Source organism: Lissotriton helveticus, chromosome 11, assembly GCF_964261635.1.
Source record: "Lissotriton helveticus chromosome 11, aLisHel1.1, whole genome shotgun sequence".
Lineage (NCBI taxonomy): Eukaryota > Metazoa > Chordata > Amphibia > Caudata > Salamandridae > Lissotriton > Lissotriton helveticus.
Window position 1 is genome coordinate 482,383,647 of NC_136072.1, and position 72,089 is coordinate 482,455,735.

The following is a 72,089-nucleotide window of genomic DNA, read 5'->3' on the forward strand; positions in this document are numbered from 1 at the left end:
CGACCTCAAATATAACATTCCTGGTGGATGCGCTCTGTGTGACCTGCGGGCGGTATAACTGGACACTTCCATTAATAAAACGACAAAATGGCGGCGGACTCGGGAGCGCCTTAGCGTATACGGCTCCACTGGTTGCGGCGCTGCGCACAGGAGTGACCTGCTGAGGGCCGATTGTGGCATGGGAATATGACTGATCTGCTATAACCTCTCAGGAACGAACATAAGGGAGCATACTGGCAGGTGCTGATGCCAAAGGTGACTGGTGAATGAGTTCCTGGTATAACTAAACACCCTGCTTTCTTCGTGTTGGGGAGAGTGTTGCACTAATAACACTACGGCACTGGACCACGTCGCATGTGCTGCTGGGACTCACCGAACTGCAGAGAGGTGTAAGTACAGTGACATTGACCTTAAGTTGTGCACAAGGACACCCTTCCAGCTCTTTCCTGGTGGCAGGAGGCCTTAGTTCTACAGCACGAATTGCAAATATTGAAGCGCTTAACAACAGGCATACGTTAAGTGAGCAAGGCATAATGGGCAGACCGGACCCCAGGCAGCCACGCATTACCTTCGAAAATAAGAGAACGAGCAAAAAAACGCCCGGGGTAACTGAGGAACGGCTGGAGGATAGGTCAGACACAATGACGTCACCGCCTGAACTGGATTTGTGCACTATTCTCACAGAGATGGGACAAGGGTTTGCTACGATTGGAGAGAAGGTGGACACGCTCCAAACTCACATGGATAATATAGCGCACAAATTGAATGGACATGAGGGTCGACTGAAGGAGGCGGAGCAACGCATTTCTGACACCGAGGATGTCACAGAACAAATAAAAAAAGCGGTCACCCAAATGGACAAACTGATGCGTATAATCGATGCAAAGAATGAGGACATGGAAGCTCGCACAGAAGAAATAATATTCCAATTCTGAATATTCTGGAGAGCACCAACACTGGCCGCTTAGAGACCTATGTTGAGAAGATTCTGACGGCGATTACTGCGGAGGGTGATCTGTCAGCGCAATTTATAGTTGAGAGAGCACACCGAACTTTGGGACCACGACCAAAGTCTGGAATGACGCCGAGACCTATTGTGGCTAAACTGCTCAATTACCGGGATCGAGATGCCGTCCTTAAGGTGGCGAGAGAGAAAAAGCAGCTTAGCTATGATGGGATATCCGTTCAGATTTTCCCGGACTTCACTGCCAAAGTACAGGAAGAACGTCGCAAATTTGTCTAAGTGAAACAGAAGCTACGGACTGCACAGATAGATTATGCACTTTTATACCCGGCCAAGCTGCGAATAACATATCAAGGGGAGCAATCGTTTCATACTACACCGCAGTCAGTAGACAAGTTCTTAAAGAATCTGAAAACCCGAAACAAGGACCAGAATGGAGAGGATGATTTGGATGAAGGGGCAATGTCTGATGTGGAGATGTGTAATCTCTGCTTGCTATTCAGGCCGATATATCCAGAGGTCTTCTGACAGGCGGAGGCATATCCATGAAGTACCGGGAATGTAATGTATACATGAACGTTTGCTTGAAATGACAAGGAGGGCTGTTAGGGGGGTCTATACATTGTGGACCAGGTGTTGGAGGAATGAAGTGGTTACTTTGTTATTTTATGTCGGACACCCCTGCTTTAGACTGTTCTGGGACTCCGTTCATAGCAGGGTGAAAGTGAGCCATCTAGCAGAATACCCCTATGGGCATACCCCAACAAGTTGTTGAGTTGATTTGGGGTGGGAAAGGGAGGGATGGAGGGATTTTCTGCTGGCATGATTGGGATGCTACAGTGGGGGGGGGATGGGACAGTTGATTGGTTTTTGTTTACAGAGGTGGGAGGAGGGAGCTGTGATCTAGATGGGTTTTTAGGTTGCGATTTATGTACACTACTTCGGATGCAGGTGTCTTTCACTGTGATGACGAACGTTCAAGGGAAAAGAGAGAAGCTCAGAGAGATGTTGCTTGTGTGGCATGAACGTGCGAATTATGATGACAGCTAATCAACGAAATTCGAAAATATCTGTGTTGACCTGGAATATAAGGGGCTTAAATGATGCCAGAAAAGGTAGGAATGTACTGGCATACTTGGAACAGCAACACATACAAATTGCGTTATTGCAGGAAACACACTTGAGCCCTTGTCCCACCTACACATTTGCTAGTAAATGGGCAACAGTTAGATGTTTTTCTTCATATTCGGCATACGCCAGAGGTGCCGCTATATTGATTAAAAAATCGGATCCGTTTGTGAGGCTTAGTGATATAACAGACCCAGATGGACGTTATGTCTTACTGTGGGGCAGACTTGGCATTGGAACAGTGACAATAGTGAATTGCTATGCTCCTAATATAGATACGCCTGAATTCTTCACAAATTTATGGGGTAAGATAATTGGCATAGGCTCAATGCATATTATATGGGGGGGAGATTTCAATGTGGCAATGGTTCCATGACTGGACAGATCTGATGGATATCCCCAATATAACAGACATGCCAAGGATGCACTACATGGCATAATTGAGGAAGGGAGATTGATAGATAGCTGGCGCTTTGTACATGCTGAGCTTCGTGAAGGAACACATTTCACAGCACATGCTAACACTTGGGCTAGACTTGATTATTGCCTACTATCTCGAGGGCTGAGTGTTGATTTGGGAAAGGTTGCTCACTTGCCGAGGTCTTATTCGGACCACTGTCTAGTGATGGTGCAAATATGTTTACCAGGATACGACAGGGCAAAGACCACATAGCGTATGCAGCCAGCGGCACTACTAGATGACGTTTTTAAAACGGAGCTAGGTGAGGAAATTGTAGATTTCTTTCCTAGAAATAGGGATCAGTAGACAGCGTAGAAACCATTTGGGAAGCGTTTAAAGTAACGGTAAGAGGATATTACATTTCAAAAAGCTTTGGGGTACTTAGGGATATACGAGGCACCATTAAAAAACTGGAAAGAGAATTGAAAGAACTAGTGGCACGGATGGTACAGGGTCCAACAGGGCACATACACAAAGAATTAAGGGACAAGCTCACGCAATATGAAGAGGAAGCGGCCAGGAGGCTAAATTTAGGGGCAAACACTGGCGGGCACGGCAATATTGTGAGGGTGAGAGACCTGGAAGAGCACTGACAGAGATCACAAGATACCCGCGCCATAATACGCACATACTGGAGATAAATACACCGGAGGGAAGGACATGCCAGGATACAAGGGGAATTCTGGAATTGTTTCACGCACACTATAGTGGCTTATATTCTACACAACAGGCAGGTGATGTACGGTTTGAAGAGTTCTTGGACGATGTGGCACTATGTTGGCTCAGTGATAATGATAGGCAATTTCTTAGTGCCCCGTTCGAATTAGACGAAATGCGGGAGGCAATTATGTCCTTAGCTAACGGCAAAGCGACTGGGCTGGATGGCTTACCTCCGAATTTTATAAATGTTATATTGACACAATGGCTCCTGTATTGAAGGAGGTTTTCGAGGAATCGCTGGAGATCGGTATACTACCCGGTTCAATGAGGGAGGTGGTAATTACTTCTCTTTTAAAGCCAGGAAAGGAATCCACAGACTGCGATGCATACAGACCACTTTCGCTTATAAATTGCGATGCAAAGATCTTGGCTAAAGTACTCGCGACCAGGCTATCATTGTTCATGACTAGGATAGTGCTTCCGGACCAGGCAGGGTTTGTCCCTGGCAGGTCCACTAATCACAACTTACGCACCTTGTTTTTACTGATTCAAACAATAACACCAGATTTTCCTGTAGCTGCTGTGTTCCTTGATGCTACAAAAGCATTTGATTCAGTAGAGTGGAGCTACCTATTTGCAGTGTTGAACAGAATGGGTTTCCCTAAACTATTTATTGCATGGATCAAGTTGCTTTATACCGAGCCCACGGCGAGAGTACTTATTAATGGTGAGCTGTCGGCTCCAATTACAATCACAAGAGGTACCAGACAGGGGCATGTCGTATACGACAGCTGCACAAACGGAGCGCATTTAAATGCTTTCAGCGGCAGATTGATGTGTCGCTATATGCCGATGACTTGACGTTATATGTCACAGATCCTCAAGCTAACCTTAACCCGTTGTTGCAAGAATTCCTAGTATTTGGACGACTGTTTGGCATACAAAGAAATTGGTGGAAGTCACAGTTTTTCCCCTTGACTTCGGCCGTGCCCCGATTTCAGCTAGATTACCCACTGGAATGGTGTAGCTCTGATCTCTGATATTTGGGTATTCGGGTGTCTACTGTAAAGGAAGAGATGCTACGATTAAATTATGGCACTGCCATCACTAAATTGACTGATGGCGTTACGCGCTGGATATCATTACCCTTATCCATGGCAGGGAGGGCCTCGCTTATAAAAATGGTGATCCTGCCTCGTTTCTTATACCTCTTTCAAAATGTCCCATACTACCCGGGTGCTTTTTTTTCCAAAACTTTACGCCCGAAATTGTTGAGATTGTTTTGGGGTGGCAAGCAGCCGCGACTAGCATGGTCTGTCATCACTCAACCATATGCCAATGGGGGGTTTGATGTCCCTGATTTTCTGGTATATTACCTAAGCGCTCAGGCACAGTATGCTTACCATTGGTTTGCACCCACGCCATTCATGCCACAATTGGCGGTAGAGGATTGGATAGCGCGACCTCTCCCATTGAAAGGTATCATTCATGGTCCAGCTAATGCTATAGATACACCGGCAACTACGGTGACATGCACAGTAGATGCATGGGCACGGATCTCACATATGCTACCCGTTGCCCTGCTACACGCACCTGATATGCCGCTTCTTTATCATCCTCGACTGTCGCTGTTGCAGGAAGGAGGGTTTCGTACAATGTGTCGAAGATTACACATGAACAATTGGGGAGACCTCTTTTTCAATGGACAGTTGAAAACTCGGGAACAGATGTTCCAGGGCACTCAACCTACACCTTTAGAACTCTTCTATTATGTTAGACTACGACAGGGTCTAAGGAGTGTCTTACCGCAGTTTCCAGATGAGCCAGACATAGTAATGCCATTGCATGTTATGCTTACATCTGCGGATGGGCGACATATGGTCTCCCACCTTTATCGAAGCATTCGGATGCAATGCGAGAGTAGGGAAAGTACGGCTCTCAAAAATTGGAGTGCTGATATCGGCATGGAGATCACTGAATCACAATGGGCATATTGCTGTGGTATCACTGCCAATATCTCCTCGAGCTGCAGACTAAAAATGATTCACTATAAGTTTCTGCAAAGGATGTATTATACTCCGGCAAAGAAAATGAGATTCCAATTAACAGACAATGACAGATGTGAGCGGTGTAATGCGGTGGGGGCGGGATTCCTACATTTAACATGGGACTGCCCAGTGATATATGACTATTGGACCCAGGTTCACACGGCTCTGCAGGACATGCTTAGCGACACAATTGATAGAAATCCACTCATTATGCTGTTGGGATACACAATGCAGACGCCTAAGTCCTTTAGACAGTTTGTTGACATAGCACTCTTGCTGGCGAAACGAAGGGTTGCATGTCGATGGGGGAGGGGGAGAGCCCCGAAATTTAAGGATTGGCTGCATGATCTTCTTTATTGCCAAGATCAGAATACTGTATATGCAGAAACACAGCCGCTACGCAATAGGGCTAGGGACATATGGGATCCTTTGAGGAGGTATCTAACGGCTACCACAGATCAATCAGATTGCCAGAGTTGAGAGGATACAGAAACTAACATGGGAGAGAAGGCTGTGGGTCGCTGATCCATGACTCACGGATAACAAATGCTGGTGAGGTACGGTGTTGCTCTTTGCATGGCATGGGGAAGTGTAGGATTACCGGGCTGTGGTCCCTTGCAACTAATGATTGAACGGGGGACACCCTGTGGGCAGTGTGTAGAACTGTGTTTGAGGTTTGATAAAATGAATACTGAAAGATGTGACTATTGAATGGATTACTATGACAATTTAAGATGATGAAGACACTGCCACTGTTGACTACTGTTGATTGATGATGCATAAATTCCTTCATATCCTTTTAAAATTTTATGTATATTGTAAAGCTGTCAAAATGTATAGAGCTGTAATCTCAATGTCCTTGATACCTTGAAAAAGAAAGCATCTGTACTACGGTTTGAAAATGTATAAATAAAGGTTTAAAAAAAAACTTGTGCCTCTTAAAACCCAAATAACAGTTTGTCAAGAAACTCCCGTCTACAATGATGTAGCATCTGACTATACCAATATGTCAAGGGAACAAGCAGCTCCAGGGATTTCAAATAATCCAGATGCAATACCAACCTATTGACAGAACTGCCTCTGGCTATTTCATAAACTTTGATACATTTTCTGAGGATCCCAGTGAGCCTGAAACAACGCCAACAAACAAAACTTTCGAGGAACAAGTAAAATAACTCTTTCACCAGCTTGCAAACACATATTTGGTTTCACCATGGGTTGAATTTTGGATTGTGTTGGGCATACATTTTCTCCTACTATGGCTCATTCTTGTTTTGAAGTTTGGGAAAGCTGATAGATGGAAAATATAGTAAAATGGACACAGCAAGTAAGAACATCAACTTGCTCCTGAAGTCACACAAATCATCTCATTGTGAACAAAGAGACCTGTCATCAGTGAACATCGCAGCCATTCCTCTACCTGGTAGTACAGCTTGGGATAGAACTGATTATGACATTTATGGTCCTGTTGAGCTGTTGAAGATTCCACAACAATATAAGGTTTCCTTGAGTGACTTTGTTTCGCCCAGCACATTTTCTGATGATTGGGACTTTGAGACTGTTAATAACATGATGGCAGACTTAGAAATGTCAGCAAAATTAGCAAAACATGAATACTTAGAAGGTTCATCCGATTATGAACAAATGTATTGTTTTAATCATTTTGGTCACCATTATTTGCACAAATCTGCGAATCCTAGAACTTTTTTAACTTATAATCAATGGGAACATTGTCCAACGCCACCACAGGGTAGCTCTGAAACATTTTATGAAAAATGTCCATATTTCTCAGGCTTTAATGTCAAATATCCAGATACATGTTACTTTAAAAATTTTAATAAGACAGGCATGAAAAGTATATTGACTAATACTAAGCAAATTTATTCTCCAGCCTTTTATGCTCGATTGTCCACATTAGGTTTTGACTTTTGGAAAGACAACATTGAGATAAAAACTGTCTGGGGCACAAAAGACTGGCAGGTTCAAGGTTTAGAAGCTTTATTCAGAGCCTGCATCATCCCAGAACAAATAATGTTTTTAAATGAAACTTTTCAACAGACATCTTGTCTTGGCCTGGCTAACATAAAAGATTTAAACAAACCGTCCATACCTAAACCCACACCTAATAGTAATACCGCTACAGATGAGGAGGTAGACGTAAAATATATTTTACAACAATACAGAACTAATCCTGATTGGAAAAAATGGTTAATCTGGCCCACAGACACCAATAACTGTCAAGATAGATTCCTGAACAAAACACAAGGGTTTATAGTAACTAGGCCAGAGCCAAGATATGTCCAGCGACAACATCCAGGGATAATAACAACTTACAGTGTAGGAAAACTGTGCCTTGAGTGGCTACAAAAATCTAAACTCCTAGATATAAAACAACACTTAACTTTACTTAAAGATGGCATTGATTTGAGAGAATTCTTAATGGGACCTCGCAAACCACGTCATAAACATTTCATATACGCCGGTATATACGCTGCTTATGATGAAGCATGGAAAGTCACACAAATGGACACTGCAGAGCGAATACAGGAAATTAATCGTATTAATTTAGAGAAAGCTCTCTCTGTAGTTGACAATGGTTTAACAACTCTGTCATCCAGAATGTATTCTTTGGACAGCATTGCATCCTCTGCCATAGACATAATGGAACAGGACTTGCTAATGTTACAACATGGCCAGTCTCAATTGCGTTCTATAATGCTGCTAGGCTGGACGTTACAAAATCTGCGATCAGGCTATGTGCCTTGGCGTCTAATCAACACCATGTCATTGTTTACTGAATTTAACCTTACAGATAAACAAATCTCTTTGGCACAGAGGGCAGCAGACTATACGGCGCTGAGCATAGAAAAACTGGAAAGATTAACATATACTGTTTCTGAGAAACCAGACTTTGAATGGATAATACATGGCACCATCACGATACCAGTGACGATTTTCCAGTTTCAGTATTGCTTAAAACACATACCAGCAGGCCTGTATGAAAGGTTGGGTAAAGAATACATAAAGTCGACCTGGGTTTTACCATACACACATAAATGTTGGAGTGGGGGAAAGGAGGTGTTTCTAAGTGGTAAAAATTATAACAACACACTAAGCGGAACTCTTCTATGTTAGGGTATAATTTGCATGGAGCCTGCGATGGTTCTTCAAACAACTTATCATGCCACCTGCAGGGTTCCACGGCAGCAGTGATAGATCCAATTTTTATGCAGCTTTCCAATGGGAGCTACATAATGTTGAATGATCACAGCTGTTGTGGAATGATGCCAGAAATAGCCTATCTCGTTAGTGTGTCAGCCAGGGTCACTTGTTGTATGCAAGTATGGTTTCCTAAAACTAAGACAGACGGGTAGTTGCTGCTATGGCCTTCAGTGAACATCTCTTCTATACGAATTGATACTTTAAGCAAAATGAAAGCCATTCTTTTACAAAAAACTGTGCCACTGACCTCGTCCATAGAGAGACGCATGATCTACAAGTTGCAAGGTCCTCTGTGAAGATACATGCATTATTATCAACAAACTGCACAATACATTTCGCAGAAATGTTAGGTCGTATCTTAAACATGTCTGATACCAGTGGTATTGTACATGTATTAAAGACGAATTTTTCGAGACTGTTAGCACCCTTTGAAGCAGTCCTAGGCATTTTTCCAAACTTTGTGCACTCTGTGTTCGGCGGCCTACCTCTCACCTTGGGACTCATAACAGGGATACTATTTTTGTTCCTTTTGCTCTGTTATGGCAAGTCCAGTCCCCAGCGATACCCAGATTACCATGAAGAACGCTCTTCTGGCAATGCAGTATCGTGAACGCATAACACAGATTCTTGGCTTGGCTCATTTGAGAGTTCTGAATACCACATGGTTCCTATCATTCAGATCAATCTGGCAAGATTGCATCTTACCTATCCTACAATGCCTGCTTTGTGGAGAGGAATGCGTGTTGGATATCTGTCTAACACTTCCATCAGCAATGCCAAAGGATGTTGACGACTTACGGGGTCTGATAACGGCTCATGTATTGTGTTGCCCCCAACGGCTACCAATCCTGATGACGGCACTCGTTGAGGTCTCACTGGCTATTCCAGCTGAGGGTGAGATACGTGGACCAACAGGCACACAGGTACCATCTACTGCGAACATTGCTAATGCGACTGACGCTGACGGCGATGCTTCTCATCTGTGTACGATTGATCTACTTAATGACGTGGTTCAACTTTCATCTACTGTGGTAGACGATTTCTTTGCCAGCCTAGACAATTAAATGTTTTCTCCTGACACCAAGAATAACTTTTGAAAATTAGAACACAGCGTTCTATGAACTCTGAATTCGGCCTTCACTTTTTCAAAACAAAGCTTCCAACTTTGGATATTTTTCTACGATTTGATTTGACTTTTTCCAAAATTGAACTTGTTTTTGGCACAAAGAAAATCTGCTTAAAGTATAACTATTCTTAGAGAACAAGAATTCTTTGAATATTCCTAGAAACAATATTGACCTTATCTACAAACCAAAATAGTTTATATATTCTGCTATGGGATGGTCTCAAGTTTTTCTTCTGTAACTAAGAGCCGTTTCATAAATGTATTTTTGTGATTCATTCAGTTAGCATTGCCAATGTCATATTATATGCTTACAATGAAATCATTGCTTTTAAATGTGTACTGTACAAATGCTCATTTTATGTGTTCAACCATTTTCAAATGCATTTTATGTATTTTTGGGTGGGATTGTAAACACATACTTTAGATGTGTTTTAGTGCTTAAATTTAGTAATGTCGAACATAATAAAGTGGAGTGGGTGTTGTATAGCATTTTAGGACCCTAGTGTAATTTTCCCGATTCATGCCCTTATATAGATATAAATCACCATATCCTTATATAGGCATGGAAATCATAACCATATTTAGACATAGCTCATGCAGTCCAAATACGGCATGGCTACTGCCACTAGTTCCGAAAATCCACAACGATTTCTTGGAAAAATCGGCTTCAGCAGTTAGGGACTTCCCCTTGCTTGAATATTGATTTGTCCAACAACTCATGGAGTTTTCAAAGAACTGAGACTCTTTGATGACGTTATTATGTCCACCTTTACCTCACACTCGGCACCTTCAAGGTATAAATATGCCCACACTTGCCATAGCAAACACACGGTGGTTTGGAGCAGTTTGACTATCTACTTGCCCGACGCATCCTGCTACAGCAAGTGCTGAAGGAAGCCGACCCTCCAGGAGACACCCTGAGAGAGACGCTGTCTTTTCTCTTGCCGAGAAATCCAGCTCCAGTGTTTCCAAGCTACACTTGCGGGTTGTTTGGAAATCGAGTCCGGAGACAGAGAAATACCAGACCTCCTTCATTCTAAAAACAAGGTACGGAGCTGATTAGACCCTAAGAGAAATCTTGGATAGATTCTTGGCAAAAGAATACTAAACGTATGGTACACCACACTTACTTCTTCCTTCGTACTAGACTTAGGCTAGGTACATCGGGGTAGGCGTATTTTAGAAGCACCAGTTGAGTACTTGTAGTCTTTATTTATAGATGTATGTATTTTATGGCTTAAAAACCATACCATGCTTTTACAGTATTATTTTATAATACTCTTCTTACTGTACGCATTATACTTTGCAACCAGTATTACGATTGTAGCAGTTCATTTCTTCTGCATGAGAAAGAAGACTGTTCAATAAATACATTTATTGAAAAACGCCTGTCTCTCTATTTCTCTGCAACTCTGGTGAAACGAAGCATGTACGATTGACTGAATAAAATATCTATCTAGTGTTTCCACGACTCTGAAGATCAGTTTTATCTTGGGGAAACAAAGTTGTCATGTTTATGGGGTTGTCAGAAACTAATTCCTTCTTGTGAATTCGAGAAAGTTTCTAGTGTCCTCTGAGCTAGCTGGCACTCACAATTAAGTCTAATATATTCGATAGAGACCTAGTAGACCCAAGTCCTACGTCACATCTATAGGATATATTATTCCAATGCGCAGAGCCTATTGGGAATATGGGAACTACACTACAGGCTGTTTTAGTAAATGATCTGCAGAAGATTCGATGTTGTTACACTGTAGGGGTATGACTTTTAAAGGAGAAGTTGTGATCTTTGAAGTTTGAAGTGAGATGTGGGCAGCTTATATTAATACAATAATATGGATTAAGGCAGGCATGCATGTCATTTAAAGTAGTCTCTGCTTGGAGGGAGGAGACATGTAGAGGAGGGGAAGCAAGGAGAGATGAATTTGGAAGAAAAGAATAGGCGGCAATTTGAGGTCAGTTTTGCAATCTCTTACCTTTTTGTGTGTCAGCAGCACATCAACTAAGCTTCCATCTTGTGCTCAGAATTGGTATTGCGACAGTTGCCTGGCAATGCTATGTGTCAGTAGTTGTGGTGATGTCTCAGACAATGGATGTGTATGGTCATCCAGAATAGGAAGTCATTGTATTTTCGGTGCAAGTTATAATATTCATAAAAAGAGTGTATGTTATGATTCACTAAGTTAATCACAACTTTACAATTTCACCGTGGGCTATGGTTTTGACTAATAGGCATAACTTTACTTTAACTGTGGTACTGTCAGGGAATTTCTGAGTTATTTTTCCACACAGAAGTACCTTATTCTTTTATGACCAGACAAATCATTACTCCCAAATGGGCAGAAGAATCCATAACTTATGATTAACAAAGTGTTTTCTGTGAATTTGTGTTTTTTATTAACTGGATCATACCCCTTTGCAGCATTTATAGGACATGCAGTGAGTGTTGGCTACTTACTTGCCTGAAGCCTGGCCATGCATCTGACCTCCTCTATGACCAACCCCCGTGGGCATTGGGAAAAAGGGTCCTCGTTGGTGGCCAGGTTTTATGGTCCTCCCACGCATGGAACAAAGCTGTGTATAGTCTTCAGCCTTATGCCAAGGACTTAAGGCACAAGGCTTGGCCTACAGACTGTCCCTTTGACCACCCTTCTCCATAATATAATGATATGTTACATACCACTTTGTTGAATCCAACCCCTTTGAGCACTACCTTTAATTATATGTACAACGGGGTTAGTCACAGGTCCTAGCCTGTTTTTTTGTATTTCCTTAAAATTGTCTTCCCTTGAAATTGTTTTTTGATGATTTGGTTTCCTCCTTGGTGATTTCTATGCTTTAGCTTTTCTATTAATACACCTACTTCAGTCCACAGTTGTGTGATTTCATAGAAAAAAGATTCCATGGAATACCATTACTGAGAAACCATTTCACCTAAACTGTTTAAAGGAAATTTTCAGAATGAATGTCATCTACCTTTTCCTAGAAACCCATTCAAAAAAAGTATTTTTGGTCGAAATTGGCCTTTAGGTGCTTATTTATAATGTGTAATGGTTGCAGGTCTTAATTTCAGAAACATTTTTGTTGCAGATATTTATGTCAGTGCTTTACTTCACGGGACATTATTTCATAATTATATTGTCTGCATTGTCTGACAATTACTTTGAATGCTTTTTATTCTCTGAGCCATCCCCTCTGGAGGATATTGTAGCCCCATTTGGCATCAACCTGGTTACGTACGCAGAGAACACCCAACTAGTGGTCGCTCTAAACCAGACGGACCGCTGCCAGGAAAACCTATGCTCCTGCCTCACAGAAATCTCCAGTTGGATGAGCAAATCTCTCCTCAAACTAAACAGAGATATATCAGAGATCCTAGTGCTAGGCAATCAATCCAAACCCACCGCCAAGCTTTTGTGGCCACCATGCATAGGACCAGTTCCCGCCCCAAAAAAAGAAATAAAAAGCCTGGGTATCTGGCTCGATAAGGACCTCAATTTCCAAACACAAGCGAGGAAAACCGTGGGAACAAACTTTGGCCTCCTGCGCACCACATGCAAAATCCTCCCACTCTTACCTCCCCATTTCAGAAAACTGCTCATGCAAGGCCTCATCCTGTCCAGACTGGATTACGGAAATGCCCCATACATTGGCACCCCGAAATCGGTCATAAACAAACTTCAACTGGTCCAGAACTCAGCGGCTAGGCTGCTCACAGGCACACAAAAACTATCTTCCACTAAGCCTGCCCTAAGCTCCCTACACTGGCTCCCAATACAGGAGAGAATCAACTTCAAAACCCTCTGTATCACACATAAAATTCTACAAGGCAAGGGCCCCCAATTCTGCAATCTCTGATCAAACCATACTAAGCCAACAGGAATCTCAGATCCGACCACCTCTCGCTAGCAAACGTCCCCAAAATCAAGAAGGCGCGGTCAGGAGGACGCTCATTCTCATACAACGCCTCCAAACTCTGGAATTCCCTTCCCCTCAACATTCGCAGGGAAACCGACCTAATAAAATTCTGTAAGCTCCTGAAAACATGGATGTCCCCTCTGCTCCCGAGCTAATTCCTTGAGTCCAGCGCTGGGACGCCCCCGGGTAGCTATGCGCTCTATAAATCCATTTCCAATTCCACCACCTGTAAACCACACCCATTGGTGACCCCTTACAAACCCCTAAACACCATCAATCCCTGCCCCTTAAAACCCCTCCCCCTCCTAAACAACACTCATCCTTGAAGTCTAAAAGCCCTTTCTACCCCACAAATTCACCATCTCTGAACCCTAAAATCACTCACTACCCCTAACCCCACCCATTCCTGACCCCTAGAACCCCTTCCTATGCCTTAACCCCACCCGTCTTATACCCCTTTAAAAACCGCAGAACACTCAAACACTACCCTTCCTTGAACTCTAAGAAACCCTCACCACCCTTAAACACCAGCCATCCATGAGCTATAAGAACTCATAACCCTACACTACTCATCTCTGAACCCTAAAAGCCCCTTTCTACATTTAAACTCCACCCATCCCTGGATCGTTAAACCCCACTACCCTAAACTCCTCTCCACCCTGAACCCTAAAAACTCTTCACCACCCCAGCCGCTACCCATAATTGAACCTAAAAAAACACTCACCAGCCCTAAACTCCACCCATCCATGAACACTAAAACCATCTCTGTACACCTATACACTTCACCTGTCCCTCAAACATAAAAACACCTCACGCATCTCAACACCACTCATCCATGAACAGTAAAAAGCCCTCACCTCTCCTGCACTCCACCCATTTCTGAAGCCTAAAAATTCCATTCTATGCATTGACTCCAATTATTCCTGACCTCTAAGAACACCCCCATCAACCTAAACATGACCCATACCTCATCCCAAAAACCCCACAGTAGTCCTAGACTTCACCCAAGTTTAATGTAATTTGGGATTCTGTTTAAAATTATCTTTACTTTAAAATGCAAAATATTTCCTTTAATTTGTTTGTATTTCCTTAATATTGTCTTTTCTTAAAATTGGGTTCCTGTGATTTGGTTTCCTCCAATGTGGTTTCTATGTTTTCGCTTTTCTAGGAATTCATCTACTACCATGGCCAGACACAGCGTCCAACCTGCCCTAGCCCAACCCATATGAGGGTCTAATGTAGTGCCTGGTCAGTGACCTCCCCATGAACCTCCCATGCACCATCCCCCGCTATACACACTGGGCAAGGGAACCAGGGGCTGGTTTACAACCAGACCCATTGCACAAACTTCAGACACTCAAAAACTCCCTCCGCATAGGCCATGTGCAGCAGGGGTTGACTTCAGGTCACGTGCCCAACTACCGGCATACCCAGCCTCGCTGCACTACATAACAGGCATGTAGGCTTTCATCAATTTGCAGTGCGCTCTGGATGCAAGCCCTGTATGAGCCCATGTACCCCTGAACCAGCAGCATACAGCCTTTGGAAGTACACAGCAAGTTGTGCTGCTACTGAACCATTGGCCTTGCATACTGGTCTTTTGAAACAGGGACTGGGATCAAACCTCTGAAGTCGGTAAAATGAGTACCACTGAGTTGGGTAACAATAAACATCTGTTATTCAGCACCATAATACCATTCTGGGTGAACGTGCGCTTTACAAATACACAATATTTCATTTTATGTTGTGTATCCCTGTTTTGCAGAACACACTCCATACCAGACCATAGTCAATCACAATCACACACTTCCTTCCACAAAGCCCTGTTGGTTGGAAGACGCCTGCTGGCCCGAAGGGTTGTGGTCAAATAGTGTCTCACTCCTTACCCTCACAATTCAATGAAATGTTGCTAGCGTTAATGGTACCTCCTGGCACTGTAAGGTTGCAGTTCCGAATTATGGTCACACTGCCCAACATGATTCTTAAGGGGTATTGTAAGACATTGGGATTATCGACCACTGTATAGGCTTAGATTTAAGATCGACGAAGTATCTGTAAAAGAAAAGCCAGGCAGGTACATTTCGCATTCGTTTTTAGTATTCAATAAAAAGGAAAAGCTTTTTTTTTTAAATTTCAGGAATTTGTTCATCTCTTTCCCTAAAATTCCGTCTTTTCCCTTTTACATTACCTGTGTGAAAGATTGGCAACTCATTTCAACCAGAAAGTATTTTTAATAACATCGAACCTAACAGTAGGGTTTAATTACAGTGGGTGGGGAGAGTGGTACCCAAACCCTTGATTATTTTGCAAACATTTCATTTTAACAGGAATTCGGATACATGAAAGAGAGTAGTTGGCAGCTTCCATTGTGATACGCTAAAAACTGCTCCCATCTTGAAAATGTCCCTCAAGCCTTGTCAAGTTTAAGGGGCTCATGTAATATGCGGCACATGTTCCACTGCTCTGTGCATCAGAGGCTTATCATCCTGGCAGATGACTATCTATTATATTTAGATTTCCCAGGCAACTTGGGGGGATTTATTTGGCCAAAAGTGCTCCCCCATGTGCCCTAGATGGCCACAGGTAGAATTTAGCGAATATGAGAAATATATTGATTTTTAGCTCTTTCTTTGCACTAAAGTGGTTTGACCCTTATGGTGACAGATTCGAATCATGTCTGGCCTACTCAGTGTTTCATCCTTCAAAAGTAAAAAAAAAAGAGTACTATTAAATTGGGTTGGTTAAGAATAACCATCTGTTACCTCTCAATAGTGCCAAGAGAAATCCTTGTGCTCTACAAATACACATGCTATGTTATGAAACGCAGCTGACATTTTGAAGAAAATTGAAAAGGCGGCAATTGGGTGGAGATGAGGCTTAAGGTCAGAAGTGCCAACTTTGAAACTGGGAAACCCGGTTTGAGTCCTGGTGTCGACTCAACAACCTGTGATTTTGGGCAAATCAATTAGCTTCCCGAGCGCATAAAAAAACAACCTGACCTTATAGCACTTAGGGCCTCATTATGGTGGAGGATTTTCCGCCTCCTCCGGGCCGGCAGAAGCCACCTCCGGCCCGGAGGAGGCGGAAAATCCTCTGCGGACTCACCAAAGACCCACCGCTGCATTACGATGGCTGGTGGGTCTTGGTTTCTGTCCGCCGCTTTTCCGCCGTGGTCGGATTACAACCGCGGCGGAAAAGCTCTCATTTGTCTGGCAGTGTCTATCAGACACCGCCAGCCGAATTAGGATGCATTTCTAAACATGCTTTTCCGCTGCGGTTTTCCGCCGGGGGAAAGCACGTGTACTTTTGATTTTGGGGGCCCGTGGCGGGCCCCCAGGGTGTTGGCGGGTGGGGGGTGCACATGGGGGGTACCTGTGGTACCCCCCAGCATTTACATGCACAAAGCGGCAGGCACCGCGCGGTGCCTGCCGCTTTGTGCATGTAAATGTTAAACATGCACTTTTAACATTGCGGCGGGTGCTGCTTGAAGCAGCACCCTCCGCAATGTTAAATATCCAGGATGTGACCGCCAGGGTGGCGGTCACATCCTAATCGCACATGAGGGAACGCCGCAGCCCATGCGGACGTTCCCTCATCCTCTGGGGTCGCGGACGGATGCAAGTCCGTCCGCGATCCTAATGAGGCCCTTAATGTGGTGGTCATGTTAAGCGCTCTAATGCCCTTGAGTTCACGCTATATAAAACTGCAAATAAATAAACAAATAAATAAATAAAAAGACTTAGCTCTTTCCGACGCCTCCCTGTTCTTCTTTTGTCTCCTCTTGATATAATTGTCTCTGTGCCCAGAGGTTTCCTGCCAGAAACATTCGCGCCCTTTAAACGCTTAAACGTAAACATGAATCATGCTGCTTTTTATAACATGTGGCATTACTGTGGGCCATATAATTTGGCTCAGAAACACTCCTTAGTGTGAAACTGCTACTAACACTGAAACACTTACAGAGTGTCGTTAACGCTCCAGTGTTTCAGCACCAGAAACCCCTTAAACATCACAAGGTGTTAATTGTGTCTTAAGCCTGCTGTTTGATCTGTGCTGCATTGAGCGCATTACAGGATATGTGTGGGATTGTCACTGCCACTTAAGAGGAGTAATCGTCCAGAGTACCATTTGCTTATGGGAGATGACAATGAGAGCCTTGTTGCAAATGGAGGGGCAGATTTACAAGCCCCTTGCGCCACTTTTGCGTCACTTTTAACATGGCAAAACTGATGTACAAGTGGCGCCAGGGGTTTGTAAATCTGCCCCGGAGTCTTTGCGGCACTGCACTTAGGAGCTGCTAATATTATGTAGTTCAATCGACCCATTTGATCGACTTTAGTAGGCTCAAAATGTTAGTTGTCTTCGCCAAATGTACGGCTTGTTACCCTTTAAATTTAAAAACATTGGGGCTTATTTACAAGCCCCTTGCACCACTTTTGCGCCATTTTTAACATGGGAAAGTGACGTACGGGTGGCGCAAAGGGCTTGTAAATAAACCCCTCTGACGTGTCCCTGGGCAGATACAGTTTCTTAAGGCCACATGTATGCACCTTTTTTAGGGCTGCAAATGACCCGATTCACAGAATCGGTGCATTTGCACAGGGAAAAAGGCTTTTCCTATGTACCATACCCTATTTACAACGCAGTAACCTATTACCGAATCGCAAATAAGGTTTGCAATTCGGTGTTAGGAAGGGGTATGTTTAGGGAATCCCTTCCTAATATCAAATCGCAGCGGTATGTAAGGATGATTTGCAACCGAAATGCGGTCGTAAAACATTTGCATTATGGGCCAAATTTATCAATATTATGAATAGCGATTACCTAATTGTGATCTTCTGCAAATCGCAACTAGGTAATCGCTATTCCTAATTTATGAAAGTCATTGAGTTTAATTTAGCATGAATATTAATAAGGTAGGTCTCAATTTGCGACCCATTAGGAATCGCTAAAATCACAGAAATGGTGACCGGCTGGGGTCAGCAGACCACCAAGTCTGTGATTGCTGTTAAATAAAGCAATCATTAAAAAAAATAAATGCAGCCCATTTTCCTTAAAGGAAAATGGTTTGACGTTTAAAAAAGAAATATGAAAAGTTTTCTTTTCATTTTTTAAGAGCAGGCAGTGGTCCGTGGGACCTCTTAAAAAATGTTTGTACTAACATTCACAAAGGGAAAGGAATCCATTGGGGACCCCTTCCCATTTGCAAAGGGTTACCATTAACTTGAAGTTAGTAGTATAATGTGAACGTTTTGTGACCGTATTTCGGTTGCAAAACATTCTTACATACCGCTGTGATTTGGTAGTAGGAAAGGACGTAAACACCCCCCTTCCTAAAACCAAATCGCAAACCCTATTTTTATTTCGGTAATAGGTTACCGAATCATAAATAGGAAACAGGGTTTGCCACATAGGAAAAGCCTTTTTTCTGGTTGCAAGCTGCCCGATTCTGCGAATCGGGCTATGTGTGACCTTGAAAAAGGTACATACATGTGGCCCATATACCACCAACTTCAAGTTGGTGGTAACCCTTAACAAATGGGAAGGGGTTGTAAATGGTAGTAAAAACATTTTTAAGAGCAGGCAGTGCTTTATTTAAATGCCGTTGCAGACCTGGTGATCAGCAGGCCATCATCCCCGTGATTTTAGCAATTCCTAATGGGTCGCAAATTACTACCTACCTCATTAATATTCATGAGGTCGGCCAATTTGCGACCCCCCAGGAATCGCTAAATGAAACTCATGTAGTTTCATACATTAGGAACAGTGATTACCTGATTGCGATTCACAGAAAATCCCAATTAGGTAATCACTATTCCTAATCTTGATACATGTGGCACTAAAGACCTATACAAGGGCACTTTTGCCAGCTCCAGTGGAAGGGGTCCAAATGTATTCTTTGCTAAAGCAGTCGACACCCCATTGCTCCACATAAGCGGCTGTTAAAGGCAATTTCACTTCCACGCCTCCTCACAATCTCAATCACTCATTCCTTCTAACACACTCAAATTCCCTCACTCATTACCACTTTCACTTATTGGTACACTGTCTCAAGCTCACATTATAACTTCAATTCTCATTGATACTCTCAAGCACACACTCTCACTCAAACACTCACAAACACATACACAAATGCACAGAGAAACATTTTTTTTACTTACCTTGCTGCATTTACTGGCAACTAAGAGCTCAGTGGCAGCAGAGTGCAGGAATTTGGCTCTGCACAGTAGAGCCGCCATAACCATTGATGTAACGGGAATTGCATTTTATTTGTAGGGATGCATTATAATCACACGTGTAGAGCGCACCCGCATATAATCTTTTGTCATAGTAACATGAGGTGATAGAATTTGGAATATGTTAACATGAAATGTGATGTACTGAGGCCTTTGAAAAGTAACATGAAGAATTAAACGTAGAAAGTGAATGTAACCAGCAGAAAACATTAACACGAAGAGCTCTTGTTGTGCAACTGACAATCATTTTTGTATTAAATGTGTTTATTAATTTGTCATTTTATATGTAGGTAAATGCAGTAATTGAATGTGCCTTATATTCTACGCAAACTCATAACATTTATATGCGTTTTTCTTATGTTAGCTGAATTTCGTAGGTCTGAAATGCATTTCCCTGGAAACTCTCGCTTTAGAATTAACAAGCTGAATTTCAAGTGAGCTGTGGAATTTGTTCTTTCTCATGTTTTGTGTTGCAGATGAAAGAAGCTTTCTTGTCAGCTAGAATAATGTTTTTGTTTTACTAGTCAGGCAAGGAGAGAAACCTTTACATTGAATGGTTTGAATGGATAAAGGAAAGTTGTTGGTGTTCGCACAGGAGAAGGCCTGAGAACCGAGAACAAATAGTTTTGAAAGAAGAACACAGTTAACCCTTGGCAAACAACATTTAGGGCAGTACTCAGAGCACATGGCGTGACCTGCAAAGTATCTTGATAAAGTTATCTACAATATCGTTACGTTAAGAGTAGAGAAAACACCCACTTCTCTTCCTGTCTGCAGAGAGAGAGCAGCTTAGAACAAGCTCTGTCTCAATAGCTTTATGCTATCTGAGCCATCAATGGTGGAGACTTCATAGGAAGACCAAACATGCTGACACCTTTTTCATTCCTTTTCCAAAAGATGCTTAAGAAGGGATGTCACTTTAGTGTTAGTGTAGGGATAGTTTAATGCTTTATACTCATCAATCCTTGATGCAGGGAAACCTGGACTCATGATATCTGATCCTCTGCATCTTATTTCTTGAATTGATTGTCTTGCTTATGCTACTCGTCGTAATTGGATACGCAGATTTGGCTTTATGCTAATTCCGATATATTTTTACACTTTCATCTTGAGGTGCCATTATGTTCAGTTATTTTTGGCTCTGTACTAAATCAACTATAACAAATGTTCTCCCCTCTACACTTACCGGCTGCTAAAAACAACCATCGGATTGTGAATCTAAAATAGGTGTAGAACGCAGGGGCCTGGCCCTTTCACCATGAACCCCAATGAGGAGGAAGAAAGAGCAGCAAGATCGGATTTGGAAAGGGGAAGACCAGCCTCAATTCCGCTCCAAGATTCTTGGTAGGACCGGAGGCCCAGCCCTATAAGAAGCTGGGATGGTGCTTGGGAACCTGCCCCTGCTGCACTGTATGGACCTCATTGGCTTCAGGGAGGAGTTGGTGTGTGCCCTGAGACCCACATTTTAGCAGACATACTGGGCTGCCTGAGGCATGCGCAGTATGTCTGCTAAATAAAACCGATTGTGCCTCTGTGAGGGGATTATAATTGAACAACGCCCCTCACATGCAGTCCAGACCTCCACCTACAGACTGCTCAGTTTTAAACAACACTCTCTAGCTGGATTGTCATATAGCTACTGTATATCTTTATAATGCGTTAAGTTAGCATAGGCACATTATATGTTTAAACGCCATTTTTCCTTTTGCTGCTTCTGCACACGACACTTAATTGTTGATTTAGCTTTCAACCTAGTAGTTTGTTGTGGTTTTCATGAGATTAATAGGTTATTACTCTGATATCAGCTTTGCTTAATAAACTATGTCTGTACAGAGAGTGCTGAAGCTTCAGGAACAACACGATACTGATTTGTTATGAGGTCTGATCTTCGCGCCTTTATAGACATAACATAAGTGCAGCTTCTGCCAACTTTAGGCTTTAGGCGGGTTTTATATTGTTTTGCTTGAAGCACACAACACACTTGATGCTGTTCGCATGCAGAGAGAGCTGGTGTATGCTGATGTGATCCCTCCATTCTAGGATCCTGAGGTATGGGCCCGCCCTAATTCAACCCAAAGAGACCTTCTTAGCTATTAATATAATATGCGAGTTAGGGAGGGTGAGAAATAAGTGTTGTTAACCCTTATTCATTTACAGCATGTTAACATGCTGTCACCATTCGCTTTTTATGGACTAGTAACTATGCTGATAACTTTGCTTTTGATAATATGTTTCCTTGTATTATCTAAGATACTGCGCCTGAGAAGACGGCATTAGTAAATAAATATTTCAAATGTTCACGTGTTCTTCTTTACTCCACGTTCTGGTTTGAAATGATTGTATAACGAAAGAGTGCTCATGTGTTCCACGTAACCTGAGGTATTGTAAGCTCATGTTCTGGTTTGTCTAAACATTGGGAGTTTGTTATGACCAATGAGACACTGTAGCTAGCTCGGTAAGGGGTTTGTTGGGTACTAAGGTGAGTTTTGGGTCACCCTAATTCGCTGAGGTTCCAATCCTCTGTGCACAGTTCTGTGGGAGAACAGAAACCCTGCTACATGGCGCCCATACGTTGGTGGTCTTATATCATGACACTCGAGTAGTATATCATTCAAACATTAACCCCTTCACTGTCGTTTCCGGAAAACGGTGGTGTCGGTGAAACCTACCTATTTTTTAAAATAGGTCTTTTCAAGCTTGATTCTATCTAAAACGGTTTCTTTGGATTACTACCCAGTTGTGCTACAAAGTTGACTTTGTTTTTCTGTGGTTCCGGTGAAATCATGGCTGTGGCTGTGGCCATTGCGCAGCATAGTCGCATTGTGGTGCGCACCCATCTACGGACATACCAGGTCCCGTTGGAGGGCATGGCTGTGATTTTAGTGGTGTGTGCGGATCCGGCGTACCCGTTCGAACTGATTTACTCATGGGTAACGTTTCCGGCAGTGGATGCAATTTCTGGTGTGTTCCACACCTACACACCCTCCCCTGTACCGGCTGAATACACCCCGTACAGGGCACTGGAAGTACCTATTGATCATTGGCAGCATCGCGTTTGGTTTGATGGCGCCCTCCCCCACTCTTTGTCAGCTGCGAGGTTAGGTCCTTTGTCCATTCCAGGCACGAATTGGCCTGCTTTGGGTGGATTTACCCCGCACCCGAACCACGGCGCTTGTCCCCTTGCTGATATTCGCAGACTTCATGTTGTCTCGATTGCCGTGATTCGAGCATTAGTGCAATACATTGGTCGTCATCTCCCGGGAGGTCCCCCGGGGGGTCCGGCCGTTCAAACGGAACATGGCGGCTTGAGACTAAATCCAGTTATGGTCAATTCGGTTTTTGGTAAGCGTCCCGATGATAAGGATGACTTTCCTTTCTGGCTTGCCGAGAAATTTGATCAACTGGAGGCTGTGTTTCCGAATTCTACTCCTGCTGATAAACATAGAATGTTGACGATTACTTTGCCTAAGGATTTAACTCCTGAGCTCATTGACTGTGAAAGCTGGGGAAAAACTTTTGCGGCCGTTTATACGAGGTGTTTCGGCACCCCGTCTATGACCGTACTGCCTACGATCGTTAAGCGTGTTCAGGATGATCACGGACCGGAAGCAGCGGTTGAATTGGGTATGCGCCTGTGTGGTTCTTTTGACATAGTAAGCGATCTCATACTCTCCAATATTAAAGGAGATGCGGTGAACTTTCAGGTGTCGAATGCTTTGGCTGCTTTGCCCGATGCCGATAAACCCCGACAGTTAGCGAAGATAGTTGTGGCCGCATATAAAACGATTGGCCGCACAAGTAGAGGTCTGAAATATTTTGCAATCAAGGAGAAAAAACAACCGCAGGGACAGTCTGCTGCGACAGACGTCCAGCCCAAGTCCAAGAAACAAAATTGGCCTGAAAAACAGAAACAGGGGAAGCAACAACAGCAGACTCAGGATTCTTATCCTGCACCCCAAGTTCCTGCGCCTACTGAAAAAGTTTATGATTTGCGCGATCGCGCGATGATTAAATCACCTGATCGATTTCAGGTTTCTGATCAACGCTCTCCTCGTTCCTTTCAGGACTCATCGGCTCCGAAGACCGGTGGAGGAGGAGGCGGTAGGGGACGTGGTGGCCAGCAAGGACGTGGCCAGCCCCGACAGACAGACGGCGCAGCGAAGCAGGAGGATTCTACGCCAAAAAGACCACAGTTTGCGAAAAAGAAAGTCGCAGCCTTGACAGCGCATCTATATGCCACAGATAGTGAGAACGCGGCTTCGGAATCTGATGTGGACTCTGACCTTGCTGGACAGCGCGGCGGAGATTACCATAGTGAGAGAGGCGCTGCGTCCACTACTGAGGGTGACAGCGACTGATGTCTACGTTGTAATAGAAACAGCCGATACGAGACTTGCTCCCCCTGAAAGACTTTATGAAATTGTCCTGTTAATTGAAGGTGACATACAGCGTACCGTCAAAGGGGTATTTTGGGAAAATCTGTCTTCTACGTATGATATTTTGCTTTCGGAGGCTGACTGGCCCCCACCTTTTGTGCTCGCGGCGCCGCGAGGGGAGGAGGTGATCCTCCCCAGTTTTGCGAACACTGTCTCGAAAGAGCATGCGCAGCATTTTGCAGAAGAGTGGGCTCGGGCTCTCGCACCGGCTCTGTACCGTAACCAATGTGGTTGGGACAAATTATCCCCATGCCACGAAATTCCGTTGCGGTCTCAGCCGCAGCCTCAACCTCAATATCCCATTCGTCGTGAAGCAAAGGCTTCCGTCGCGGAAATCCTTGAACAATTAGAATATCAGGGAGTTATTAAAACGTGTGTGTCACCGATGAATAATCCTCTTTTTACTGTGACCAAGCCTGACGGATCATATCGTTTGGTATTGGATTACCGGCATTTGAACTCGCATTGCCGTAACTGTGCAGTACAGAATACTCACGGCTCTGCCCTAGTGGATAGTCTAGTGCGTAAGCATTTTAAAACAACGCTTGACATATCCAACGGTTTCTATGCCCACAGATTGGACAGCTTTAGCTCCCAATGGACCAGTTTTACATGCGCTGGGGTCCAAAAACAATTCCGGCGTCTCCCAATGGGCTATAAGAATAGTCCTGGTATATTTACCGCACGCATAGTCTCTATTTTGGAGGCACTCGACCTGGATGCTTGTTCGTATGTGGATGACATCTATCTCACAGACGACGATATTTGGGAGCATCTGTGTCGTGTAAATTCTGTTATTTGTAACTTTGCAGACATGGGTTACAAATTTAACTTTGCAAAATCGCACATTGCTGAGCACACAGTGTTGTTTCTGGGCTATGAGCTCAACAATGAAGGTAGAGGTTTGGCTCCTCACTTCTTGGAGAAATGCGCACGGTTGCGCACTCCTACAACTCTGAAAAAATTACAGTCTTTACTGGGCTTTTTAAGTTTCGGGAGGACATACATTCCGGACTATGCCCAGCGTATCAAGCCTTTGTATGCTTTGATACAACCAAATTTTTCGAAATCATGCTGGCTGCCTGAGCATTCAGCCATCTTGCAGTCCTTGCAGGCTGATCTGCTCGCTTCTAAGTTCTTACTGACTCGTGATAACCATACCAACCTGGTGATAAGAATAATACCGGGGACAGTGGGTTTCACGTACCTCACTTTTAATGAAGGAGACACAGTACCTATTGCTTACAAGTCACACTTGTACACTTCGGCTGAGATGCGGTTTCCCACTGTGGAAAAGGTGTTAACAGCTGTGCAGATGGCTATTCTTAAGGAACGGGCTCTGTCACAGGGGAAACGCATGTTGGTTGTAACACCCTGTCCTCATTTGGAGGCAGTCACGAAAGCCAGTGTACCAAATTCAAAAGCTTTGCACCCTCGGTGGATTCAGTGGGCTGCGTCCTTGACGTCCACAGATGTCACGTTTATTTTTGACGCCTCATTGCGGTTGCAAGAGTACTTGCAGTATGAGTTTGTTCATCCTGCTCCTCTAGCTATGCGACCTTTGGAGGACTTCCATTGTATCATTTACACTGATGGTTCGGCGCAGGTTGCGCATGGCTCTAAACATGCCTACGTTTCCGCATGCGCCATTGTGGTCGGTGCTATGTTGAACGATGAGTTCATCTCCAGGGAAGTGCACACGTTGCCACTGGGTGATTGCACCGCACAATTGGCAGAGCTTCGTGCTCTCTTACTAGCGTAGGAGTACGCAGATCCTAGTGTTACTACTCTTATTGTAAGTGATTCTTTCTACTGTGTCCAGTCTTACAATGAAAACTTGTTCTTTTGGATTCAGAATGAGTTTCGTGATTCCAAGGGTAGCACAATAAAACATAAGATGATCTGGGTTCGAGTGGCGGAGCTTAAAGCTACGTTGCCGATCGTTTTTGTAATTCATACTCTTGGCCACCAGCGTGTGGGAGTCCACGCTGTCGGTAACTCGCTTGCTGATGAAGCAGCGAAATCAGCGGTGTCTACATACTTAGTTGCAGCAGTTACACGGTCCAAAAGTAAGATTGATAGTGATATCTTGGCGGCAGTTGCTGCCTCTGAGAAGGGAGGTAAACATCCTTTGGGGTTCCCTTTGAAGAACACATACCACTTAAGTCCCGAAAAGGTTCCTTTTGTGAAAATTCCTGATGTTGGTGAACGTTTGATTCCCAACTCGGATCGCAGGGCAGACTTGATTACAGCAGCTCATGAAGGTGTGGTGTCTGCGCATGCGGGCCTCTCAGCCACTGTAACTCAATTACAACAACGTTTCTGGTGGCGGGGACTGTACAAACAGACGCGTGATTATGTCCTTCTTTGTGACATTTGTCAGCAGATTAAACCTTCGACTGCTGCGCGTCCGCCACAGACTCAGTTGTACATTTCTAATAAACCACTAGGTTGTGTTTATTTAGATCACTGCGGACCTTTTTCTTCAGATACTGCGTATAAGTACATCTTAGTTGCAGTTGATTCATGCACACGCTTTGTGTGGGTCTGGCCCCATCGCAGCGCTGATTCACGGACTGTCATTAGAGATTTGCGCATCTTTATAGGGATTTTTGCCTGTGGTACCTTCCATTCGGATCAGGGTCCGGCTTTCGCCTCTAAGGCGTATAAGGATGCCATTAATTCAATGGGGGTCCAAGTCAAGTTTTCGTCTCCCTACAGACCTGAGGGTAACAGTGTAGTGGAGCGAATAAACCGTAATTTAAAGCAATCTTTGACAGCTCGAGTTATAGGCACTGGCAGAAACTGGCTAGCCCACCTCTATGGCGTGCAGCGTGCTCTTAATAATCTCCCTAGAAGGTCTCTGGGTGGGCGGACCCCATACGAGATGCTCTTTGGCATCAAGATGTTCGTCCCTGACCTTGACGGTCTAGACTGCGTGGCTCGCGCCACAACCTTTGATGTAGATGAACATTGTACTGTTTTACAGAATCTACAAAAGACCAGAGACAGTCTTGCAAAGGAACATTTGCCCTCCACGTCGGATGTTGCATTGCAGATCCCGGTAGTCGGCTGGCTACCCCAAGTTGGAGAACTGGTTCGTGAGAAGATCGACAACAAGAAAGAATTTGGTCCTTCCTATCGAGCTCCGGTTCCAGTCCTTGGAGTGAAGGGCACAAGAACGGTCATTTTACCACCGCTTCCTGGTCGTAAGGAAAACAGGTTTATCTCAATTGACAATGTCAAGATACACAGAGTGGCCGATTCTTCTTAGCATGACACCGGCTGTTTCCTGTCCTTCCATTGTGAGAAATTCAGTTTTGCCCACTGTTTCTAATCATGAATCTGAGGTGGCAATCGAGTTGCCTGCTATTTCCAGTCCTTTATTAAGTACTTTGCCCGGTACAGACCTTGCTGAAATAGACTATACTTACCCCACTGACTTGTCCATGACTGACCTGCAAGCCCGTTTGGCCACAGAATCCAGATTTTCATTTGACACTGTTTCCAATGCCTCAAAGAAACCCTCACGTTTTGCAGTTTATGCCAGCTTGTTTAAGAAACATTTTTTAATTCCACCTTGGACATATATATGGCTGGTGCTTTTTTTGATTTACCTTTTTATGTCAATTGGGTTTGTGTTTTATTTTTTCCGTCTTATGAATGGACACTATGTCGAAGAAAGAACATGCATTCGACATCTAAATGGAACTTTGGCCCCCCTTTCCTCATCGCATTCTGCACACAGATTGAAAAGAGACTTGACATTTGTTAACATCACTGCTTGGCCTGTCCTTGATTGGATAGTGTGGGATGCCGTTAGGTTTCAAATTCATGGCCCTACCGAGGTTGTTAATGTCCCCAATGTGCTTAGGGTTAACATGGGGGATGTTGTGAAACAAAACATTCGTTCTGATGATTGGGATGTTCAGGCCGTAGAGTCTTTGTTTTCTGATTTGAAATACTATGCTGCCTTTGATGCTGAGGATTTGTATTTATTGCTAATTATGGTGATTTGTTTTGTTTTCAACATTTTGGCAATCACTTCTTACATAAAACGTCCTCAAGGAGGAATACTGTAAATTATACACAATGGGAGCATTGCCCAGCTCCTAAACAAGGCAGTTCGAGTTCGAGTACTTATTTAAAAAAGTACACTTATTTTACTGACTTCAATCAGTCTAATCCCGGGTCCTTTTATTTTAAAATGACACAGAAGCCTATGTCCAAGGTTAGACTTACCGATACCAAATTGTTTTATTCGAAGTTCTTTCTTGATCAGCTGGCTATTGGCGGCTATGAATTATGGAAAGAAACTATTGACTTAAAATCTGTTTGGGGTTCTAAGAGTTGGCAGGTACAAGGCACTGAGGCTTTGCACCGTGCTTGTCTCATCCCGAATCAAATGTTGTTTTTGAATTCCTCTACTTCACAAACGACGTGCTTTGGATTGGCTACTTCTAAAAAATTGAATTCTCCAACCATCCCGGAGTTAGAAGAATATTCTGGCTGGGGTAATTATACTCAGTTTTCTATTAGGGACTTGCAAACCCTATTGCTGAATTCGTCCTTTAACATATCCAGTATGGATCCAAAAGGTTGGCTGATGTGGCACAGAAGTGCCGATTCATGCCAGCACCGTTTTCTGGGTTTATCTGATGACGTTTTCAAACTGAGCATTCTGTCACGACTTACTCTGTGGGCAAATTGTGTCAGAATTGGCTGAAACATTCAACATTGTCTGCAGTTAAATTACATCTTGCAAAGCTGAATGATGATAAAGATTTGAATGACTTCATAAAGGGCCCGGCTAGTGGTAGATCAAAAAGATGGATATATGCTGTTTACAATGAAATCTGGAAGACATCACAGATTGAGGCTGCGACACGCCTTAGAGCTATAGATCAGGCGAATTTAGAAAAGGTGCTTGCTGTGGTAGATAATAGTATTAACATGCTTTCTTCCCGCATTTACACGTTGGATAATATTGTGTCTTCTGTAGTGGATATTGTGCATGATGAAGTGTCTGTATTGTACCATGGTCAGAATCAATTACGTTCTATCATGCAATTTGCATGGACCCTTCAAACGTTGAAAACTGGCAAGGTGCCATGGAGCTACATGAATGTTTCTTCTCTCTTTGCCCCCTTTAATTTGACTGACAAGCAGCGCTTGCTTTCCATGCGAGATGCTTCGTTTTCTATGTTACATATTGAGAGATTGGAGTCCTTGCCTTTTTCGGTGGCAGAGGCCAACGATGCAACGTGGCTTATCCACGGTTTAATAACTTTGCCTTTTGCACTGTATAAATTTACGAATTGTATGCGATATGTTGCCATAGGTCGCTATGAGCCCTTAGGTAGTGCATTTCTCCATGAAGTCTGGTCCCTTCCTTTCACTTATAGATGTTTGAAAGACGGACAGGAAGTTTATCTGAATGGGGAGGAGTGTACAGAAACACCAGACCATTCGCTAATGTGTAGGCATATACAATTGCACGGTTCCTGTAACCAAGACCGGCCGAACTTGGCCTGTGTTTTAAGAGGGACTCCAGTTCCTGCAATCACCCCGACTTTTACCTTACTAGGGAACGGAAGTTATTTACTTTTAAATAATGAAGATTGTTGCGGGTTAATTAAAGGTGTAGCTTATGTGGTAACTGTAACTGAGCGTGTTGTTTGCTGCAGAAATGTCCTGTACCCACCCACACATGAAAATAGGGAGGTTTCCATATGGCCACGCATCCCAACCTTGAAAGCAGAATTCAGCGGCATGAGCAGAATAAGGGCTCTATTGTCCCAGAAAGAAGTGGCCTTGAGTTCGGCTAGGGAAACTTTCGTTCTTCACATAGCTAATACACGGACTGAGGTTCAGGCCCTTTTAAATACTGATTTACCATTGCATTTCAGCGAAATGGTACATTCTATCTTTAACGCGTCCTCCACAAATGGGCTGGCGCATTTTTTTAAAATCTGTTAGCAGTGGTCTTGTAACTTCATTTGAAAAAATCTTTGGAGTCATCCCTGCTTTCTTCCATTCCATTTTTTCGAGTTTGTTTGTTTTCGAGTTTGCCCCACCCCCCCAGCCCTCCTCCTCATGTCATCAGGATCCTGGAGTGGAGGCAGAGAGGGCTGACGTGCACACTGGCAGTTTTCATGAAAACACAAAAATTGTGTTGTATGAACACTGTTTAGTTAACTCATTAACAGCAGTGGCAAGGGCTAGTCAGGGGGCGCTTACAGCAGGAAGGGCTGTGCCCTGAAGCCCCTAATAGGGGCATGAGAAGCCATGTCAGTAGTGATTGAGCATAATGATGCCTCCAGGAAGCTAGTGGCTAGTATTGAAAGTAAAAAACGATTCATATAGAACTTCTTGCATTTTACCTAAGAAACAGAAATTAAATGATATTGTGTTACCATTATTAGGATCCATCAGGTCAGTGCTGCAGAGACATAAGCAGACTCTACTACCTGTCTTAAAGGGTTTTAGCCATTCAAAGGTCTTACCTACAACAAATTGAGGGCGTGATTCATAGTTTGGTGGACAGATAAAGCACTGTTGCTTGGCAGGGTACTTTACTCCTGCTATGGTGTGGTTACTCTTCCTGCCAAATTTAGAGATGTCTGCTGGCCAAGCAGACATCTCTTACATTAGCAGGAACCATTGCCACAGTGGTTCCTTTAAATGCATTAAACGTTTGATAGACGGCCATATCAACACAACAGACTTTTATTTGTTTTCAAAAACAAAATCCCAAAGCGGCATTTTGTTTTTGAAAATAAAACATTCAATGATCCCCTCCCAATGGGAGTTTTCTCCGAAGGCATGGGGTCATTTTGCCATTTTTACTGACAGATTTTACCTGGTAGTGATGTGTAGGCAATAGGTCACCATCAATGGGGAAAGTGTTGAGTCTCTGAGGGATACAGGTACTAGCATTGTTATGGTTAGAAGACAGCTGGTGTTCCCAGAGCAGGTCATTCCCCAATGCCTTCTATCAGGTTGTGGTGGCTGACAACAGAGAGGGCCACTAACCTGTGGCCTTTTTTCCATTGGAGTTGGGGTTTTCAGGACCTCATCTGGTACGTGGAAGGAAATGTAGCTCAAGGCTCATGTGGAGATGTTGGGGTCTCGTGACTTGATCTATACTACTACACGTCCATGACTGCCCAGGATGGGTTAAAAAAGGGCTGGCGCCTGGAATAAAGGCCCATCCAGATGCTAAGATGTGGAAAGGCAGAGGGTGTGGGAAACCAGTCCCTGAATGTATTACCAGTGATATGGATGGGGCAACTGTGGTGGCTGCCCCAGAGTACACTGAGGATGGCATTGCTTTCCATGGTTACATGCAGACACTGGCTGGATGACATGTAGAAGGGGGACCCACAAAGGAGGAGTTCTATAGGGCACAGAAGGAGTGTCAAACCCTCAAGGGCGGGCATGAGGTAACAGGCTAAATCCTAAGCAGCAGGTGATACCTCTTGAAGTTATCACATTGACTGGGAGGACAACCTCCTTTAGAGTAAGCCTATGGTCTCTGCGCAGTGGACAACAAGGGCACAGGTGGTTCCCAAATACTACAGGGCCAACCTACTGGAGCGGACTCATGAAATTCCCCTGCCAGGACTCCTGGACCAAGATAAGACCTTTGCAAAGCTTGTTCCCCCACTGTTATTGGCCTAGGATCAATAATTCCTCATTACATTCTGAAGGGCATGTGTGACCTTCCCAGCTAGTGGGAAGACAGTGCAGAGGTTGAAAGCCCCCCTTAATCCCCTTTCTGTCACCAATAGACCTTTCAGTGGGTGGGCATCAACACTGTTGGGCCTTTGGATCCATAGACGACATCAGGCAACAGGGTATCCTAGATTTGGTGGATCATGCCACTAGGTACCGAGCGGCAATCCCTCTGAGGACAATGACTGCACCTGCAGTGGCAAAGGCGCTGATGGGTATTTTTAATTGAGTGGATTTCCCCAAAGAAGTTGTGTCTGACAGGGACACAAACTTTATGTCTGCTTGCATGCAGTCAATGTAGAAGGAGTGTGGCGTATCCTAACATTTCTCCACTCCTTACCCCCTACAAACAAATGGGCTCTTTGTGAGATTCAGCAGGACCCTGGTAGGCATGATTAGAGGCCTAACTGAGGCACTGAGGAATAAGGAGGACATCCTCTTGCCATGCCTGTTTGCCAACATGGACGTACCACAAAAGGGAGTGGGCTTCAGCCCCATTGAGCTTCTGGACGGGGCCCCTGGTAGAGAACTTCTGAGTTTGGTGAAAAAGAGGTGGAAGCAAGCTCCCAGGAAGTTTCCCCAGGATGTAGTGAACTACATGCTGTCCTTCAGAAGTCAAATGGCTAAGTAGTGGAAATAAGTTTCAGACAAGTTGAAGCCAGCCAGGAGGTCATGAGGCTGTCTTAAGACCAAAATTCTACCACTGTGGAATTTACTTCTGGGCAGAAAGTAATGGAACTGGTGGAGTCCAGGGACCTCCAGGACTGTTGGACTGGGCCCTATGAGGTTATTTAGAGGAATGGTAGGCCACCTACCTGGTGGACCTCAAGACCGCCATTCAACCCCACACAGTGTTCCATATCAATCGCCTCAACCCCCACTATGAGAGGTCTGAGCTCACAGTTGCTGTCGGTGACAGGTGGAGAGAGGAGGATTAGAGTGAAGTTCTCTCTGACCTCTTAGACTCCAAGGAGAAAGATGGGTCACTGGAGGGAGTAATTCTTCCCCCAATCTAACTCCTGAAGGTAAGAGAGACTGCAACCAAGAGTTGGGACAGTACTCCTCTCTGTTTTCCCTTATTCTTGGCACTACCCACCTGTGTCCCATGATGTGGACACAGCGGACATCCTCCCTGTTAAGAATACATCTTACAGGTTGTCGGATAAAGTGAGGGCTAGCATTACGATTGAAGTCTCGAAAAATGCTGGAATTGGCTGTGATAGAACCCTCCAGTGGCCCCTGGTCCAGTACTGTGGTTCTAGTACCAAAAGTTGCCCCACCGGGCCCTACACCTAAACTAAGGTTCTGTGTAGATTAAAGAGGTCCACACTCAGTGACAAAGATAGATGTTCATCCCATCCCTCAGACTGATGAGCATATTGACAGGTTAGAGGCTGCACATTACTTAACTGCCATGGTTTTTACATCAGGGTATTGGCAGATCCCCTAACAGAAGGTATCAAATTGAGGTCAGCCTTCTCTGCTCAAGAGGGCTACTACCAATATTGTGTTGTGCTCTTTGGACTCAAAAACAACCCAGCCACCTTCCAGAGGTTGGTGAAACAGGTCCTTGCTGGTATGGAGACCTTCTTTGCTGCCTACCTTGTTGACATAGCTGTCTACAGTAGCAGCTGGAATGACCACATCTTTCACCTCCAGGAAATACTTCAGGCTCTGCAACAGGGAGGCCTGACTATCAAGGATAGTAAGTGCTACATAGGGCAGGGGTCTGTGGCATACTGGGGACACCTATTGGGTGGGGGTAAGGTGCAGCCCCTCCAAGCCAAGATAGAGACTAAAGACTGAGGTCTTGAGCCTCACTGGGAATTACAGGAGGTTTGTTAAGGGATATTGCACCATGGTTGCCCCCTTGACAGAGCTGACTTCTAAGAAGCAGTCCAGAAATGTGATATGGAGAGAGACATGGCAAAAACCATTTGATTCCCTGAAGCAGGCAATGTGCGCAGGCCCTGTGCTCGGGGGCCCTAACTTATCCCAGGAGTCTATTGTTCAAACAGATGCCTCAGATCATCGCATTGGGGCAGTTTTATCACAGCTCAATGATGAGGGCCTTGACCAATCTGTGGCATTGATCGCTAGGAGATTATTCCCCAGGGGAAAAAGATAGAGTGCTAAGGAAAGAGAAGCTTTTGCTGTGGTCTGGGTACTGATGCCATACATGTTTGGCACTCACTTTCTAATTATGACTGACCACATGTCCCTCAGGTGGCTTATACAAATGCAGGAGAGAATCCAAAACTGTGGAAGTGGTCCATTTCTCTACAGGGTGGGTCTTCAGGATGGAACACAGACCAGGGGTAGACCACCCTAATGCTGATGGTCTACCCAGGCTCTTCTGCTTTAATGATTATTATTATTATAGAAACTTATAGAATGCACAGCTACCCCATAAAGGTCTCCAGGCGCTACAGCGTCAGGAAAGGTCTATTCTAGGCTCATTACATTAGAAGAATCATGTCTTAAGCTGCTTGTGAAATATCATTAATGACAAACAGTTTCTCAATGCCTCCAGAAGCCCAAAGGATTAGCCTCTCAATTGTGTGTGTTTAAATAGAGGAACAGCACATAGGGCTCAATCACTGGAGCATAGTTTCCGGGAAGGTTGATAGGCCTTCACCAATTGTTGAAGGTAGCTAGGACCTTTCCCTGCTTATTATGGTGAAGCATGTGACTTCAAACTTTGTCACTTGTGGTTTCAGTGACAACGTTTTGTCCACTATTATACCTATATTCTTTGCCTTTGCTACTGGCATTGGAAGGGAGCCTAAACATTCCAGCCAGTTTTGTGGACCCCACAATGATGGGCTGTTTTCTAAGACCAGGACTTCTGTCTTCTCTCCATAGCATTTGATCGACTGAGTATCCATCCACTTTGCTCTCTGCCTCAGACACGAGTTCACTGAATCTGCATTATATCTCTGATCAAATGACAATGAAAAAAAAATTGAATGTCATCTACATATCAGAACAACGTGAGACCACATCTTTTCACTAAGTCCGGTAATGGGCGTACATAGATTTCGAATAGTACCGGACGTAGGGATGATCCTTGAAGGAACCTAAGGTCAGCAATGTCGCTCTGAAGAAACTCTTGCTGAAAACACCTGGCACGACCAGTCTCTTAGAATGGAGGCCATTCAGGCAAATGTCATTCCTTCCAATCCTAACTCAGTCAGTCTTTCCAGTAAAGTTGCATGGGACACAGTATTGAGGCTACATTGAGATTAAGTAATATCAATGCTGCAGTCTTGCCTCTATCAAGAATCTTTCTAAGATCTTCTGTAACTCCTAGAAGGGCTGATTGTGTACTGTGTCTTTTCCTGAATCCTGAGTGGGATGGGTGAAGTGATAAGAACTCCCAAGAGGTTGGGTCGATCTCCCCACTTAAGGTGTGGGGGGGACACGTGTTGGACCTATCATCCTTAGAGTGGTCTTCCCCTAAACCTTTTGCCTGCTTACCTCCTCTTTTCACTGTTTCGTTTTATTGGCCTTAGGACTTTGAGCACTTTACCACTGCTGACCAGTGCTAAAGTGCATGTGCCTCTCCCCTTAACATGGTGACATTTGTGTATACCCAATTGACATATTTAGTTTACTTGTAAGTCCTTTGTAAAGGGGTATACCGTATACTGAGGGCCAGTAACCTAAATGCTACTAGTGGGCCTCCAGCACTGATTATCCCACCTACACAAGTAGCCTTCCAAACCTTCTCAGGCCTGCCATTTCAAGGCATATGTGTGCAGTTAACTGCCAATTTCACTTGTCATTTAACACCAATTGCCAAGCCTTAAACTCTGCTTTTTTACTCATGTCACCCCTAAGGTAGGCCCTAGGTACCCCTAAGGGTAGGGTACTTTGTAAGTAAAAGCTAGGACACATACTGCTAAGCTTTACATGTCCTAGTAGTGACAAACACCCACATTCTTTTTTCACTACTGTGAGGTGTACATCTCTCATAGGTTAGCAATGGGAATTCCTTAAATCACTATCACTCCTGATCAGAAAGGGGTAGCTGCTTCTTGTTTTTTTCTCTGTAATGGTAACAATAAATCCTCTTTAATGGTAAAGTTAGATTTAATAGTACATTTTTAGAAATGCCACTTTTAAAAAGTGTGTATTTCTCTGCTCTTACTGCTATATCTGCCTTGCAGCCTGTCTCCAATACACGTCTCGGGAGGGTGACAGCTGCACTTTGTGAATTACCTCTAGACAGCCACAAAAGCAGGGTGGTGTGACAGAGAACTCATTTGCATTCAGATAGCTCTTCCCGGGCAGGAAGAGTGGGGATGATCTTGCATTTACACCTGAATAAGCAGTGTCACATTTCCCACACAAAGGGCTGATTACTCCCTACTGATAGTCTGAAGCCAGGCCTGGGAAAAGAGGACCTGTGTGCACTTCAAAGACTCTTCTTTGAATTTATTCCCACTTGAAAGGCACAACTGGGTATAAGTACTGGGGCTCTCACCCTACCAAAATAGTACACCACTGGATCTGTGAAGAACTCTGCCAGGAGTAAAGACTGCTGTGTTACAAGGATTGCCACTATGCATGACTGCTGCGCTGAAAGAACTGCTTTTTCTGATTTGCTGTGCTGTCTTGCTGCCTGCTGATCTCCGCCCTGATGAGGACAAGGACTGGACAAATCTCACTTGTACCCAGAGTGACTCCAAAGGCTTGCTGGCTTGTCCCCTGTTCTAAAGTCTCAGGGCCATCAAAGACTTCCTTTAACCCGGAAAGAGCACCTGGACTCTGCCATCTGTCATTCCTGCCCTGCTAAGTGGTGCCAATCCAGTCATTGGCCCTTGAAAGTGAACCTTTGCTGTCAGAGCCTTCAAAATAGATGCAGTGACGACTTTGTGCTGATCGGAACTGACACATTGACCTTCGGCGCCATAGCAGGAGCTGATCGCCGACATTGCTTCGACGGACTACACGGCTCAATGAAGATGAACAGCGTGTTATGACGACAACGCATAAACTGCATCATTAAGGGGTTCATCGACGATGCCTTCATTGCCTGTGCGGATCAGAACCGATGCATTGAGTACTCGACATCAACGCTTCCTCCAACCAATATTCTTTTTAGCTGGGCCTGCTTGATTCCTATAGCCAGCCTGCCCGCCATCATGGTCGGCCTGAACTTTGGATTCACCCTGGTCCAGCACAAGTAACCTCTAAGCGCTATTTGCTTCTAAGCACTACATTTGATTTATATTTTTTAAAATCACAAATCCGGTTCTACTTATTGGATTTTGGTCATTTTGGTCTTGTTTTACTCATAAAAATGTAATCTATTTTCTAACCCTACGTGGAGTTTTTTTGTGGTGTTTTCATTGTGTTACTGGGTGTGTGTTTTACAGAAATACTTTACACATTACCTCTTTAGATAATCCTGACTATTCTGTGCCAAGCTATCAGAGGGTGAGCCCAGGTTATCCTTTAGTGTGTATCTAGCTGATCCTGTCTATAGTGGTGGTTTCTGCTTAGACAGAGTGCATACCCCTGCCATTCAGAAACCCCAGTTCTAACACTATCGATGCCTTCGCCTCACTTCTTCTTCCTGACAGACTCAACTGAGTTTATTCCTCTCAAACTCCCTAGCCTTATTCTTCCACTCATCCTTAAGTTTCTGGGTTGCTAATTCAAGTTGGAGGATCTCAACAAAATCTAGGTTATGTAATGTGGGATCTCATCAACAGATAGAGGAGATTGCCTTGGGGATACTCTGGAGAACAATCGAAGGGAACAGTGACAGTCTAGGGGAGGCTTCACTCAGGTACTTTGAGAGCCATTTTCCACAGCACTTTCCTCCTAGGAAGTATCCTGTGTTGATCCCTCCCTGGAGTTTCCCACAACCCCTTCTCTCTCAGGGCCTGTTTCTCCCATTGGTCCATTATGACGTCTCCAATGATCTCCCTATACTTAGATCTTGGAGCCCTCCGCCCCTAACCCAAAACACCACCTGTACCTCATCTAAAGTCAGGTTTCTCGGTCTTGCTTCTTCCCATTTGCCATTTACCTTACTTATGGGCAGGTTGTGTGTGAAAAAGTTGGATGTATTATTAGCTACTAGTGTTTATTAGAACTGGAATTTAATGAGCTAACTGCTGCCACCAAATGTGGAAACTTTTTCCGGAGTCTCTGAGCAGTGAGGGGTTACGGGGCTCAGACTACTACATTCAGACTGAATTAAAGAAGCCCAAAGCTTACCCATGGAGGCAGTGTCTAGTTAAGTATAAGGTTGCAATCAATAAAATCAGGCAAGCCAGTACTTTTATTTTTAAAGAAACGTACTTTAATGGTAACACACAAAATGGAAAAATACTGTACATAACAAAACAGAGGGTACTAATGTTAAACAGTACCTATTTCTAAATTTGGGGACAGTCTCCTGTGATAATGTTCATTGGTCCTTGGACCTAGGTCAAGATCTCTCTGGGACTATTGGTGGTATTTTTGGCAAGATTGCTCTCATACTTAAGACCACAGTCTCAGCCCCTACATGTGCAATCTTCTCACCTGTCTCAGGTAGAATCCCTCTTTACCTCTGTGACCTTGGTAAAGTGTTTGCAAAGACCTTCCATGAAGGATGTGCCTGATGTTGTCACTGTCAGTGGAAGCATACCCGCTCTGAGTAGTGTGCATTCCACACAGCCCACCACCTGGTCAGGCTGCTGCCCTTGTTAAGGCCCAGCCAACAGCTGCTCTTCAAACTTCAAGTGCTTCCTCCTTAGGTAATTAGGGGTATCAACAGCACCAGTTGAAAGAAGGTTGTGCTGAGTTAAAGATCCTTGAGCTCTTTCTTCGTGGGTATTCCCTGGGCTCAAACACCAAACTGCTTCCCAAAGAAGCTAGGGGCCCAGCCTGGGTCTCAGCAGTGAGCGTGCCATGCAGGTTCAGTCTCTGATGGTGTCAATTTTCGTTGAGCACTTGAAGATTCTTTGCAGCTTGCCCACGGATATAGTTGTTAGTCCTCCAGCACTCTGGATACTTCTTGACACTAGTTAAAGCAGTTGAACACACCCTCTCTAGTTCCAAGACACTGTCAGCCACAGGTGTCAATGAAATTGGCTAAGATTAAAATACACCTACAAACCTCACATCTAGCACAGTGGTGTAGGTCTTGCCACTTGTCACAGTGACATTGTAATTTCTCTGCCTTGGCTTCTTCACAGCCCCTTCTCCTTCAGAGCACTGTCTTCTTCATGCAAGGACAACTCCAATCCTCTCCTGAGCAGTCAATCAGCACTTTCCCTCAAACAGGGTATAACAGACCCTGCTGGCAGGCTAGTCATGTTTTTGCCAGCCTATTGATCCCAAACCTGGCGAAGGAAGTTAGTGGCCAGTATCCCAATCCTGAAACTTCAAGGAATCCTCATCTCACCTCTGGTTTTTAGACCCCAGACATCTGTCAAGAAATCTTGGCACGCTAATCTGATGTTCTTCCTCCTCTTTATACCTAAGTTAAAAAGAGTCCTTCTGAATTCCAGCACTTTAGCTCTGTGATCTGGCTCTTCTCCATTCCTATTTAGTAACAACAGATCAAGAGATGGGCTTTGTTACAAGTTTGAACAGCCAGTCAGGAAGAGCTGAGAGTCTCAGCTCAGAAGCAGCCCAAGAGTACTAATACACTTGATAATAGCCAAAAGGCAGAGAGGGCCAAAAAAAGAGTAGGAAGGCAAGTGAGGCTGTCCCTTTAAAACCCCCTGTTAAGGCGTGATCACTCCAAGAAAAAATGTCCATGAGAAGGCAGGGAAAAGTCCTGTGAAAACATAATCATATATTTCTATGTACTACAGTATTATTATTATATATACTTGCATCACTAAGTTGGTAGCAATATATGTATAATTAAGTAACTATGTTGTTTCTTTATTATTTGCTGTGCTGCTTGTTATTTCGTATTAAAGGCCAGTTAGACTTTGGACATATCAATTTGTTTTATTTATAACAGATGGTGCATGTGGCATTAATCCCCTAAAGAGTAAAAAGAAAACTGGAAAGCACTGAATTGAGCTCCAAACGACGACTCCAGGTGTCAGAGATGAGGGATCAGTTTCTCCATTGGAACTGGGTTGGACCGGCTGCAGGAGATTGGGGTTCAGGGCTCGGCTTGGAGACTCTTAAGATCATTTTTGTCTAACCGGACTCAGCAGGTGGTGTTGGGGGAATTTGTATCTAAACCTTTTTCATTACCATGTGTGGTCCCTCAGGGGTCCTCACTGAGTCCGACACTATTTAATATTTATGTGTCCTCCCTCACACCCCTCATTCGGTCCTTTGGGTTTAGTCTGACCAGTTATGCAGATGATACCCAAATAGTGGTGTCTCTTCTTCCAGCTGAATTAAAAAGTACGGCAGTCCGTTTTAAAGATTGTATGAATGCAGTGGGGACATGGATGGCCCAAAACTGCCTTAAGTTAAACTCCAGTAAGACGGAGGTGGTATGTTTTGGGAATGATCCCAATTTCTGGACTCCAGAATGGTGGCCAGATACCCTGGGTCCTCTTCCCGCACCCAATAGGAAGGTTAAAAATTTTGGGGTGTGGATAGATCAGAAGCTTAATTTCAAAGACCAGGTTAATTCAGTGGCTTCTGCCACGTCTTTCACCCTTAGGTCCTGCAAGAAAATTCTGCCTTTGCTGCCGATTGAATGCCGTAAAACAGTGATCACAGCTCTCACTATGTCAAGGCTGGATTACTGAAACAGTTTGTACTTCAATATTCAGGCAGGTTCATTGCAGAAGTTGCAACTCCTACAGAACGCAGCTCTAGACTGCTGCTGGGCATTCCTAAATATGCTTCAATAGCGTAAGAGATTTGAAGACTACACTAGCTGCCACTCAGGAAGCGTACTATGTTCAAGGCGATGTGTCTGGTCCATAAGGCTCTCTATGGAGTAGGGTCGGCCTATTTAAAAGAACGACTTTATTGGTACACGCCAAGTAGATTACTACGTTCATCTGATGCTAAACTGGTTAATGTGCCATTTGTTAGAAAGGCCACTTGGGGTGGAAAAAGCTTTGTGGCAAATGCAGCCAAAGCATGGAACTAGCTTCCCCATAGGCGTAGAGGTATACCGAGACTACCTTTCGAAAGGCTTTAAAAACTTGGCTGTTTACTGAATAGTTTACTAAGTAGCATGACACCGGCCGGACCCTTTGAAAGATCTCACATAGCGCCAGGACACCCATGGGTAACAGTGCGCTCAATAAATGCTATAAATACATAAATAAATAAATAACGGCCCATCGCTGCATCTGGTGAACTGGCTAAAAATATGAGCTCACATTGAACCAAAACTTTAAGTAAAGTCGTATTGCACTTACCATTTATTTGTTTTCTTGCTTGCATGGCTATTATTGTTCTGTGGTTCATGTGTTGTCAAAAGGTGTGCACACAGATGGTGTACACGTCCTAGACAATAGAAAACACTACAAAAATATTGGCTGACTAGGTAGTTCTGGGAAGAGTCCAGAGAACAGCAAACGCGCATGGGTGTTAACCCATAGTATAGAGTGAGCAGGAACAAAGACAAGTGTGGTAACTGCTAAGACAGGCAAGAGTGCCAGGACCTGAAGCACAGACCCTCGAAGGATGAATGTGTGAGAGGAACAGACCCATTGACCTACCTGCCTCAACTTCATCACAAGCACCTTGTGGTGTTGACTGAAGAATGTGAGTGCACAAAACCTTTGAAAGACACATAGCTGAAAGGAAACCTATCCCATTTTCCATGTCATTCCCTACCTCGCTATTCAGGATGAACTGTGGGAACAAGGCCTGCATTCCCTTTCCTTGTTTCCTGGGTGTGAGTGAACTGTAACGAGTGGACTTTGGGGCAGGACAATCTAACCGTAGTGAAGGACTGCTGCCTATAGTGCCACAGTGTGATTAGTTGGCAGTAAAGTGGCCAGGTAAAAGGGTGATTTCATCAATGTGGATCAGTCAAGAGTGCACACACGTTCTGCTCCAGGACATAAAGACTGATGAGAACAAAAGTCCCTCTATTACCCTAGAAAGCTTGAGACTGTTAGCAGAATGACCATCTAGAAGGCATTCCTCGTATCCTCATCCAAGAAATGCTTATGATGATGCTACCCTTTTACTCTGTGGCCGGGGGTAGAATTGTGATCCATGTCGACTAATATTGAGATTTAAATATCCTGACACAGAAATATCGACAGCTAGAATATCGTGGTCAAGAATATCAACTTTAAGGTAAGAAATATCAAATTCAAAAATATAGAAGTCATTAATATAGTTTGCAAAAATATTGTTGTTTAAAATTGGATTTTTTAATTAGTTTTATGTATTTTAGTATACATTTTAAATGTCTGTGATGTACTTATTTGTATAGGTATTATGTTTTTTTAATATATGTGTTACATTTGTTGTAGTTATTAATTATATTTTAATTACATTTTGCATTTTTAGTTTCATAGCAGGCTGTGGGTTTATTGGGAAATAGGGTGGGAAGTATTTTAATTTTAATTAAAAAAATGAATGAACATTTTTATATATTAATATTTATTTAATTGAGATTTTATAATGTTCATTGTGTTTTTAAGTTTTTAGGGTAAATTGTATGTGTGGGTTGTGGAGTTTATTGGGGTATAAGGTGGGAAGTAATATATTTTTAATTCATTATTAATATGTTGGTAATTATTTAATTGATAATTAATTATAGCAATTTTGTAATTAATTTTAGGTGTGGGTTGTGGACTTTATAGGGGTGAACAGTGGGAAGTAGTTTATTTTTAAATAATTATTAAATAGTAGTTATTTAATATTAATTAATTAATTGATAATTAATTATGGTAATTGTGTAATTAATTTTAGGTGTGGGTTGTGGGGTGTATAAGGGTAAAGGGTGGGAAGTAATCTGTTTTTTATCACTTAATAATTAGTTGTTAATATTAAAAAATTATTTGACAATTAATTATGGTAATTGTGTAATTAGTGTTAGGTGCAGGTTGTGAGGTTTATAGGGGTAAAGGGTGGAAAGTAATTTATTTGTAATTCATTAATAATTCGATATTAATTAATATTATTTAATAGACAATTAAATATGGAAATTGTATAGGTAATTTAAGTTGCAGGTTAAGGGGTTTTTAGGGGTAAAGGGTGGGAAGTAATTTATTTTTAATTAATTAATAATTATTTGATAAATATTATTAATAACTAATTGATAAAATAATTAGGGTACATGTTTTTTGTGTGGGTTTGGGGTTTATAGTGGTGAATGGTGGGAGTAAATTAATTTTACTTACTTTATAATTAGCTGTTAAATACTATTAGTTATTTAATATTTTTTTTAATTGTGTAATTCATGTTTTAGAGTTTAATTTTAGGTGTGGGTTGTGGGGATTATAGGTGCAAAAGGTGGGAAGTTAATTACATTTTATGTGTTTCAATTTGTTTTTTGATTCATAATATTTGTTTAATTGATAATTAATAATGTTAATTATGCAAATACATCTTTTTTATTTTCGATGTGGGTTGTGAGTTGTGTGGTGTTATAGGGTAGGACGTAAATAGACTACATTTATGTAATAATTAATGATTCAGTAATAAATAATTTCTTTATAAAAAAAAATATTTATTTGTTTGAAAATTCTTTTTTATTTTATTTATTATAATACTTGTAGTTATTTGTGGTATGTATTTAACATTAGATTTTTTTATTAAATTTACATATTTATATATTTTTTTACTTCTTTTCAATATATTTTAATTTTGTAGATGATATTTTGTTTATTTTTAATGTTTAACTCACTGGAGTGATAATAGTAAATTGTATCCCTCCGCTATCCAACACTTTCTCTACTGTTGCACTCACTGGAGTGGAAATATTATATTTTATCCCTCCGCTATCAAACATTTTCCCTACTGTTGCACTCACTGCAGTGGAAATAGTCATTTGTACCCCTCCGCTATCCAACACATTCCCTACTGCTACTGTTTCACTGATTGGAGTGGGAATAGTAATGTTTACTCCTCCACTATCCAACACTTTCCCTACTGATGCACTGACTGGCGTGGGAATAGTACATTTTATCCCTCCGCTATCCAGCACTTTCCCTACTGTTGCACTCACTGGAACGGAAATAGTGATTTTTACCCCTCAGCTATCCAACAATTTCCCTACTGTTGCACTTCATTTGAGTGGGAATAGTAATTTTTACCCCTCACCTTTCCAACACTTTCCCTACTGTTGCCCTGCCTGGAGTAGGAATAGTAAAATGTATCCCTCCCCTATCCAACACTCTCCCTACTGTTGCAGTCCATGGAGAGGGAATAGTAATTTTTACACCTTTGCGCTATCCAACAGTTTTCTTACTGTTGCACTGATGGGAGTGGGAATAGTAATCTTTACCCCTCCGCTATCCAACACTCAACACTTTCCCTACTGTCGCACCTTCTGGAGTGGAAAATTTAAGTTTGAAGATTTTAAATAGATTAAATGTTTTAATTTATAATAGATTTTTTTTAATAGATGTTATGTTATTGGTATATGTGTATATATGTATATATATTTATATAAAATATTTTTTCCTCCCCATCTCCAGCGCAGAAATCAAGCCCACCAGTCGGACATCAGAGTAACCACTTTTATTCAGCAGGTACAGCATTACCGGTTTCGACCTTCCCAGGTCTTAATCATATGCATTTCTGAGAGAGCAGGTGATCAAGGTTCAAATAGATTTTCGTTTCATCAAAAGTGAGGAAGGACTTGTGGGCAAGTTTCAATCCAGTTTTTCGGGTTATTTTAATCTTTCACCTTTTTCTCTGTTGCAATTATCACAAACCTCCGGATATTTAACGACCTTTCTCCTCCGCTTTTCAGCAATGATGCTCGTATTTCAAAGTTGTTTGAAGGGCTCTCCTTCGGTTTAGTTGCTGAGCACTTCCGGACTACAAGTCCCATCATTCATTACATGCGTTGGTATGTGCCCCGAAAAAGTCATTCCTTCACTTGTTTCACATCGTTCTTATTATTTGGGCTTTTGTGACCTTCCTTGAGCACACTGTTCTGCCAAATGCCCACTGCTCCGATAAACAGTGTGGCGTCCTGCTGATTTTACGTCCTCCAGGGTCCGACTGTGCAGGAATACAGTATCCCACAAACCTTGGCTGTCCACAGGAAAGACAGGATAACGTTGGCCCGTAGACCTCCTAAGGATTGGTGGCAGCCCCTCCCGCATACCCCAGTGGTGCTCACTTGGCTCAATCCGTCCTTCCAATTGCGGGTGCAGCCGGCGGGTTCTCCCTGTTGAATGTGTCCATAAACCAAAACAGAGTTTGACGAAGGGAAACTCAGCCTGCCAGGTCAGGGCTTGTTTGGCGACGTCACCGTATATATATAGCGATCAAGGGCGCTTGGACGGCCGAAACGTGTCTTGACTAACATGATAAAATAAATAATGCTGGCACATGAGAAGGTCTACGCCTGTTATTCTGCGTCTAAGCAGAGAGAGTGTTACAAATTTCAGTAGTATATATCTATATATATGTAAATGTCATCAGTGATGTCATTTGAGATGTCATCAGTGATGTCATCAGTGATGTCACTGACCATGTCATGAATGATGTAATATGTGACATCATCAGCAGTGCATTGCGGGGTCGCGAGTTATAGTTAGCTCAACTAACTATAACAGGGGAATTTCTATGGTTTTGTTCGAGTGAAATGTCCAACTAACTATAACGCCCCAGAAATCTATGGTTTTTTCACTGATGACATCTCAAATGACATCACCGATGACATCATCCAGTGAATGTGGTTTTCTTTAAAACTGAAATATGTATTACATATATATATATATATATATATATATTGACGCTCACGGGGAATGACCAAACAGCGGGAGGAACTCGCACACCACAACGGCTTTTCCCCAACAGCCTTTATTAGGTTCAGAACGCTGCTTTCACCGGTAAGTGGGCTGCTTCAACCGGACGCGTTTCGGGCATCTCCCTTCCTCAGCGGCATACAGTCCCTGAGACACCATGAAGCTCCGCCTCCATATAGAGCCATATCGCAAGCCAGGGATTGGCTGATCTGTATGATCGGATTGCGTTGCTTTGTGGGAGGCGTAGTCCGTAGTTACATGATGCTCAAATACACTGATTTCAAAGCTCTGGATGAGCCCCAGCGTGGGCAGCGTGATAGTGTCCTTGTTGCAGTGTCCCACAAGTGAAGCCACTGGATGTAGCTTCGTGGCCTCCTTCTCTTGAGTGGTGCCTTCCCAGCGGCAGGACGGCCGCTAATTATTGACGCTCACGGGGAATGACCAAACAGCGGGAGGAACTCGCACACCACAACGGCTTTTCCCCAACAGCCTTTATTAGGTTCAGAACGCTGCTTTCACCGGTAAGTGGGCTGCTTCAACCGGACGCGTTTCGGGCATCTCCCTTCCTCAGCGGCATACAGTCCCTGAGACACCATGAAGCTCCGCCTCCATATAGAGCCATATCGCAAGCCAGGGATTGGCTGATCTGTATGATCGGATTGCGTTGCTTTGTGGGAGGCGTAGTCCGTAGTTACATGATGCTCAAATACACTGATTTCAAAGCTCTGGATGAGCCCCAGCGTGGGCAGCGTGATAGTGTCCTTGTTGCAGTGTCCCACAAGTGAAGCCACTGGATGTAGCTTCGTGGCCTCCTTCTCTTGAGTGGTGCCTTCCCAGCGGCAGGACGGCCGCTAATTATTGACGCTCACGGGGAATGACCAAACAGCGGGAGGAACTCGCACACCACAACGGCTTTTCCCCAACAGCCTTTATTAGGTTCAGAACGCTGCTTTCACCGGTAAGTGGGCTGCTTCAACCGGACGCGTTTCGGGCATCTCCCTTCCTCAGCGGCATACAGTCCCTGAGACACCATGAAGCTCCGCCTCCATATAGAGCCATATCGCAAGCCAGGGATTGGCTGATCTGTATGATCGGATTGCGTTGCTTTGTGGGAGGCGTAGTCCGTAGTTACATGATGCTCAAATACACTGATTTCAAAGCTCTGGATGAGCCCCAGCGTGGGCAGCGTGATAGTGTCCTTGTTGCAGTGTCCCACAAGTGAAGCCACTGGATGTAGCTTCGTGGCCTCCTTCTCTTGAGTGGTGCCTTCCCAGCGGCAGGACGGCCGCTAATTATTGACGCTCACGGGGAATGACCAAACAGCGGGAGGAACTCGCACACCACAACGGCTTTTCCCCAACAGCCTTTATTAGGTTCAGAACGCTGCTTTCACCGGTAAGTGGGCTGCTTCAACCGGACGCGTTTCGGGCATCTCCCTTCCTCAGCGGCATACAGTCCCTGAGACACCATGAAGCTCCGCCTCCATATAGAGCCATATCGCAAGCCAGGGATTGGCTGATCTGTATGATCGGATTGCGTTGCTTTGTGGGAGGCGTAGTCCGTAGTTACATGATGCTCAAATACACTGATTTCAAAGCTCTGGATGAGCCCCAGCGTGGGCAGCGTGATAGTGTCCTTGTTGCAGTGTCCCACAAGTGAAGCCACTGGATGTAGCTTCGTGGCCTCCTTCTCTTGAGTGGTGCCTTCCCAGCGGCAGGACGGCCGCTAATTATTGACGCTCACGGGGAATGACCAAACAGCGGGAGGAACTCGCACACCACAACGGCTTTTCCCCAACAGCCTTTATTAGGTTCAGAACGCTGCTTTCACCGGTAAGTGGGCTGCTTCAACCGGACGCGTTTCGGGCATCTCCCTTCCTCAGCGGCATACAGTCCCTGAGACACCATGAAGCTCCGCCTCCATATAGAGCCATATCGCAAGCCAGGGATTGGCTGATCTGTATGATCGGATTGCGTTGCTTTGTGGGAGGCGTAGTCCGTAGTTACATGATGCTCAAATACACTGATTTCAAAGCTCTGGATGAGCCCCAGCGTGGGCAGCGTGATAGTGTCCTTGTTGCAGTGTCCCACAAGTGAAGCCACTGGATGTAGCTTCGTGGCCTCCTTCTCTTGAGTGGTGCCTTCCCAGCGGCAGGACGGCCGCTAATTATTGACGCTCACGGGGAATGACCAAACAGCGGGAGGAACTCGCACACCACAACGGCTTTTCCCCAACAGCCTTTATTAGGTTCAGAACGCTGCTTTCACCGGTAAGTGGGCTGCTTCAACCGGACGCGTTTCGGGCATCTCCCTTCCTCAGCGGCATACAGTCCCTGAGACACCATGAAGCTCCGCCTCCATATAGAGCCATATCGCAAGCCAGGGATTGGCTGATCTGTATGATCGGATTGCGTTGCTTTGTGGGAGGCGTAGTCCGTAGTTACATGATGCTCAAATACACTGATTTCAAAGCTCTGGATGAGCCCCAGCGTGGGCAGCGTGATAGTGTCCTTGTTGCAGTGTCCCACAAGTGAAGCCACTGGATGTAGCTTCGTGGCCTCCTTCTCTTGAGTGGTGCCTTCCCAGCGGCAGGACGGCCGCTAATTATTGACGCTCACGGGGAATGACCAAACAGCGGGAGGAACTCGCACACCACAACGGCTTTTCCCCAACAGCCTTTATTAGGTTCAGAACGCTGCTTTCACCGGTAAGTGGGCTGCTTCAACCGGACGCGTTTCGGGCATCTCCCTTCCTCAGCGGCATACAGTCCCTGAGACACCATGAAGCTCCGCCTCCATATAGAGCCATATCGCAAGCCAGGGATTGGCTGATCTGTATGATCGGATTGCGTTGCTTTGTGGGAGGCGTAGTCCGTAGTTACATGATGCTCAAATACACTGATTTCAAAGCTCTGGATGAGCCCCAGCGTGGGCAGCGTGATAGTGTCCTTGTTGCAGTGTCCCACAAGTGAAGCCACTGGATGTAGCTTCGTGGCCTCCTTCTCTTGAGTGGTGCCTTCCCAGCGGCAGGACGGCCGCTAATTATTGACGCTCACGGGGAATGACCAAACAGCGGGAGGAACTCGCACACCACAACGGCTTTTCCCCAACAGCCTTTATTAGGTTCAGAACGCTGCTTTCACCGGTAAGTGGGCTGCTTCAACCGGACGCGTTTCGGGCATCTCCCTTCCTCAGCGGCATACAGTCCCTGAGACACCATGAAGCTCCGCCTCCATATAGAGCCATATCGCAAGCCAGGGATTGGCTGATCTGTATGATCGGATTGCGTTGCTTTGTGGGAGGCGTAGTCCGTAGTTACATGATGCTCAAATACACTGATTTCAAAGCTCTGGATGAGCCCCAGCGTGGGCAGCGTGATAGTGTCCTTGTTGCAGTGTCCCACAAGTGAAGCCACTGGATGTAGCTTCGTGGCCTCCTTCTCTTGAGTGGTGCCTTCCCAGCGGCAGGACGGCCGCTAATTATTGACGCTCACGGGGAATGACCAAACAGCGGGAGGAACTCGCACACCACAACGGCTTTTCCCCAACAGCCTTTATTAGGTTCAGAACGCTGCTTTCACCGGTAAGTGGGCTGCTTCAACCGGACGCGTTTCGGGCATCTCCCTTCCTCAGCGGCATACAGTCCCTGAGACACCATGAAGCTCCGCCTCCATATAGAGCCATATCGCAAGCCAGGGATTGGCTGATCTGTATGATCGGATTGCGTTGCTTTGTGGGAGGCGTAGTCCGTAGTTACATGATGCTCAAATACACTGATTTCAAAGCTCTGGATGAGCCCCAGCGTGGGCAGCGTGATAGTGTCCTTGTTGCAGTGTCCCACAAGTGAAGCCACTGGATGTAGCTTCGTGGCCTCCTTCTCTTGAGTGGTGCCTTCCCAGCGGAGCTTCATGGTGTCTCAGGGACTGTATGCCGCTGAGGAAGGGAGATGCCCGAAACGCGTCCGGTTGAAGCAGCCCACTTACCGGTGAAAGCAGCGTTCTGAACCTAATAAAGGCTGTTGGGGAAAAGCCGTTGTGGTGTGCGAGTTCCTCCCGCTGTTTGGTCATTCCCCGTGAGCGTCAATAATTAGCGGCCGTCCTGCCGCTGGGAAGGCACCACTCAAGAGAAGGAGGCCACGAAGCTACATCCAGTGGCTTCACTTGTGGGACACTGCAACAAGGACACTATCACGCTGCCCACGCTGGGGCTCATCCAGAGCTTTGAAATCAGTGTATTTGAGCATCATGTAACTACGGACTACGCCTCCCACAAAGCAACGCAATCCGATCATACAGATCAGCCAATCCCTGGCTTGCGATATGGCTCTATATGGAGGCGGAGCTTCATGGTGTCTCAGGGACTGTATGCCGCTGAGGAAGGGAGATGCCCGAAACGCGTCCGGTTGAAGCAGCCCACTTACCGGTGAAAGCAGCGTTCTGAACCTAATAAAGGCTGTTGGGGAAAAGCCGTTGTGGTGTACGAGTTCCTCCCGCTGTTTGGTCATTCCCCGTGAGCGTCAATATATATATATATATATATATGTATATATATATATATATATATATATATATATACCAAGCTGTATTGAAGAATGAGTGTGTCTGGATGGCAGTTTTAGTACTTGTGTGACTGACTGTTTAAGTGAGTGATTAAATGTGTCTCACTAAATACATGGGTTAGTGCAGGGGTCTCCAACCTTTTGTGTAGTGAGAGCTACTTCTGGTCAGTGAAAATCGTCGGGAGCTACTAAACCCCAAGCAACGCGCGCATTTTTCCGAGCGACCTCCCCCGCCCAGTTTCATTGATGTTAAGCCAATTTCTTCAGGGCCCATGGGCCCCATACTGTGGTTTGAACATAATAACACTGAAAGAAAAGACTTTGCATGTGTGCTTTTGGCAAACCGCTTTACGACCTTTCAAGTAATAGCTTCAAAATCAGGACCTATCAATAAACATCTGTTATTCAGGGCCAGGACACCTTCGGGTAATCATGCGCTTTACAAATAGACCTGTTCAGTTATGTTATGTTGTTAATATGGGGCAGGCAAATCAAATAGCTGAAAAAAGTGGCCCACATTTGCAAACTAAGTTTTTAAACTTAGACATGTTGTATAGGAGGTGTTTTTCAAGGTATGGAAGACTTCAGTAGGCTATTTGTGCTTGCAGCAGGCAATGTTGGTACTATCTGAAAAATTAACAAGATGTCGGAAATCCACAGACAAGCATTGGCACAGACCACCAACCTGCATGGTGAAGGAAGTCCTGCACAACTTGTTCCTCAGCAAGAACCCCCCACCATGCTGCCCCTCCCAGGGCAAAATAGACAGTGATATGAACATCCACCTACCAAGAAGCATGTTTCTGTGCCAAGGCTGGTGGACCAACATCTTATTTTGCGAATGCACTTTTCATTCAGTCTTTAGTTCTCGCACCTAGACAATGCCTACCCTACTCTGTGACTTGGAGACCTTTTGTTTTCTAGTAGTGGGCTTTCTTAGACATCTCCTTACCATTGGTTGGCTTCACTGCCATACTTATTTGTTTGCTTGGTATTAATTAATCGCTGTTGTCTTCCTTCCCCTTACAGTTTTTGTACCTCGCACCTACTCCTCCAGATCATGGATACATAACTTGTGTCATTCCACTGCTCATTTTTATGGAGGGCTAGGTAGCTTCTTCTTTGTGTTTACAATTGTATCAGTGACTCTTCCCTCCCCTTCGGATGACAGTCTCCCCCTTCCAAATCTGCCCCCATCCTTACGCTGACTGTGTTGCTGCTCTAACCATACCATGTTGAAGGTGTGCATCTGGACCCAAACAGAAGGTTCACGATGGAACCCAAAAGTATGAGTGAATCTGATGGTGAGATCCTGGCTCACATGAGTCAATTGAGATGCAGAATTAGAGGAAGCACAAGAACTCACTCCAACTAAATGCTAACTTCTGCTGGCCTCCCTCTCGCTGGTGTTCCCCCACTTCCAGGTGTTCCCTTTGAATTCTGCCGGCCCTGTGCTGTTTAACCTCTTGGGAGGGGCTCCTATCGAGATGGCTGCTGCCCGGGACACATACACTCGCAGCCGGGTCTCGCAGGACCAACACCCCATGGCCGTGGTAAGTGGTTATTTATTTATTTTAGCAGCGCTGGCCGCACGCAGTCACTTCTTACTGCGCCCCTCCTCAGCAGCCTCTTCTCTCACGAGCTGTGCGGGGGTCGCAGCTGCTTTCCTCACATGTTCTCGGCGGCGCTGGCTGCCTACAGCCATTTCGTCCACTCCGCCCCTCGCCGCAGACCTCCTCTCTCGGGCTGCGCAGGGGGTTCTGGCGGCAAGAGCGGGCGCCGGGGATTTCTATCTTTGATGCGGGCAGTTTAATGTCCTTGGGGGCAGGGGAACCGGGCACCAATTATCTTCCCTGCGAGGCGGGTTTTTACGGGCACGGAGACTGCTTGCTCCGTCGAGGGGCAGAGTTCATTCTTCGCTGTGGGTGGGCACCACTTGTGTTCGTAAATGAGGCAGTTGCCGCAGCCTCCCACACTTGCCGCGCTGGGGCTTGGGCTGGGGACGGCCAGCCTTCTCACAAACAATAGGCACTCTTACTCGCAGGGGGGGGGGCGGAGGAGTGGGTAGCTACTCCACTCTGTCTTCTTCACAGCGGGATCACCTCAATGCCCTTTATTTTATGGGCTCACCTTCGGCCCGCTCGCCACTCACTTCATGCAGCCTGCGGTGGTGGCTGGCATCCTGGCAGTCCGGCACCACTCGCGTTGCATCACCGCCATCCCGGGCCTCTCTTCACTCCAGACAGCTCAGCAGCACACAGTTCAGGGCGGGTTGGGCTCTCACTGCATCGACTATGCCCCGGGGCCCTCCACATGCCCCGCGGGCTACATGGTGCAACTGCAAAGGATCTTTGCATTCACTGAGCAGCTTTCAAATTTAAAGCGTGCTGTAGTCAGTGAAAGCTGCTCAGTGAATGCAAAGATCCTGCAGGCACTGAGCTGCTACCAATGTTCCCTCTATTTTTTTTCCTCTGTGTGCGGCACTGGAGGGTCTCTGTGCGCTGCAAACATGGCCATGTGCGCCAGGAACCAGACCACGCGCGTGTGCAGCGCCAAATGTCACTCCAAACGTTGGCTTAAAAAAGTGAAAAGATGGTGCATTTTCACACAAACAGCTCCACATTAAGCTTTTGCATATTGGATAACGACGCCATGACATTGATTGGTTACACAGGTAAGTACACTTAAGGTTTAAAAAAGCACAAGACTCCAAAAGGTGGTAGCATCATAAGATTTTACTAAATATTTTTAACTGGAGCACTGTTCATTAGGTGGGGAAATGTTGAGAGCCTATACAATATCAAATATACACAATAAGTTACAAAATTACATAACATTTACAATGTGATGTGAAAGCTACTGAGTAATGTTGGGCTATGCCGCCAGGGATAGTTTGTAAAACTCAGACATCCACACAAACATGGACTGTGGGAGAAGGACGTTCAGACAAGTCAAGTGGCATCACTAGATGGGTGACAGGGTTGCTTCTCACGACGATCCTTTCCATTTTTCCAGTGCTGATAAACTTTATCAAGGTCAACCTTCCCATTCAGGAGGTAGGCCTTTGTTCTCATCAGCATATCCAAATGCTTCTGCTCTAGTCTATTCCTCAATTTACTCTTAATAGTATTCATGAGGCTGAATCCTCGTTCACAATCTGCACTAGATGCTTGAAATGTTGCGCAGACATCAACTAGCTGAGACACCACACTGTACTGAGCAGCATTGCGTACAGTGAAATTCACCATGTCTTGAAATGTGGTCAATAAACCACCCTTTACATGTTCTGCCACCACATATTTATAGTCTCTGTATTGTCGAACAACATCTTCTGGTGTTTCACAATCACCCAGGACCAAGACATTTTTATACTTTTCAACAAGCCTTTGTATATTCTCAGTCCCAAAATCAAAATGTGATTGTGTTGACATTGCCTGGATTTCAAAACTTGCCCATTCTTTCAGTTCATCCTCAGGGAACCTTTTTTGCATGTGATCACAAAGAAGGGAAACAAAAGACAGAATAGGCCCAATGTCAAATTCTTGCCTTTCCTTGTACAACACCATCATCTCTCTTACATTGCTGCTCCAAAAGACAGTGTCCCCCAAATACTGTTCCTTAATTTGGCCAATCTTTGCTCTTGCATACTGTACAGCTTCAACAGTAGTCAAAGAACTTTTTTGGAACAGTTTGCACAATGCTGCAAATTCACTCAGAATGTCATGAAGTACTGCAAGGGAAATGTGGTAGTTTGAGTCAGATAGCTTTTTGTAACAATATTTAGCAACTGGATCATTCTCTTCAACTTTCTCATGCTCAAAGTACTTAAGAACAGCCTCGTCATTCCGAATTAGTGCACCAACTGCAAAATGCCTCGAAAGCAACCGGACTTCATTCAATGGTCGAAAAGAGACCACTTCACAGTCAGTGACTAATGCCATTTCATCCAGCTTGGACTTCTTTGCAGGTGATCTGGAGAACACAGTGTAGACAGTCCTCAATAATGTCTCCATCTCTTTAATCATTGGAACCCTCTTCCAGGCATCATCAACTCCCAAATCTTCTCGATGAGCGACACAATGCTGCTCAACTAGATGAGGAATGGATTGTTTAAGGCGAGTAGCAACACCATTATTTTTACCCAGCATCACAGACGCACCATCGGATGTAAACATGACCATTTTCATGAGGTCCAGTTCATTGGCAGTGTAGAATTCCTTCACAGCAGTAGTGATGGCCTCAGCATTACAACTAGTCAGCTTCACTATGCCCCCAAACTGTGTTTTGTGCTCTGTTGAGGTTACAGGTCGGTACTTGAAGTACAGAATGAGCATTTTTGTAACAGAAATATCTGTGCTCTCATCAATTATCAATGTGTGATACAAAGCGTTACGAAGTTCTGCCATACCTTCACTGTGTATCACGCTATTGATGGCTTCAAGGAACTCAAAGGCATAGTTCTTGCTCCTCCAGCTGTCTGGTATCTTCACATACAAAGCTAGGTGGTCATGGATGTCTTGTACAGATAACATTGAAGTATTCATCTTGACTGCCAGCAACACATTGTTGATGAGAATCTTTATCTCCTCAGGCAGGGATCTTTGTCGTTCAACTAATTCCATCCTATTTGCTTTGTCAGTGGGAGTTTCTGTCAGCATTGCCCACACTCCAAAACCAAACCTGGCAGCAGCAATTCTGTTTCTCAATATCACCATGGCAGACTCGTGAACTTTGCTAATTAGATGGCGTTTCAGGTAATCCAGTTTCCAGCCATCACTCCATTTCTTCCCTGTGGAAAAGTCCCCAACAAGCTTGGCTTCTGCACATGCTTTGCAAATTAAGCCCACATCTGGACTGTATTGAAATAGTTCCCCAAGTTGCACTCGAACCTTGCTTCGTGATTTCTGGGTCTCAGCCTCCACAATTTCTTTCATCCACTCTTCCTTGAAGACAAGACAACATTTCTTCCTTTGTGGTGAAGCATCACACTCCGCAGAAGGTACAGCTTTGCGCTTGAACATATTTGCAATAACTGGGTTTAGCCTGCTATGCCACAAAGCCTGCAAAATAAAGGAACATGGTTAAAGTTGATGCCTATGCTCATGATTGCAATCGGTCACATAATACTGAGGCATTGTCGGCAATACGTAGAGTGTAATTACCTGGATTTTTCTGTCCACTGCAGTGCCCTTTCAAACTTATATGTAGCACTGTCCGTAGAGCCTGCAATAGAAGTAAAGATTGTTACAGCACATTGTGAATTTGTAATACAGAAATATACCATGTGCACCATAGGGGGACTCTACCAAACAATTATCTGTTGTGCTTGTTCTCACGTATGCCCGTTCAAATGTGTGGGGTACTGTCTGTGAAACCTACAACAGAAGAAAACGTGGGTAAGGTATGTGGTTATACTACAATGCACAAGATGCACCACAGTTTACCAAACAATTACCTGTTGTGTTTGTTCTCACGTATGCCCGTTCAAATGTGTGGGGTACTGTCTGTGAAACCTACAACAGAAGAAAACGTGGGTAAGATATGTGGTTATACTACAATGTACAAGATGCACCACAGTTTAACTCTACCAAAGAATTACCTGCTCTGCTTGTTCTCACGTATGCCCGTTCAAATGTGTGGGGTACTGTCTGTGAAACCTACAACAGAAGAAAACGTGGGTAAGGTATGTGGTTATACTACAATGCACAAGATGCACCACAGTTTAACTCACAAACAATTGCCTGTTTGTTCTGCCTGTACTCACGTCTGCCTGTTTGTTCTGCCTGTACTCACGTCTGCCCGTACAACTGTATTTGTAGCACAGTCTCACAAACCTGTAATAGAAAAGGGGTGCAGATTGTGAATCTATTTACCAAGCACCCCCCAAATGCAACGTGGAACATAAACAGAATTACCTTATCTTTGTGGGTACTCACGCCTGACCATTCAAATACAAATACCTTACAGACTGCAAACCTGCAATTGAAGACAAGATGGTTAGCAAAGGCTCTAAGAGTAACAAACAATGAATGGGACTGGCCCAGATACTCCACTAGGAAAAACGACCAAATAGTTACCTGGGATTCCAGTTTAGCCAAATAGGCACGTGCCCCTGTGCTTCATTATTAGCTTCCATTAGGCTAAACTTATCTGCACCTCCCCACACAATCCAGCCACTCTCCTGAATTTTGTTTACCTTTTGCCATGTCAGTGTTTTTACTGAGACGTTTCCCATACACACACATTTGCATGTAATCACATTTACAATAGACCAGTGGAGTGGTGTATGCATGGTGTGGTAGCGCACCACCATTACAGACAACACATTTCCAATTCAAATGAGCACAGCAACTGCCATCACCAAACCTAAGGGGTTTGCGTTTCATTTGTCTTCATCTTCCGAAGACAAAATGCAGAAAATCAGAACAGCTATTGTGCTGAGAGCCGTGCACCCGACACATCACCACAGTAGTCCCCTTCAGCAGCCCACAACTTTTCCTCCTTCACACCAGCCAAACCTTCACTTGTTTCCCGTTTATAAAAAAGGCTCAAACCCAACAAGAAGAAGCAATGGAAATGCCATATATAACCAATCTGAAAATGTGGTGGCTATGCCGCAAGTCATGATCTCCTACTGTTGCACTGACTTCCTATGCTGTGAAAATGTGCCTCTCCTGGCGCAGTCACCTTGCTCAAATGGGTGTAATTTCTGATACATATATCCCATGTGATCAAGCTCCTTTGAGGAGTGAAACATGTCATGGAAAACACCTGTCTGATAATGGCAGATTAAAACCTTGCACTGCTTGCACCTTGATTCTGTGTGCTGGCCTGTGACTTTTGAAGGGAGTTTAAAGAGGTCTACACCTGAGGACTCTCCGCCGAGCACTAGGCGGTCAGGAGTTTCTGTGATATATATATATATATATTCACTGAAAAAAACATAGGTTATAGACCATATATAGTTAGGAATTAGCATTTACAAAACCTTGAAAATTCACTGAAAAAACCAAAGGTTATAGACCATATATAGTTAGGAATTAGCATTTAAAAAACCTTTTTTTACTCACACAAAACCATTGAAATTCCATATATAGTTAGTTGTACTAACTATATATCGCGCACCCGCAATCCACTGCTGATCATGTCACATATTACATCATTCATGACATGGTCAGTGACATCACTGATGACATCACTGATGACATCTCAAATGACATCACTGATGACATCACTGATGACATCTCAAATGACATCACTGATGACATCACTGATGACATCATCCAGTGACTGTGTGTTTCTGTAAAGTTTAAATATGTTTGATATATTGAAGAATGAGTGGATGTATAAGTGTCTGGATGAAGGATTTAGTAGGTGCGTGACTGACTGTATGAGTGAGTGAATAAATGTGTCGTACTAAATGCATGGGTTAGTGACTAAACTGTCTGAATGTGTGCATCAGTATGTCTGTTGTTCTGTAAACTGCTGCATGTGTTGATCAGTAGCTATACGAGAGGCTATATGTGTTATTGATTGGTTGCCCAAGTATTTGTATGGGAGACTGAGTGTGTGTGTGGGTGGCTGGGAGGTGTATGACTCTGTGCATAGATGTGTGAGCAGTTGATTCACTAGATGTATGGGTTCAAAAGTGCATGTGGAAACAGCTGTATGGGCGGTTGACTGTGTGCATGAGTGTATTGGTGAGTGAATGGATATCTCAGTGCTACATGTCAAAGTAAGTACATATGTAAAACACAATACATGTGAGAGTTGACATATATAAATAACTGCATAAGAGCCAGTGAATGTGTGAGTGGCTGTATGGATCATTGTGAACTTGTATCAGGGATTGTATAAGACAGTAAATATGTGTTAGTATATGTTTGAATAAGTAAGGTGTGTATGACTGTATAGTTGAGGAAATGGAGGTGTGATTGATTCTTTGCATGACTGACTAAATGTGTGAGTAACTCCATGGATGAGTGACAGTCTGTGAGTGTTTGTTTACACTGAGTGTATCTAAGGTTATATTAGAGTCTGAAGAGGTTCATCGTATTATCACATGAATGATGTCATCAGTGATATGATCAGTAATGTCAAATGAGATGTCATCAGTGATGTCATCAGTGATGTCATTTGAGATGTCATCAGTGATGTCATCAGTGATGTCATTTGAGATGTCATCAGTGATGTCATCAGTGATGTCACTGACCATGTCATGAATGATGTAATATGTGACATGATCAGCAGTGGATTGCGGGTGCGCGATATATAGTTAGTACAACTAACTATATATGGAATTTCAATGGTTTTGTGTGAGTAAAAAAAGGTTTTTTAAATGCTAATTCCTAACTATATATGGTCTATAACCTATGGTTTTTTCAGTGAATTTTCAAGGTTTTGTAAATGCTAATTCCTAACTATATATGGTCTATAACCTATGTTTTTTTCAGTGAATTTCATTGGTTTTTTAATAGCAAATATCATAAGCTGTCGAATGTCAAGTACGTGGTAAGTAAAAACATTTTCGTGTTTATGCACACTGATCTGCTTTGAATGCTGCCCCCCCCTCATTTCTATTAGGAGTACTCTCTCTTTGCAGATAGTGAAGGGTAGTTAACGCAGGCCTTTGCCCCCGTTGTAATCCGTCGTGCCTGCTTCTCTCTCCATTTGATTGATAGTTATCCAAGCATTTACTGTTTTAGAATTGGTTCTCTTTGGTTCATTCTCTATTTACAAACAAGCACAGAGTCGCAATACTCTGTTTAGTCTTTGCAGATAGTGAAAAATCGTGTAAAAAAACAAAAGGAATTGAGCAAAATCAGTAGGCCACTAATGGGATCTCTTTTTGACCTCGCTAAAATAGAAACATTAGGAACAACCCCTCATGAGAAATACGAAACTAGTGAGATGAACTGAGCTCCACACCATGATGGCTGCAAGACAGCTCGGCTCCGCCACCCACCCCGCCCAAAATAACGATAAACTCTATGCAAATATTACAAATATATACAACACACCAGCAAAGTAACAGGGTAAAACATTTTATTAAATAACTATTTACATAACTATTTTATACTTTTTGTTGCCCGATCCGGCTAGCTCAATCGATCGAGCATGAAACTCATGCACTCTGATAGTTCAAAGTCTTGAGGAGTGCTTGTTAGACTGTCTGAAGCTTATTTGCACCTGCTACAGCTTCACTATTCTCAATGTAAGTGGGGGCTGTTTGAGGACGTGACTGCATTTGAAAACAATGTGATGCGGTGCCCCCCTGAACCGCTTGACGGAGGCCCCCGAGGGACGGTGTGATGGCGCGGACTCGGAGGGGGCACTTGGCTCCGGCCCCCTCCCCAAGTCGTGTTGCCCTGGTGTGGCCTGAGATCGCCCCCGACATAGGTGGCCGGCTCCCGGGGTCAAGCGGAACTTTTTGCCTTTTGGTGACTCTTCCATTCTTGACCTTGTCCCACAATCCGTTTGACCTAAAGACACGCTGTAGTTGGGCGCCCCTTTACCGTTTCACTTGCCATTCCGCCCGCTTTTGCTACACTGTGCCTCTTCCGCTATTCAGCTGTTTACCGCCCGCTCTTGCGACTACAGCGTCTCGCTCACCATGTAGTTGAGTTGCTCCCGCTCTTGCGGTGCAGCGATAGGCGGCTGCCACAGAACTCTCAAAATGGCGGCCGGCTCTTCAGATTTGGGCGTGGTCCACTAAAATGGCCCTGCGACACCTTGGAACTCGGACGCTTGTCTGCTAGGGCTTGGGCTCCATTCTCGAAAGCGTCCCCTCAGCCTTGAAGATTCTACACAAGTCTTGGGGGCCCCCGACTCCCGCAGGCTTCTGGTGGGGAGCGGCTGCCATGATTGCTCGTGGAATGGCCACGACGGAGCTACGAGATGGTGGTGCTCTCATGCTGACGCCAGCTTCAGTCTGAAACATCCAGAAACACTGTAGACTACCAATTCGATCAGTTCCGGTAGCGCCCCAACGTGACCCGGTAGAGAAGAACTTGCCCTCCCCTCTTTGACTGATGGTTCTTGTTGCCTATCCCTTCTGTTGTCATTTAACAGAACTATTTAGCCTGCTGAAAGGGTTTGTGTTCCGACCGCTGGTTGGTGGAGACATTTTGACTATATTCTGGACCTGCGTTGTCGCGTAATGCGTCATATGACGCGCCGCGTTAGCGCATCCGGAAGTGCTCCGGTGCGCGAAGCGCAGCTTCCCGGAAGCGATCCGGGGCGCGGGGCGCGGCGCGCAGCGCGTAACGTAAGCATAACAGGTCATGTGACTTGTTAATAAAACTTTTCATTGGTTCATTTTACTTTTCTTATTCTAATGATGAAAGGCTTGGTCATATGACCTAATAAATTACACTTTTTATTACTTTCGAACATTATTTTTTCTTAAACATATATGTTATAATGTTCCAAGCTAATGTACTTTCCCGGAAAATTTACAACTGTCCTGCAAGTAAAATATATTCCTTTTTCGAGAAAAAGGGCGTTTCTTCGTCCCATGACGGAGCCGTTGAGCAAAAGAGGCTCCGCCTGCTGTCTTAGTCGCCGATACGCCTGAATATCAGATTCTTATCGATCACTTTATGTTGCAGGAGTAGAAAACACAACAGCCCTTGACCATTTATCTTTACTGCGTTCCTGCGTATTATACATTTTACCCTTCATGTAATTGGACTGCTTTATTTCACTTGCCTTTTACTGATTCGAAAACAGTGACTATTATTAAAAACTTTACCAATGTAAATACTACTACCATGTTTTCTTTTAAAAACCTTTATTGTGAAAATGTCAGTATACAAATACGGGCCTATAACCACGTGGGCCGGCCACGGAGCAAACTGTAATCGTATATGATGAGGAGACATTTACACTGTAGAGGAACGTAACGGGCGGGCCATTAGGTTGCAAGAACTAAGGTGTCTAACAGTTGCGGAATCGGTGGACGTACATTTTATAATTAAAATACGACAGGGCCAGTTACAATAAAATTATCTAGATATACATTTGCGGGCAAGTACCATGGGTGACGTTAATTCGAACTTTCAATAGTACAGTAATCAATAACACATCAGAACTTAATATCAATAGGGATGTCGAAATATTCAATCAATTCTCGTCCCCGCCCGCCATGTGCTTCAAAACTGCATACATATCTCGTGATATCAAGGTTGTGCAACCAGTACACAACAAGGAGTTACGAGTCCCATTTATTCCGGCGCCATTTTGGGCGAGGACGGGCAGGTCCAGGATATAGTCAAAATGTCTCCACCAACCATCGACTATGATGATGTTCATATGCTGTATTTATTAGAGTAACACTCATCTGTCCACATGAAATTAATTTGCCACAATCTAAACATGTCATTTTAATCTTTCCAAAGTTCTTCTGAATATTTGGGACCGTTTCCCTTGCCTCTGATGCTGTCAGTGCCACTTCTTTGGTGAATGTACTGGCAGGTCGGGGATTGTCCTCCAAATCTCTTTTTTGTGCAGCACTATAATTAATCGGTGCCACCTCTCCATATGACGATGCATGGTATAATTACCATAACTATATTTTTTTTCGGTTCTTCTGGAGAGTACATCGTGGCAGATGAGGCAGGTAACGTGCCGGGCATTTACCTTTTTTGCATGTAGAGGAAAGGAAAAAAAATGTGAGCGTCCGAGTTCTAAGGTGTCCCAGGGCCATTTTAGTGGACCAGGCCCAAATCCAAAGAACAGGCCGCCATTTTGAGAGTCCTGTTGCAGCCGCCTGTCGCTGTAGCAGCAAGAGCGGGCAAAACTCAGCTAGACAGCGCACCACTGCAGATGAGGTGCCTCAACCTGGAGAGGCTGGAGAGGCTCGTTTGCGCCGCCTCCTCCCCCCCCCCTTCGGGCACCCCATGCCGTCTTTCGGCGCAGCATTGTAGGATGGCCACACCAGTGCGGCAACTTGCTAGACACCACCTCGGTGCCATCCGGATCTCGGCGCCCCACTGCAGATGAAGTGCCTCCACATGGAGAAGCGGGAGAGGCTCATTTGCGCCGCCTCCCCCCCCCCTTCGGGCACCCCACGCCGACTTTTGGCGCAGCATTGTAGGATGGCCACACCAGTGCGGCAACTTGCTGGACACCACCTCGGTGCCAACCGAATCTCAGCGCCTTGTGGTGTCTTCCATTCCGAAAATATTGTTGGCAGCATTTTGAAAGGAAAGATAAACAGCCGTTTGTGTCCCTCACTACACCGTTCTCCTAGTGAGTCTCACATTGTTACATTTAGGAAGAATGTTGAAGAGTAGTATGTTGAAAATCTGAAGCCATTGTTCTACAAACTCTCAACCAGCCTTGGATGGAAAAATCCTGAAGAATGTACAAACTGAAAACCAGTTTTTGTCTGTATAGCATCAGCAGCAACGCTTGAGTCAGCTTTGTGTGAAGCCGCCATTTTGATTCAATCAATAGTGTCCCCCTGCACACATTCAGGGACCTGGTCGTGTCTTCAGGTCAAACGGATTGTGGGACAAGATGCACAAAGGAAAAGGAAAAAAGTTCCGCCGGACCCCGGGAGGCGGCCGCCTATGTCATGGGCGATCTTAGGCCACACCAGGGCAATAGTGAAGCTGCAGCAGGTGCAAATAAGCTTCAGACAGTGTTACAAGCGCTGCTCAGAACTCTCAACTATGACACCACCTCGGTGCCATCCGGATCTTGGCGCCTTGTGCTGGTTCCGGCCTATTCACACATCGGTCCGCTACTGACGCCACCTCACAGGCCAACGGGGCACCCCACGCCGACTTTCGGCGCAGCATTGTAGGATGGCCACACCAGTGCGGCAACTTGCTGGACACCACCTCGGTGCCATCCAGATCTCGGCGCGTTGTGCTGCCTTCGGCCTATTCGCCGCAAGTGCGCACGCAACTCAGCTGCATAGCGAGTGAAACACCAAGGGGCGCCCCACTGCAGCCGAGGAACCTCCATCTTGGGGGCGACGCACAGCATCACATTGCTTTCCAATGCAGTCAGATCCTCAAACAGCCCCCACTGACTGACGCGAACTCACAGGCCAACGGGGCGCCCCACGCCGACTTTCGGCGCAGCATTGTAGGATGGCCACACCAGTGCGGCAACTTGCTGGACACCACCTCGGTGCCATCCGGATCTTGGCGCCTTGTGCTGCCTTCGGCCTATTCGCACATCGGTCCGCTACTGACGCCACCTCACAGGCCAACGGGGCACCCCACGCCGACTTTCGGCGCAGCATTGTAGGATGGCCACACCAGTGCGGCAACTTGCTGGGCACCACCTCGGTGCCATCCAGATCTCGGCGCGTTGTGCTGCCTTCGGCCTATTCGCCGCAAGTGCGCACGCAACTCAGCTGCATAGCGAGTGAAACACCAAGGGGCGCCCCACTGCAGCCGAGGAACCTCCATCTTGGGGGCGACGCACAGCATCACATTGCTTTCCAATGCAGTCAGATCCTCAAACAGCCCCCACTGACTGACGCGAACTCACAGGCCAACGGGGCGCCCCACGCCGACTTTCGGCGCAGCATTGTAGGATGGCCACACCAGTGCGGCAACTTGCTGGACACCACCTCGGTGCCATCCGGATCTTGGCGCGTTGTGCTGCCTTCGGCCTATTCGCACATCGGTCCGCTACTGACGCCACCTCACAGGCCAACGGGGCACCCCACGCCGACTTTCGGCGCAGCATTGTAGGATGGCCACACCAGTGCGGCAACTTGCTGGACACCACCTCGGTGCCATCCGGATCTTGGCGCGTTGTGCTGCCTTCGGCCTATTCGCACATCGGTCCGCTACTGACGCCGCCTCACGTGCCAACGGATTTTCTACGCTTTTTATAGCCCTATGCCGCATAACAGGTAATGTGACTTGTTTATAAAACTTTTCATTGGTTCATTTTACTTTTGGTTTCCTAATGATGGAAGGCTTGATCATATGACCTAAAAATAACACTTTTCATTGGATTAAAACATTTTTTTTTCCCAAACGATGAAAGCCCCACCTTGTTTCTGGATGTTTCAGACTGAAGCTGGCATCAGCATGAAAGCACCACCATCTCGTGGCTCCGTCGTGGTCATTCCGCGAGCAATCATGGCAGCTGCTCCCCACCGGAAGCCTGCAGGAGTCGGGGGCCCCCAAGACTTTTGTAGAATCTTCAAGGCTGAGGGGACGCTTTCGAGAATGGGGTCCAAGACCTAGCAGACAAGCGTCCGAGTTCCAAGGTGTCCCAGGGCCATTTCAGTGGACCAGGCCCAAAAAGGAAAGAGCCTGCCGCCATTTTGAGAGTCCTGTGGCAGCCGCCTATCGCTGCACCGCAAGAGTGGGCGCAACTCAGCTGAATGGCGGATTTTGGCACAGTGTACCAAAAGCGGGCGGAATGGCAACTGAAACGGTAAAGGGGCGCCCCACTACAGCAGACGAGCCTCCACCTGGGGAGGCCCGTTCACGCCGCCTCACCCCCCCCCCCGGGGCGCCCCACGCCGTTATTCGGAGCAGCATTGTAGGATACCAAAACCAGTGCGGCAATTTACTGGACATCACCTGGGTGCCATCCACATCTCAGCGCGTTCTGCTGCCTTGGGACTATTCGCACAACAGACCGCTACTGACGAGGCCTCCCCCCGCACCCCCGGGACGCCCCACGCCGTTTTTCGGAGCTGCATTGTAGGATACCAAAAACCAGTGCGGCACCCAGGTAACATCACCTGGGTGCCGTCCAGAACTCAGCACGTTGTACTGCCTTGGGACTATTCGCACAAAACACAGCTACTGACCATTGTTGCTTCTTTTTTCAAAAAAAAATGTTTAAATGTATTTACTGTTTTTGTTGCGTTGTATATATTTATAAGTTATTAAAGTTTTATAACCCTACTACTTTGTTGGAGTGCTATATATTTTTAATGTGACACATAATTGTAAAAACTTTGATGTACAAAGAGGCATCCCTGGAATCTTCCGCTTCAGGCTCGGTCCCCTCCCCAATCACAATACAGGATGGTTTTCAGATAGTAGGAACGCGTGTGGTGTGACGGATCTCATCGGGTGGGGGCCTTGATCTACTGTAACTCCTTTGAAGAGGGGTGATTCTTTACAGCTGGGGCCATAAACTACATCTGCAAGGCTAGGTGATAGCCTGGGACCGGCCTGGACAATCGGACACAGAGGAAGAGGAGTGTCAGAGGGTGCGGTAGTGAATAGGGCGAAAGGGAGGTGTCGGGCGGGCACAGGGTGTGATTCTCAAGGAAGAGCAGCGCAGATGGGGGGAGGTTTATTGCCCATGCATAAGACAGAGAGCGGGGGTGACCAGTGCCTGGGGGAGATGCTTGCGAGGGTGGGGAGCCATGCTAAGGATCGACAGCGTGCAGAGAGTGGGTCTGGTCAAGGCATCTAAAATGGCTGCCGTGCACGACAAAAGTGTGGCATTTGAAAAAAGGCAAGATGGAGCAGACAATGTTTTTCAACACTTCCTGATTTCCTTCGAATCGAACGTTAACAGACGTTATCTCTCCCACACTACCGGTCCCCCTGGGCTTAAACGCCGAGATGGTAGGGACTGCATCCCGTGGAGATAGGCCGAGACGTCACTCAGCAGAAAAAAAAAAAGTCTATAAACATACAATAAGTTAAAAGTCAATCATTCTTGTTTCCTTGTAGTACGCTCCCCAGTCCGCTTTCCGTTACGCGTACCGGGCGCACCCCACGAAAAAAAATGATTATTTTTTTTTTTTTTTGCCCCGCGGGGCACTTTTAAAGCTTCCACATCAAACCTAGGGGGTCAGGGAGGATCTACTATGCCCCCTTATGGTCATTTCCCCCTTTGTTTTGGCCTCCTCTTGTCTCTCGATCCTACCGAGAGACAAGATGGCGGCCGCTCCGGACTGTTTAGAATGTTGACAGACAACGGAGAGCCAATCAGCTTCGCTTCGCGAAGTTCCGTTACGCGTCAAGTACGCGAACCGGAGCGCTACCCGGAGCGCTGTTACAGATATATATCTTTTTTTGAACGTTAATTTCTCAAAATCCACTGGAGCACATATATTGAGACCTAGCAAAGGCACATCGGGCTAACAGTCCCTACAATTTTGCCAAGTTTCGTGCAAATCCATTCAGCCGTTCGGGCTAAAAGTGAGGCCAACCGCCCTATGGAAATTAACATGGGAAAAACGTGTTTTGGGACCCCCCTTTTTTCTCGGCCCCCCCTTGACGAACCCCCCCCAAATTTTTAGTGGCTGCTCAGAAACAAAATGTTCCATTTTCCTGAAAATTTCAGCCAATTCCGTCCACAAACGCCAAAGTTATTAGACATAGAATTTTCAAAAATCCCATAGAGAAAAAATTCTAACTATATATACCTACTGGCGACCCTCAGTAGGTAATATATATATATATATATATATATATATATATATACATATACATATACATATACATATACATATATATACATGTATACACACACATTACCTACTGGCGGTCGCCAGTAGGTATATATAGTTAGGATTTTTTCTCTATGGGATTTTTGAAAATTCTATGTCTAATAACTTTGGCGTTCGTGGACGGAATTGGCTGAATTTTTTAGGAAATTGGAACATTTTGTTTCTGAGCAGCCACTGAAAATTTGGGGGGGGTTTGTCAAGGGGGGGCCGAGAAAAAAGGGGGGTCCCAAAACGTGTTTTTCCCATGTTAATTTCCATAGGGCGGTTGGCCTCACTTTTAGCCCGAACGGCTGAATGGATTTGCACGAAACTTGGCAAAATTGTAGGGACTGTTAGCCCGATGTGCCTTTGCTAGGTCTCAATATATGTGCTCCAGTGGATTTTGAGAAATTAACGTTCAAAAAAAGATATATATCTGTAACAGCGCTCCGGGTAGCGCTCCGGTTCGCGTACTTGACGCGTAACGGAACTTCGCGAAGCTGATTGGCTCTCCGGTGTCTGTCAACATTCTAAACAGTCCGGAGCGGCCGCCATCTTGTCTCTCGGTAGGATCGAGAGACAAGAGGAGGCCAAAACAAAGGGGGAAATGACCATAAGGGGGCATAGTAGATCCTCCCTGACCCCCTAGGTTTGATGTGGAGGCTTTAAAAGGGCCCCGCGGGGCAAAAAAAAAAAAAAAAAAAATCATTTTTTTTCGTGGGGTGCGCCCGATACGCGTAACGGAAAGCGGACTGGGGAGCGTACTACAAGGAAACAAGAAAGATTGACTTTTAACTTATTGTATGTTTATAGACTTTTTTTTTTTTTTTTTTTTTTTTTGCTGAGTGACGTCTCGGCCTATCTCCACGGGATGCAGTCCCTACCATCTCGGCGTTTAAGCCCAGGGGGACCGGTAGTGTGGGAGAGATAACGTCTGTTAACGTTCGATTCGAAGGAAATCAGGAAGTGTTGAAAAACATTGTCTGCGCCATCTTGCCTTTTTTCAAATGCCACACTTTTGTCGTGCACGGCAGCCATTTTAGATGCCTTGACCAGACCCACTCTCTGCACGCTGTCGATCCTTAGCATGGCTCCCCACCCTCGCAAGCATCTCCCCCAGGCACTGGTCACCCCCGCTCTCTGTCTTATGCATGGGCAATAAACCTCCCCCCATCTGCGCTGCTCTTCCTTGAGAATCACACCCTGTGCCCGCCCGACACCTCCCTTTCGCCCTATTCACTACCGCACCCTCTGACACTCCTCTTCCTCTGTGTCCGATTGTCCAGGCCGGTCCCAGGCTATCACCTAGCCTTGCAGATGTAGTTTATGGCCCCAGCTGTAAAGAATCACCCCTCTTCAAAGGAGTTACAGTAGATCAAGGCCCCCACCCGATGAGATCCGTCACACCACACGCGTTCCTACTATCTGAAAACCATCCTGTATTGTGATTGGGGAGGGGACCGAGCCTGAAGCGGAAGATTCCAGGGATGCCTCTTTGTACATCAAAGTTTTTACAATTATGTGTCACATTAAAAATATATAGCACTCCAACAAAGTAGTAGGATTATAAAACTTTAATAACTTATAAATATATACAACGCAACAAAAACAGTAAATACATTTAAACATTTTTTTGAAAAAAGAAGCAACAATGGTCAGTAGCTGTGTTTTGTGCGAATAGTCCCAAGGCAGCACAACGTGCTGAGTTCTGGACGGCACCCAGGTGATGTTACCTGGGTGCCGCACTGGTTTTTGGTATCCTACAATGCAGCTCCGAAAAACGGCGTGGGGCATCCCGGGGGGTGCGGGGGGAGGCCTCGTCAGTAGCGGTCTGTTGTGCGAATAGTCCCAAGGCAGCAGAACGCGCTGAGATGTGGATGGCACCTAGGTGATGTCCAGTAAGTTGCCGATCTGGTTTTGGTATCCTACAATGCTGCTCCGAATAACGGCGTGGGGCGCCCCGGGGGGGGGTGAGGCGGCGTGAACGGGCCTCCCCAGGTGGAGGCTCGTCTGCTGTAGTGGGGCGCCCCTTTACCGTTTCAGTTGCCATTCCGCCCGCTTTTGGTACACTGTGCCAAAATCCCCCATTCAGCTGAGTTGCGCCCACTCTTGCGGTGCAGCGATAGGCGGCTGCCACAGGACTCTCAAAATGGCGGCAGGCTCTTTCCTTTTTGGGCCTGGTCCACTGAAATGGCCCTGGGACACCTTGGAACTCGGACGCTTGTCTGCTAGGTCTTGGACCCCATTCTCGAAAGCGTCCCCTCAGCCTTGAAGATTCTACAAAAGTCTTGGGGGCCCCCGACTCCTGCAGGCTTCCGGTGGGGAGCAGCTGCCATGATTGCTCGCGGAATGACCACGACGGAGCCACGAGATGGTGGTGCTTTCATGCTGACGCCAGCTTCAGTCTGAAACATCCAGAAACAAGGTGGGGCTTTCATCGTTTGGGAATTTTTTTTTTTTTAATCCAATGAAAAGTGTTATTTTTAGGTCATATGATCAAGCCTTCCATCATTAGGAAACCAAAAGTAAAATGAACCAATGAAAAGTTTTATAAACAAGTCACATGACCTGTTATGCGGCATAGGGCTATAAAAAGCGTAGAAAATCCGTTGGCACGTGAGGCGGCGTCAGTATCGGACCGATGTGCGAATAGGCCGAAGGGAGCACAACGCGCCAAGATCCGGATGGCACCGAGGTGGTGTCCAGCAAGTTGCCGCACTGGTGTGGCCATCCTACAATGCTGCGCCGAAAGTCGGCGTGGGGCGCCCCGTTGGCCTGTGAGTTTGCGTCAGTCAGTGGGGGCTGTTTGAGGATCTGACTGCATTGGAAAGCAATGTGATGCTGTGCGTCGCCCCCAAGATGGAGGTTCCTCGGCTGCAGTGGGGTGCCCCTTGGTGTTTCACTCACTATGCAGCTGAGTTGCGTGCGCACTTGCGGCGAATAGGCCGAAGGCAGCACAACGCGCCGAGATCTGGATGGCACCGAGGTGGTGTCCAGCAAGTTGCCGCACTGGTGTGGCCATCCTACAATGCTGCGCCGAAAGTCGGCGTGGGGTGCCCCGTTGGCCTGTGAGGTGGCGTCAGTAGCGGACCGATGTGCGAATAGGCCGAAGGGAGCACAACGCGCCAAGATCCGGATGGCACCGAGGTGGTGTCCAGCAAGTTGCCGCACTGGTGTGGCCATCCTACAATGCTGCGCCGAAAGTCGGCGTGGGGCGCCCCGTTGGCCTGTGAGTTCGCGTCAGTCAGTGGGGGCTGTTTGAGGATCTGACTGCATTGGAAAGCAATGTGATGCTGTGCTTTGCCCCCAAGATGGAGGTTCCTCGGCTGCAGTGGGGCGCCCCTTGGTGTTTCACTCGCTATGCAGCTGAGTTGCGTGCGCACTTGCGGCGAATAGGCCGAAGGCAGCACAACGCGCCGAGATCTGGATGGCACCGAGGTGGTGTCCAGCAAGTTGCCGCACTGGTGTGGCCATCCTACAATGCTGCGCCGAAAGTCGGCGTGGGGTGCCCCTTGGTCTGTGAGGTGGCGTCAGTAGCGGACCGATGTGCGAATAGGCCGAAGGCAGCACAAGGCGCCAAGATCCGGATGGCACCGAGGTGGTGTCCAGCAAGTTGCCGCACTGGTGTGGCCATCCTACAATGCTGCGCCGAAAGTCGGCGTGGGGTACCCCGTTGGCCTGTGAGGTGGCGTCAGTAGCGGACCGATGTGTGAATAGGCCGGAACCAGCACAAGGCGCCAAGATCCGGATGGCACCGAGGTGGTGTCATAGTTGAGAGATCTGAGCAGCGCTTGTAACACTGTCTGAAGCTTATTTGCACCTGCTGCAGCTTCACTATTGCCCTGGTGTGGCCTAAGATCGCCCATGACATAGGCGGCCGCCTCCCGGGGTCCGGCGGAACTTTTTTCCTTTTCCTTTGTGCATCTTGTCCCACAATCCGTTTGACCTGAAGACACGACCAGGTCCCTGAATGTGTGCAGGGGGACGCTATTGATTGAATCAAAATGGCGGCTTCACACAAAGCTGACTCAAGCGTTGCTGCTGATGCTATACAGACAAAAACTGGTTTTCAGTTTGTACATTCTTCAGGATTTTTCCATCCAAGGCTGGTTGAGAGTTTGTAGAACAATGGCTTCAGATTTTCAACATACTACTCTTCAACATTCTTCCTAAATGTAACAATGTGAGACTCACTAGGAGAACGGTGTAGTGAGGGACACAAACGGCGGTTTATCTTTCCTTTCAAAATGCTGCCAACAATATTTTCGGAATGGAAGACACCACAAGGCGCTGAGATTCGGTTGGCACCGAGGTGGTGTCCAGCAAGTTGCCGCACTGGTGTGGCCATCCTACAATGCTGCGCCGAAAGTCGGCGTGGGGTGCCCGAAGGGGGGGGGGGAGGCGGCGCAAACGAGCCTCTCCCGCTTCTCCATGTGGAGGCACTTCATCTGCAGTGGGGCGCCGAGATCCGGATGGCACCGAGGTGGTGTCTAGCAAGTTGCCGCACTGGTGTGGCCATCCTACAATGCTGCGCCGAAAGACGGCGTGGGGTGCCCGAAGGAGGGGGGAGGAGGCGGCGCAAACGAGCCTCTCCCACCTCTCCAGGTTGAGGCACTTCATCTGCAGTGGAGCGCCGTCTAGCTGAGTTTCGCCCGCTCTTGCTGCTACAGCGACAGGCGGCTGCAACAGGACTCTCAAAATGGCGGCCTGTTCTTTGGATTTGGGCCTGGTCCACTAAAATGGCCCTGGGACACCTAAGAACTCGGACGCTCGAATTTTTTTTCCTTTCCTCTACATGCAAAAAAGGTAAATGCCCGGTACGTTACCTGCCTCATCTGCCACGATGTACTCTCCAGAAGAACCGAAAAAAAATATAGTTATGGTAATTATTCCATGCATCGTCATATGGAGAGGTGGCACCGATTAATTATAGTGCTGCACAAAAGAGAGATTTGGAGGACAATCCCCGACCTGCCAGTACATTCACCAAAGAAGTGGCACTGACAGCATCAGAGGCAAGGGAAACGGTCCCAAATATTCAGAAGAACTTTGGAAAGATTAAAATGACATGTTTAGATTGTGGCAAATTAATTTCATGTGGACAGATGAGTGTTACTCTAATAAATACAGCATATGAACATCATCATAGTCGATGGTTGGTGGAGACATTTTGACTATATCCTGGACCTGCCCGTCCTCGCCCAAAATGGCGCCGGAATAAATGGGACTCGTAACTCCTTGTTGTGTACTGGTTGCACAACCTTGATATCACGAGATACGTATG

The 72,089-nt window shown here is 45.4% G+C and overlaps 1 protein-coding gene across 1 annotated transcript; it reads right to left on the bottom strand.

Moving 5' to 3' along the window:
- Window positions 1–20,286: 20,286 nt before the first annotated feature.
- Window positions 20,287–55,391, bottom strand: LOC144790821 (zinc finger protein 862-like). The gene is made up of 2 exons (XM_078665495.1): window positions 54,196–55,391; window positions 20,287–20,365 (listed from the first exon to the last, which is right to left on the bottom strand). Exons 1-2 carry the CDS (start codon window positions 55,389–55,391, stop codon window positions 20,287–20,289), a joined length of 1,275 nt encoding a protein of 424 aa, XP_078521621.1.
- Window positions 55,392–72,089: the final 16,698 nt, after the last annotated feature.

Excerpts from the sequence above, each read along its gene's own strand:
- LOC144790821 (XM_078665495.1), bottom strand. The coding sequence starts at position 55,391 with ATGTTCAAGCGCAAAGCTGTACCTTCTGCGGAGTGTGATGCTTCACCA. Across the intron at positions 20,366-54,195 it reads AATGACGAGGCTGTTCTTAA|GCCTTCTCCTGTGCGAACAC; the intron begins GTACTTTGAGCA and ends CTCGGTTCTCAG.